Source organism: Dermacentor albipictus, chromosome 1, assembly GCF_038994185.2.
Source record: "Dermacentor albipictus isolate Rhodes 1998 colony chromosome 1, USDA_Dalb.pri_finalv2, whole genome shotgun sequence".
NCBI lineage: Eukaryota > Metazoa > Arthropoda > Arachnida > Ixodida > Ixodidae > Dermacentor > Dermacentor albipictus.
In genome coordinates, this window is record NC_091821.1 from 17,038,383 (window position 1) to 17,110,471 (window position 72,089).

Below are 72,089 nucleotides of genomic sequence, written 5' to 3' on the forward strand. Positions count from 1 at the left end.
AAATAACAGTTCTGACGTTTGCGTTTGTTAGCTTGTTTTCTGCATTGTGTGCCTACAAAAACCCGGCAGAAAAGTAGGTAATGATTTCCAGGCAATTAGGGTAACGCTATGAATAAGGAACACACCATATAAAATGGGAACATCTCGATTTCGCTTACAGTGATAATCCGGTCATCGCCAAGGAATCAAAAAAGCAGCTAGCAGACGACAAGCGAGCGCTCCGATGACGTGATGCGCGCGAAGGGACACTACTCTTGCCGCGCGTGCGCACAAGAATTGTGAGGCGCCACTAAACTTCGGTGGTAGTATCATAAGCCATGCGCTCCCGTTTTGACGCTCAAAATGATTGCGACTGCACGAGGAGCGCCGGAGGGAACAGCAACGAGAATGTAAATGGCGCCGGCGCAAAATGACGACCGACAAATAACCTTCCCGCGATGCTGAACGAAAACGACAATCGCTAGCCTCGCCAGGGCACCTCCAAACAAGCAACTACGCCAGACTCGCAACGCAAAAAATGACAACCATTCCGCTCTGTGAAGATGGAATGGCAGCGACGGCACTTTGCTTTTCGTTTGAGAGATTTGACTGTTGTCAGCTTTCGCTGCCATTCCATCTTCACAAATTGGGATGGTTGTAGTATTTTTCTTAGGAGGTTGATTGTGACATCTTATCGGTACGATCGATGACCTGCTAATCAGCATCAAGGACCTTCAATTTATTTCCGGCCCTAATTAAGTCAATGAGATTATGTAGTCCCACTCTTTGTAGTCCTGCTCTGTTTGGATCTGCTGGAAAAATTAGTCCCGTGCCGATCCCTATAAACACCAAATAATTAGATTAAACGATGCGTAACCTTGCTACACGCCGACGCCAACAGAACGCCAGCGCCTTTATCTTGTGCGTGCAGCTAGTTCTCTTCGTTCCAGCTTTTTGTCTGCCTCCGCGTAGACGCCGAGTGAACAACGCCAGCCAATGCAGGCTTAAATGTTTAATGTTGGTAAAATAAAATTGCGAGACCGGGTACACAGCGAGGCATAAGAAATAAGATTTACTTTCAAAGACACGTGCGTCATCCAAGGCAACATTTGAAGCACACGAAGCAACAAGTCACAGCCGTTTCCCGCTGCCGGGCCCGTCACCACATATCTCCATCGCCGCTAGCAAACTGATGGCAATGTGATCACATGTGATGCTAGTACGAGGAATCATGGAACGTAGTTGCAACCAGAACAGGGAGGAAAGCAGCTAGAACTTATAGGTTTCCCTGTGAAAGCACATCTGACATGACTGAAAATGCAACCGTGCACAGTAACTGCTCGCATCACTCACACCACCATCACATCACGCACATACATGCCATTTTGCAAGACATATAAGCTCAGCAGCAACGGGACAACCTGTAAATGTAAACTGGTATTGAAACTTCCGTAGAAGCCCACATGTCAAGAAAATGGCGGCTCGTTTTAACCATCGCCATCTACGTATTGGGGAGACAACTAAAAGCAAGCAAAAAATGTGACGTCACAACTGGAAATGACAGTGACGTCAAGATCTTATGCTGCTTGGCGCGAATGTCTGAATGTCTTTAGCCTCTGGTATTTCGACCGCTACGCCAGTAGTTATTTCTTTTTTCTTATTTTGAGGCTGAGGCGAGCTTGTGACTTGCCTGAGATGAAGTGCCAGCGTGTTATTAAACTGTATGAGTGACGTATGTCTTAGTGTGAACATAAGTGTGAGCAGTCCAGCGGGGCCCTTGAACGGCGTTGACGGAAACACTCTGTCTCTTTTTTAGGCAATCCGTCAGCCCCGCACGGGAACGAGATGCGGCACGGCAAGGAGCAACAAAAGATGCAGGGATCATCGTGACCGGATGACGTCATTATTGGCAGCGAATGAGCAAGTGGCAACCGAAACCTTTCACGATTTAAAAGAGAAGCGGATTATTGCATCGTTGCAGTCCAGCGGGGCCCCTGAACGGCGCTGACGGAAAGAAACGCTCAGTTTCTTTTTTAGGTATGAACGCTGAATTCTTTTTTCATCTTGCTTGTTTTAATCAAAGGGGCGTTGCTGGACTGCACTTCTGCTTTGTTTGTATTGCTGTTTCGCTCTTTGACTTTGCTGAGACGAGTGAAATGGAAAACAACACTGACTGTCTTGTGTGCATGAAGGCTCTTTCCTCCGATGGAATTTTGTGTGGTCTATGCCATAAGTACCATATAGGTAACGGCGCGGGAGTAACGAAAACTGCCTACAAAAGCATGAGCGACCCTGACATTGATTCGTGGACGTGCCAGACTTGCAAAGCGGCCGACACTCGGGTTCGCAAGATAGTGCATGAGCAGCATAAAAACGAGAATGAAAAGGCAGCGATGAAAGAGCCTTCAATGAACAATGTCATGGCTTCAATTGAGTGACTGTCGTCGAAGTTCAGCAGTATGTTGGAACGCCTAGCAAAATTAGAAAAAAACTGCTGAAACACCAATGCTGAAACATAGACACACTGTTTAAGCTGGAGGAACAACGAAAGCAAATTCTAGGAATGGAGGGTTCACTGGAACACGTTTCTTCGTAGTACGACACGCTACTGAAGGCAATTCAAACACAAAAGGAAGAGATTAAAAAGCTGCAGACGACAACCGTGAACCTAGGTGCGAAATCAGACGGTCTGGCAGATGAGGTCGCGCAGATGAAACTAACGATTGAAAGTTTAGAAGAGTACTCTCGGAGAAGTAATATGGAAATCCACGGAATACCTCAGTCAAACAATGAAAACCTGAGAGATATCTTGAACAATTGTGCTGCCAAATTGGGTCTGACTAAGCCAATGGACGGACAGCTAGAGGCAATTCACAGAATTAGAGTTCAGACAGGGGCAACTCCGCCTATACTGGTTAGATTCTCTAACAGTTCAATTAGAGATGCATGGCTAGCCAAAAAAACTTCGGCTCAAGTCAGATAAAATCTTCATTAATGAAAACCTGACATCATACGCGAGGAAGTTGTTGTGGATGGCGAAGAATGCAGCTAAAAAAATTTTTTACAAGTTCACGTGGGTGAAGAATGGTAAAGTATTCGTAAGAAAACAAAAAGGAGCCGCTGTTATCAGAGTTGAAAATGAAGCGAGTTTATCCAAAATTATGTAGACATGGAAGTAGAACCTAACTCAATTAAAGGCTGGGTAAATTACCGGCAGAGATACACCTGCGAGGAAGGAAAAACTATGTCGTGATCTGATTCATATTAACATCAGAAGCATGCACAAAAATTGGGATCTATTGGAGCTTTATTTGGAGACATATAAAGACTCCTTAGATGTGATTATCCTGACCGAAGTGAATGTAGACGAAACCAATGCTAAGTTACATGAAATAAATGATTTTGAACAATTTTTGGTATGCCGTCACGAGAGAAGAGGAGGAGGTGTTATAATATACGTTAGAAACAACTGGCTATGCAAAAGACTGACCATAACTATCGAAGAAGCAGACATACTACTGTTATCAGTTGAATGTGCACGTGCATCATTCATAATCTGCGCTATCTACAGACCACCACACAGAAATATAGGCACATTTTACGGGAATTGCAGCATCTTTTAATCACACTAGAGAAAATGATAACATAATTCTAGTAGGTTATCTCAACACTACCTTCTTCTCTTGTAATCTCTTCTGCTACTAAAAATTATGTCAGGGGCTATTTGACTCTCATTTCAAGTTATGGCTTAGAAAATGATATCACACGAATTACGCGAGAAGAATTCTTGGGGAACAAACTTACGACGTCATGTATTCACCACATGATAACGCGTGTTTCTACATGCAGCCTGTAACAAGTATTGTAAAAGAAAAAGTTGCTGACCATTATTTCATTGCTCTCACAATATTTAGTGAAGACTTAACGAATTCACTTGCGGAAACTGAACAGGAATTCCACATCTTCGATAACCAGAATATTGATAGATTAATTAAGGGATATCACTAGGACACTTTATTAACACTAAATCATTTACAAGCATACGAGAAGCTAACTGGCATATTTAAATCAATTTATGATAAATGCTGAAAGATAATTACTATGAAAAAAAAGAAAATCGAGAAACCATGGATTACCAATGTAATTAAGAAGTTAAGTTACATCAAAGAAAAGCTGTGGCGCCGAAGTAGGGCTAATCAATCAGACGTGCAGTTAAGAGTAGAATTTAGGCAAACAAGAAATAAGCTAACAGCTTCACTAAGGCTAGCAAGGAATAAATACTATAGTAATAAGCTAAACGAGTGTAAATTTGAGAAAATCGTGGAACATAGCAAATTTACTAACAGGCAGACAAACGAAACGCAACACATACGAAACCATAAGAAATATTTTCCCCAGAAGACAAATGGATGAAATAGCAAACGAATTTAATAACTGCTTTGCTAATACTGTTCAGAAACTTAAGGAAAATTCCCCTAGGGGTACAGGTGACATAACAATCAAATCAAACGTAAACTCTACCTACTTGAGTGAGGTAACTGCTCTCCATGTTTGGGATGTAATAAGGTCAATTTCAATTACTAGAATGCCAGGATATGATGGGATTAGATTTCATGAGATATTTTTCAAATTTGCTTGTTTGAAGAGTGTGCTGCTATATATTTACTCAGAAGCTTTTAGGACGAGTCAGATTCCCAACTCAATGCAAATAGCTTTGATTAGGCCGATTTACAAAAACGGCAAAAGGCAACAGTGGGAAAACTACAGACCTATAGCAATCTTGCCGACATTGTCGTGTGCTCTAGAAAAGCTTCTGCACAAGTACATGGTTTCCTTTTGCGAAAAGTTTCATCTGTTGTCTAATTCATAGTATGGGTTTCGTTGCAAGAAAAGCACAGTCACACTACTAGAGGACTTTGCAGCCGTAGTCAACAGTGAAATAGATAGAAATGAGATAGTAACAGGGCTTTTTGAGATCTGAAGAAAGCTTTCGACACGTTAGATCACGAAATACTCCTTGAAAAATTTGCTCAAGTAGGATTCGGTGGGCCTTTCATAGAGCCTTTTAAACACTACTTGAAAAATTGTGATCAGGTCGTTCTAATTCAAAATATAGGCAGCAAGTTAATACACATAAAGCATGGAGTCCCACAGTGATCCGTACTACGCCCACTACTTTTTAATTTGTATGTGAATGATTTAACCCACCTAGCGCTAAACTCAAAGTTATACCAATTTGCGGATGATACTGCTTTAATATTACCCCATGAGAATGTTAATGAATGCGTTACTTTGTTACAGGACGATATATACAAAATAATGGCATGGTTGGAGAACGACTGCATATTGATGAACAAAGCAAAAGCACAGTTAATCTGCTTTCACAGCCCGCACAAAAAGTGCAGCTGACTAAACATCTATACCTGCATAGTGAATACTGCGTTGGATGCCCTTGCCAATGTATGCAGTATAACACAAAAATAAAGTACCTTGTGTTATTTTCGATGAATATTTTTCATTTGTCCATCACATACAGTATGTAGCTAAAAGACTCCGAGCAGTATGTGCAGCCATGTACAAAATAAGATCAGTATGTGACGTTCGGTTAAGAAAACTCGCATATAAAGCTCCAGGGGAAACCGTATTACGATATGGCATTACGATCTACAGACTTTCTTCGCCATATAGGCTAAACGTGTTAAATAGAATAATGCAAAAAATAACGAATAATATAGCATACGGAACAAACAGCAACTCAATCGGCCACAGTGAGTTGATGGCAGAACATGGTACATTTGATGTTAAACAACTTTTTTTCTCCGTGATATTTACGAAGCATTATTTTGATGAATCCTTTAAAACAAAAAAACGTCAACACCCGTGATCTGCGCAAGATTGAAACGTTCGTTCGGGCTAAAGCATTCACGAACTACGGTAAAAGAACGCGATCATTTTATGTACCGTTCTACTTCAATAAAATACAAGTTCCCAAAGTATCGTCATTCAGGAAAATAAAAGATTTTGTACGTCACGTGGTTCAGACAAGCGGCTGGAAATAGCTGAAGCAAACCATGTGGCAGGAATTTTCTGATGAACTTTCGCTAACAATTGTAAAAAAAACAGACTAGAGTATTGTTTTCTTTTCATGTGTATTTTGTTCTTTTTACTTTCCAATAGTGATTGATGACTGCTACTTTTCCAACACATTGACAAGTGTATATGATGAAATAGAGGGATGTACTGTACATTTATTTTGCTGCTTTAATATGTCTTTGCTTAAACTATGGCTCAAGCAGGAACAAATACAAGAAATTAGACGAGCGATGGAGGAAAAGGGTGAGGCATGGAAGGGAGGAGGGATGGAAAATGTGTACTTGTGTTATACCTTGTTGAAGGCAAATACACAGTGGTCCGCGTAAAAGCATCGGTGCTTTCGCGGACTACATTTGTGGCGCATACAAGAAATGTAACTTTGCTATTGAACTTTTTTATTTTTCTCTCTACCTATTGTTTCCTCTGTTCTTAGAGCACAAGACTGTGCGATTTGGGCCAGAGCACTGCCCCGTCCCGCTCAAAAGCATCATTGCTTTGGCGGGCTGACAAAATATTTGACTGTATGTTTTATGTTCTAATAAAGAAAAAGAAAAAATTATGCTGTTATTGACAGCAATTGCTCCGGTAGGTTTTTTAGGAAGGTTAGCGACAAGGATGGAAATAAATGACAGCGCCACAGAGGTTTTAAAAGCAACTTCACTTTTATTCGTCTAGAATGACGCAACCAATATAATTGACCAAACAAAACATATTTCAATGGATGAAAACTGCCATGCCCAGCACACAGCCGTAATGTATAGCATCATATGCGAAACGTTTTAACAGAATCATTCGCAATGCCGTGCGGCACCACGTATTTATATCCAATAGTTATCAGACAGGACAAAATCGCCATGTATTATCATTCAGAAAACATTCGGCTTAGTAATTTTGTTGCCCGTCGCACACTCAGATCCTTCGTTACGCAGAGTGAACGAACATAGCGCGAAGTTTCTTCGGGGAGCGTCCCACATTTATAGTCCCAACGAGAGACAGCGCATCGGATGCCGCAGCGGGAACTTGCACGACAACAAAAAATCTGAACTCAAACTTTCGCCAATTAAAGTCACGAAAAATTTGAAGTGGATCACACGTCACACATTGAATAAACACGCAAGAAAATAAAAAAATTTCGATGTAACAGCCGCGTTAAAGTGAAAAACACCATTCCGCACGAAATAATAACTGGTTTGCACAAGCTTGCCAAGTCTTGCGCCAGGATTCCTGGTTGAGAGGGGTTACCAATAACGGACTAATAAATTATGAAATCGAAAAAAATTTACACACACTAGGAAAAAAAAGAGTATATCTTACTCTTTTCGGAGAGTCTGGACTCGCCACGTATACGACAAACTTTGTGGGAGACACCGGAACTCTCTTTCGGCAGAGAGTCTTGAGACTATCTGGGCTGGTCTCGATACAAGGTGGTTACGTGACACCACACACAATAGTCTGCACACTCTGTTGTAGTAGTCTCCTAACCCTCTCAAAAGGGTTACAAGACTAGTGCCGAGGGAGTCCGTAACTATTCTAGATGAGTCAGACGACTCAAGATAAGCGGTCACATGACCACTGCTGAAGGATTCGGGTAACTATTCTTGATGAGCCTGATGACTCCAGCAGTGTGTGTCAAGTTACCCTTAGTGCGTGGTGCAGGAATCTTGCAAATAGAGTAAAATAACTAATCCATGTAAGTCGTTTGACTCTCGGGGTCGAGAGTGTCGAGCCGCTTTTCAAAATGTGTCACCAACTTTTGTTGTAAGTACACACGACAACGGCTAGTTCTCAAGATGACTACTGTGAAAAGACAACATATGATAAGAAAGAATCCATAGCAAACGTGCCAAAAAGGACATGGCAGGTTAGCAACAAAAAGTTAATATTTAATCACCCTTTGTTATTGTCTTCTGGAAAATTCAAACGTATCAGTCTGCACAGAATCCATATGAAAGCAAGACAGTTCTCATTACTATTAAACTGGAATCAACAGCCAACCAAGCAAGTAAACATCCAATATGTAGCCTGCAGGTGCATTTGCAATGCCACTCAGAACCATAATGAGACCCCAAAATATTATGTAACTCATGCAAAAGTTCAATTCACCACTGCACAAGTCTCTTATGTGTCAAAAGATTTATAAGTTAAACTTATTTCATTGTTCTCCGAGACTTGTTTTTATTTAGAACTTACGATTTAACATCCTAAGCAAGTAAGGTAAACATAACAAATAAAAAGGCCGCACTCATGTACAAAGGAGACCCAGATAATGAAGTGCAATAAAAACAATATTCCAACTTAGATTACATAATCTATGCGTTATACTATGCTTGCTGAAAACAACTGGTTGGCAATTGATAATCCAATCCAAAAGTAAAAATACCTTTCTTACCTTATGGTACTCTTGTTGGCACTTTTCCCACACAACGTGTGCGTGTTAGCATCAGTTGAAAATTGATCTGAAAATATCACATTAAAAAGTTGTGCATCAATTTTATTCGGTCGTACAACATGCCACAGTGTATAAAAACTTCATAACTGACACTATTAGAAAAATAAATACAGCAACATTTATACTAATCGCTTATTTATGTTGACAAACATACTTTTCCAAGACGAGGTATAATAGCTTACACAGACTATTTCCCAGATTGCAATAACTACTAATACAAAACTTGCCATAATGCAAACACGTTGACAAAATATGTAGCACAGGTGGCTGTATCATGTTACGGCAAAGATAGCACATGAATGATGAGGACAAGGGAGGAAGCAGAACACATAAACAAACTATACCCAGCTGCATGCACGCAGCTGTAAGAATACACATAGTGCCCCAAGATCCAGAAGAAATAAAGAGGAAGATGGGAGGAAGGCTTCTTTTACTCATCACAAGTCATCCTGTAAGAGCAGATTATCTACCCTAAGCACATACATGAATAAGTTACATTAGGTGCCACATTTACAAATCACTAATACAATGTTATTGTAATTGTCCTTATTCCGATTTTTAACTTGGAAAGCATGATTGAGTTACGTAACGCCTCCCTACGGCTTGGCACATATACAGAAAGAAGTGTTTTATAAACACTGGAGGTCATGAAAGGATGACTGACACATACCTCTTTTAATTATTTTGTCTTTGTCTTTATGATTATCTACCACAGTAGTCTTTTGTAGAGTGAGACACATCCAGATAATACACTGTGGGCAACCAAATGTGAATACCTGTTCTTGATTTCTACCTTTCTCTGGTGTGCCGCTAAGGTAACGTTGGCGCAAAAAAATTGTCTTCCCAATGTATGCGTTACCACAAAACAAAACAGGAGCAGATCATAAGCCACATTAATGATGGATGAAATAAAACATGTGTGCTTAGCTTACCACTGCCGCTCCAATCTGGCGTCCTTTTCTGCTTTGTTGTGTACTCTAGAACAGGTGTTATGCAGTTCACTTGGTGGCCAAAGCAACTCTCACACCATACCAGGATGTCCATTTCTTTTTTCAAATTCTAAGCGAAACTCTGGTTATGGGGGACAATTGAAAACTTATAGTTACGCTTTGTATCTTCATTATGTCGTTGACCTTTAACTTTAGCCACTTCACTACTTTTCTGCAGGTGCAGACAGGCCATTGCACCAGTGCTAGGTTATGAAAACACCAGAGCAGGGTAGAAAGCAAGCACAGATATTTATAATTTGGGTTCCCACTGTGCGCTGCGTGGATATGTTTCAACGAACGATAAAACTACTTGGTAGATAAACATATGAAAGATGAAAGAATTAAGCTCGCAGCCTACCATATCAGTAACTGGGGAATTTTATGTGTAAATGAACTTTCGTGATTCCCAGTGATGAAGAAACAATTTTGCCAAATGTGCCAAGGCAACCAACTCACTCATGCTTACAAAGGAAACAAGATAAAAACAAGCAAGATTACAAGAACTTCAACTTGCAACCTAAAGTGAGACACCTCACATGACTGATTTATGTATTTACTGAGCATAAATTACATCTGGCGCATAATCTGCTTGTACAAGATGACGAAAAATGAGTTACTGTTGCTTTCTTTCTGGGGCATTTGGCTCTTCTGAACAAATGCACATTGTATGGCCCAGCTGCGTGGATGTAGCTGGGCACAGCTGCTAGTCAGCATCAATATGTTTTATGGTCCTGCACTTTTATCGTCGTAATCTTTAAATAGCAAATAGCCTAACTAATGGGTTGATCAGCTGTATTTAAAATAAAACATACTGACAGATTTCCCTGTTTATCGCTAACAAAGAGATGGGTACATCATTTCAGATTTCAAGAAACTGCTGTGGAACAGAACAAATGCTGAAGACACAAAATCTGGAATGACCGGTACCTTTATTATTAAATGCCCCGTACTAGCTCTTTCTGCAATGAATACCATTATTACCAAAAATTGTAGCCTGAAAAAATTATTGGAAAATATTTACAAAAGTGACAGAGATTAGAACTGCACGATTATTGCAAATGTCTTCTTAAACAAGATTACAATAATTGAAGTTTCATTAATTTCAGCAAAATGCTGACATCCCATTATTGAAGCTAGTCAGTGATGAAGGTATTGTTAGTTTGTATGAGGCTTCAGACTGGCAGCTCTAAAATATTTGTCATCATACTTGGTGGAACATGCTTTGCTCTTTTAGATATTACTTTGCCAAAAAGCCTTCTGTAAGCCTTGTTGGACAATTATGTGTGGAAGGGAAATTTACTTTATCATGTCTTTTTGGGTATGTGTATCTCAGAAGTGGTGCTAGTCTGAGTTCTTACAAAGTAGACGTTATTGTGTACTGTAATTCTAATGCCTGCCACTGCTGTAAATTTCTGTTAGTGAAAATTATCGCACTGTCATGAAGCAGTTATGTTCACTAATTAGCGGCAGTCACCGCTGAAAAAACTCAGCACAAAACACAAAATAAATATATGAAGTCAAACTGTAAATGTCGAACAAAGTTATAGTCGATTCTACATTTCACAGAAGTGTCTTTTTTTCTGTTAGTGTGCCAATACCAGTTGCACATTCACAAACATTTAGTATTGCACTTCTGTGAAATGCAGAAGAATTCAGTGTTTAACAGAAGCCCTTGGGAAGACAGCCCAGAGTTGCTTCGACAAAAGGACTTGCCTTAAACTTTGCATCGCAATGTTGTAGGTCATTGTAGGAAGGGGAACATTTCGCTGATTGAATATTACTCGAAATATTTTTATTATTTCTACTAGAGCCTTGAAAAGAGAGCCAATTGTACAGTTCTTCATGTGGATTTCATATATTCCATTAGTTTTGTTTAGCTGCTTTTGAGTTATGTCTTACACAACGGCAAAATACATAATGATATTTGCAGGCACTTTCCTGTGTATTAATGTTTCACAAAAAGCAGTAGCTGTGCAGTGTGCAGTAGCTAACTCAGCTCTTTGTAGACTGCAAAGTGCCGATATCTATTCAAGCAGCATGTAAATTAATAGAAGTATGCAAAATTAGCAGGCAGGCAGGCAGGCCTGCCTACTAATCTTGCATACTTCTCATGTATTGTGAAAAAAATTATTGAGAATACTTCAATATTTTTTTCTCATAACAGCATGAGAATAACCTTGTGCACTTACAATTGTATAATTGTCCTATACAAATTAAATTTGGCATACATACTCTTCAAGGTATGCAGAATACTGATATCTAATTGAAATTGCAATCTGTAAAAATGATTTAAAGTGGCCTAATATTTTTTGCATAATTTCTGTAATTGTCAAGCTGTTTGGATAGGTAGCGCCACTTCGCGGTATACAAGTAGCTGAATAGGATACATCATGAAACAATTTGTGAAAATTTTATACATAAGAAAGTGCCCATAAATTTTTTTGCCACTATGTAGGATATAACTAAAAAACATAGCTACACAAAAACTAATAACAATTCAAATCCACATAAAACGCCCTATGAATGGCAGTATATTCAAATCCCTAGTACAAATAATTTTAAAAAGTTGTTTCGAGGAGCATTTTTTCTTAGTAAGTAGGTGCCAGTGTTTCTGCGAAAGGGTTAGAAAATGCCTTGAGGCATACCATAGGGAGTTTTATAAATAGCAGAGGCACGCATCTGCCTAAAATGCCCCATGCCCTGCTTGCATTTCTTAGTCATTCTTGCACTCTGTTGTATGTCACCGTTTGCATCCCTGAACACTGAGTGCGCGAAACCAAAAACAGCCTATTAATATATTGAATTTTCCCCTGTAAAGGGGTTGTATGCCGATGGGGGCAGCCAACTCTAGTGTTAAAATAAAGAAACATTTGTTCTCGCATTAATGAAACCAGTCAAAATGTATCCTCACAAATTTGGAAATGAATGCACTAAGAACCTTGCTGATTGTCATATTAGTGTCCCGAACAAGATCTTTTGATGTTTATAATTCCTACTTTAATTCACTTTCCTCTAGTAAACGGGCTCTGACCTAGAAGACTCAGATTAGGAGACTAACCGAGACCTGGATACCAATATTTAAATCTGAGATAAAGACATTCATCCCCCGACCACACAGCGCTGCTACGTCATCAGAAGAAGCGTGCATCCATGGACATATAGTCTGTAAAATTATTTTTACATAATCTGTACCGTTACTCTTGCACCAACAAATTCTGGAAATGAGGAAATACATCAGCTATTTACAGCACTGCTATAAACCTGTGTGTTTGAGAAATGCAATACTCAAAAGGTGTAATACAACGAATGTGTGCATGAAACCTACGCTGCCTTTGACATTCGTCAGTGTGGCAAATAAGCACTGAGAAATGCCAAGGGCATCATAGCTTTCATGTCTCAAACCTTGTATGTGAGTACCACTGGTATCTTTGCAGTGAAAGGAAGTCACATCATTACCAGACTTATGAAGGGAATCCATGTTTCTCTAGTTTAATATTTTCTTTCATGTGCTCTTATATCCTTGAGTTCTTCAAAAATAATGGTTGCTTGAAATAAGTACTCTATATTGCTCTAAATTTATCCTGTACTAGAGCCCGTGTTATGTTACATTTCTTGAACGCATTGCAGTGCTGTACATTATCAAAGGAATAAAAATGCCGTAAGTTTGCATTTTAGCCTTCTGTGCAACAAGAATTAAGAACCTATCAATTACATCCACAAGTACAAAAGAACTACGAGAAACGGAGCATAAAGGCAGGTCTACATTATAATAGCAGGAGTTGATGGTGAGGATTCTAAGAGAAAGGAACTATGAAAAATTAAGTACTAGAGACACGTGAATTATAGTAACAGAAGTATTTGCAAAGAATTTGAAGAGACAAATGGAATGTCTGTTCAAATAACTCCACCCCAAAATTATTCCATGGTTCTATAAGTGACCACAGCTGGTGATGCTGTTTGGATAGGTGGAAGCTGAGGTACAGCTGTAAAATAAATGGAACATGCAGAGGGGTCACCAAGTGTTGCGCGCTGGTTGCACAGCAGGTTTCCTTGATCTCCGGACTCACTCGACACTGATGCATTGAGCCTGGTTATACGTCGTTCGCAAGAGGCCTGGCTAAGAGTGTGTGGCATGGCTTGGATAAAATTTCGAAGCAACCTGAAAAACAAAGATCCATATAAATAAGCACCAAAATATTCTGTACCATAGGGCAAATCTGAAGTTTATCATCTGCACATAGCAGATGATGAAAACAGACACAAGTCACCAGACTCAAGGTATATAAATGTGCAAAAGGGTAAATGAATGTGAAGAGCTGCTTATAGGATGGAATCCTTCGTTTTGTCTTTTGAGGAGCAATAATAGTATCTTAACATAGAGTCAAGTGTATATGGCCCTCCCTATTTCTGTAAGAAGACTATTCCATGCCAGCTGTCTCAACCTGGCACACGACCACTTGGAATTTTTTTTTGAAAACTGGAGGCCCTAAAATATAGAACAAATCTGAATTTCGCGCAATACTTAAAGCAAAAAATGTTTTTGCTGGTGTAAACACTATGCCAAATTTTGTGTAAAGCAGCAAACTAAGCATCATAAATGGCATAGCCAAAAAATTGGTTCCTTCACTAAGAGGGCCAAATTTTTAAGGACAATGAAAAAAGGCCTAACAACAAAAACTGAACTGCTTATTAGGCACTGCTCAGTTTATTATGGCTCTTTAAAAATAGACACAATGGTTTAATAACTTTATTTTCACAGAACTGGCCTATGGCAAAAGCTGCAAATGTATGTAATCCCCGTGTTTAGGACTTGTGCTGTGTGCTAGAACAGGTTTCAGAAAGATACATTATGCAGCAGTGCACAGAGGTGAGGATGAACTTGAAAAAGAAGTCAGTTTCGTTGTACGTTTATTGGCCTACTTAGCATTGACGCAGCCCAAGTAAATTTATGCCAAATACCATGTATGCGAGTACACTGCATTGTTTTTAAATTGGTAAAGTTTTATCAAAGTGGTTTTTGTGTTAAGCAAGAAAAAAATTGTACAAGTGGTCATTTGTAGTTTCAAAATTTGCATCGCGTTTCGTCTAATACACATAGCCTCTTGGCGGCTAACACAAATGCATGGACTTAAGCATCCCTGCACAGATAGCAGGGAGTCTAAACTGCTTCTAAGTCAATTCTTTCATTGCTGTGTGGCTACAAGCCTCTTCAATCAAAAAGACGCCGCTTAATTACAGGTATTTACCTGAACCTTTCCGTCGGCTGTAAGCCTGCTTGGCATCATCACTAAGGCTGCCAACTCCCTAGTGGACGTAGTAGGGACATGGTGGTGGCAGGACGCAGTGGCAGAAGCCGCCAAAGGCTCCCAGTTCCCTAGTGGACCTAGTCGGGACAGGGTGGTGATAATACGCCGAGGTAGGAGTCGCCAGAGTGTACGTGCAACAAATTTGCACAAATGTTCTTAGTCCTACCATGTCGCGATTTGCAATAAAAATAGAGCTGTCTGTGTAATATGGCTACCAATACAAATAAAGGCAAACAGTTAGGTCCTACGAAACAACTAGAACCCCGACAAAATAGAAACGGTACTTATGTTTATGAAAACCCAAGAAATGAAAAAAAAAGAATGTGCAACCACTTTGTGCATGGAAGCGCGGTTGAAGCCTGAGCTCATACAACCAAGTGATCGGCTAGTCAACTGCAAGACTGCCACCTTAAAAATGTCATGGTATATTTTTACATGCGTTATTTTAAGCTACATTAATACAAGTTCAAAATCTCCTAACAGAAGTAAATCACCAAGCTAATTCAATTAATGAATTCCAGTGGTCGTTAATGCTACAAAGTGCAAACTCGGAATGAAGCTGGCCAAACTGGGCAGTGAAAAATAACAATGTGGTTCTCTACATCTTGTTTTTCTGGCTTTCGCCCTAGCATTGGAGTATATAAGAATTTTTACATTCCTGATATTTCACCCTGATAATTTTTATTCCATAATGCATAATACTTCAGCAAGAGCAATAATGCTTTCATTTAACCGCAAATAGTGATAGAACAAGAAAATTCACTGGACCCTTATGAAACATCGTTCCAGCGCACAATTGAACACGGACGAGAAGAGAAAGACAACACGAACGCCGGAATTCAATCGACCACTTCAATTCAACCAAGTAGCCCAGCTGTCCATGCTTAGTCACTAGAGCCAACGTTTTGAGAAGAAAAATCTCCTTCTCTTTGTCGAAACATTGGCTCCGGCGATGCTCCTTGTTCTACGGCTTTTCATCATTTCAAGTCTCTGTCTTCCTGTGTACCTCTGTTCTTTCAATGTTGCGTCAATGAAATTGTAATAACGGATAATTAGTAAATGTAGCTGATGAGGAACTTGGGCTTGTTGGTAGATAACAACATAGTAACTGCGCAACTTCGAGATACTGACAAAGGAGGGTTGTGTGTGTTGTCTCCTCCAACCATGTCTCCCCTTTGGGGGATTACTCTGTCTCAATGTAAAACATTACCCTTTGTACAATAATACTAAAATGAATAAAGAGAGGAAAGTGGACACAAAAATTACAACAAACAGCATTATATGCTAATGAGATATGCAAAAGTGCCTGCTACGATTTCACTCACCGATAACGTGCTGGATAAAATGGCGACTTCTGGTTGTTGCCATTTCTTGAATACCTAAAATATACATTTCAAAATTATAAAAATACACAGGACAACAGCAGTAGCCAAGGACATAACGCATTGTTTAGTACAAGAAGGTAAAATAATCTCTGATACACGGCAGACAAAATTTTCTTTATTAAGTTAGTAGACAAATACACCATACTTCATTTCATTAAATGCTGTCAGCGTTTCATGGTACAAGAAAAAATGTATTTTTGCATGAAAGCAGTAAAGTAAGAAATAGCCTTCTCCTTTTACAAAATATGCTCCAGCGACTAAGCCAACTACAGCTGTATATACTTAAAATTGTTGTATGCACATTACAATAGCCAAGACAGGATAAACTTGGATTCATATGCAGCTCACTGGAAGATAAAACTTTGCAAACAACTCATTTCTGCTTGGAAAATATGCGCACTAACATAAAACTACAAATAAAAGGACCATTTTTTTCATAAAACACTGGACTCAGTATAGAAATAGCAGTAGCAATATTACAAGTTCACCGCATAACACACCCAGGTTTTGTAAGCCTAGTAGGATTTACTATATACATGTTGCAGCAAATTCATGCTTTTAGATATTTACAACCGTGAAAGTAAAAAGAACGTAAAAAATAAAACATTATATATAGGCTTAGATTGTGAGCTAATGTGTTTTCTACTTACCGTCAAATTCACTTTAAATTTGTTCTGTTTCAACGCTTTTAAAGCGCGGTGTCTGTTCGCTTGTGTATGCAGCGGCTTTACCGCTACGAAAACATCTGTGCTGCCACATCGCCTGACACTGTCAAACAGCGTTGTAGCGCTTTTATTATTCGCGGTAATATACCTAAAGCGCTAGTAAATCTTCAGAATTCACAAGCTCTCTTTTCGACGAGCTGTCCTCGACCGCGAAAGTCACACTGGTGCTAGTACTGTATCTACACTTCAAGTTACGCAGTGATTGATATTCTACGCCTTTTTCGATGCGATAGGCCACTCGTCACTAGACTCGTTAAGAACTGTGTTTCTTTTGGCAGTACAGCTTTGCTATAATTTCAAATGCGCTCCTGAGGCTTCCGTCTGCCAGTAATATTTTTGCATACATTTGCGCACGCATGCCTAAGGAACGTCTGTGAACCGCCAAGAGAAACGTGGCGCAAAATGTAGCCATACCGGAAGGGCCGAGTACACACCCTTTGTAAACTCGGAACAAAAGCTGATATGCTTACCTGAGACGTTAAGAGAAACATGGCACAGGTCACTTGCCTCTGGTAGTCTTTCGTATGCATCTGGGCGTCTCTGTGAGTTGCGATCTCCCATGTCAGAATCAAAGACGCAGTGCAAACCTCAACACTTCGGGCGCTTGTGACGGTCCGGCGAGCTGCACTTGCTCTATGTCGGCAAATACGAAATCGGCGACACGCTGCTGCTGGCGGCGGTCCCGTCATCGCAGTCACACAGCACGGAAAGAAGTTGCCACCCTAACTTGCCGCAACGCCTGGTTGCAGTCGCGCCTAACGCAGTGCTTTCAGAACCACTCAACAACAACGTACTCGCGCATGGTGAAACGCTACTGCAAAATGGCGTTATGCTATTGACGGCTGCGGCTTTGGATAATTTTGTACGCGCACAACTGCGCAAAATGCTTGTTTCGGTTTTGTTTCCTTGCGTTGAAATAAAAACTGTTTTGCTCACTGAATTTTGCGTCACGTAAGTAATTTTCACGAATAAAACAGCCATCGATTCAACATGCGTCTTGAAATACCCGCTACGTTCACTTCGCAGAAGCAAAATGGGCTCGTCCGAGTGTGGTTGCGTTTGAAATATATATCGTTGGGCTGTGGAAGCGTGCTCGAAGTGTGAAGACGCGGCGTAATTGTCCTTAATTGGCTTAGCTATAACAGTGCGGCTGCCCTTGATTTTTGTCGAGTGCAGTTTGCCTGATGTAAGGTAGAACTACAAAGCCGCCCATGTTACTGAATAATCTAGTGCACTTGAAGCTTCCAGAACTCCGGTATTTCCTCCAGAAGTTCTTGCGATTGTGTGCCGCTGTCACCAAATGCGAGCGTAGTCATTTGGCGGAAACTTAGCAACACATTTTCTAGAAATATTGTTCACTGCTTTATCACGACATGGAGAAGCAGCGTGGTTGGTCCTTACTAAAATTTTCTAGTTATTGCGAATTTTGCGATAGCAATTATATAGACATAACCGTCGAAATATATCTGTTGTTGTTGCCGTGAGCTTACGTATAAATTCAAGTGCGACAAGATCCTATCCTGCGCCGTTGTCTGTGTGCGTTAAAGGAAGTGTTCGAGGGTGAGCTGAGTTGTATAGTGCCTGGATGGGTGCCCCAAGTATCTATAGGTGGTCACATGATAAAATGCGCGCAAGCTGGGGAAGGGAGGCGCTGGTTTAGCGCGCTTCTCCTCTGGCCTTTGCTCTAGCCCGGTCTGGAGCCACTATCGATCTGTTTTGGAGATAATTTCCGATGGGTGCGAAGCTGGGCGGCGTTTAGATAGCGCCATTTCAAGTTTCGGAGACGCTTTGAAAGAAGAGGCAGCAGAAGCGTTCTGTCCGCTCTGTTTGCGCCCTTCATCACGCCGATGCTGTGACAGCGAGTGTTCGCGGTCAGTGAGTGAGATCCGTTCATGTTTGCACGTGCGCACGTGACCCCGTGCTTGCTTATTTAAGGAGTAATCGAATGTTTACTGCAATTTATTCCGCCGATGAAACTACGAACCTTGGTTCCTGCAGTGGTTCATGCAGTGGTTCATGCAGAATTTGGGTGAAACTGTTACATATTTGCTTTTATATTTCAAGGGGGTTCAAAAGCAGTGCTGCGTACCCTAATGTTGCGCTGCTGAGCTCGAGGTCATGGGTCCAATCACAACCGCGGCAGTCGCATTCCAATGGGGGCAGAATGCGAAAACGCGCGTATACTGTGCATTCGCTGCACGTTAAATAACCCGAGCTGCTGAAAATAAATCTGCAGTTTTCCATTACCATGGACCTCATAACAAGATGTTGATTTCGGAACTTAAATCCCCCAAATTTAATTTTACGTAGCAGAAATACATTTACATCTGACACTGTTGAGTGCGCCTACTGAACTTGTTATCTCGTTGCTGTGCTCTCTTTAGCAGCTATTACTTTTTGTTAGATTTACTTATGGTCAGAATCCAGTGTGACAAATCCGGGTCTTCCTTAGCATAGGAGACCAGTTATCGCTTAAGCGTGTGAGATATTAACAAACGTGGTCAAGGAAAATCGATATTTAGAGTTCGATGTAATTGCAGAACATGACAAGGACGAAAGAACGATACACCTCATTACAACCAGGACAAGAACCCGAGGGCCTGCCTAAAACAGAAGACGTTATCTGGTATTTCTTCTCCTGCATTATAATCTTTCTCTCGCCAGACTCATCTCGAATATCAGAGGAGTCGCGATCTTCCACGACGACTCTTCGCCTGCTATTGAGAGTCAAACGACCCATACACAAATGTTCACTCTTGTTTTGTGACTCTACTCGCGCAAAAATGGGTCTTCGGAAAAAAAAAAGAGTCAAGTTGCCGCGACTCACTTTTTACTCTCTTTTTCTTAGAGTGCACTAGTTGTTTAAGTACAGCAAAAATATTTTAACGGAATATTTACTGGTATGACAGCATTGTGATTAAAAATTGTCGAAAATTTGTTTTTTCACAATTTGGTTTCCTAGTTTTAGTGTTTGTCCCTCCCTCACCTAGTCGGGCTTCACTCGTGCGCCACTAACAGATATATCCGGCAATCGGTTTTGGCATGCTTTTCGTTCCACGCTTTGCCACCTATTTAGGTGGACCTTCAACTGGATCTCGCGACAGTGCAACGGAAGAGCATACACGTTACATTGAAGGTTGCGGTTACGTTCTACGCACGCGCGCTTTCAAAACGTAACTGCCTTGCGAACGCAAAGCCCTTGCGTACGCCCAACTAAAACTCTCTAATAATAACGTCACTGAACATTTGCGTGTCGGGATTGCAGCGCGATCAATCACGTTTGTAAAGACTGAAGCCGGCATGCCATTCGTACAAAGCGCCGACGACAGCCACGACAGTGCTTGCATTCCCGTGTTTAGCTTCTGTCTCACTTTTATTATTTGGGACCGTGGTGGATGTCGATCGTCATAACGAAGGTGCTGACATACGCTGAACACAGTGGCTGCTCGATTTTCTTTCGTTCTTTTTTTTGTTTTGTTTCTTTTGAGATGACAATGCAGGCTTTATTTTTTCGAAACGCAGTTGATTGCGCTGTTGTGAACACGTGCAAGGATGCAGTGACGCCATTTTTCTAACTATATCCCGGGCTTTTATCAGTAATATCCTGAAAACAATTTCATTAGATGTTTCTGAGCACATTCCAAAACTTGGAAAAAACGATTTTGCGTGCTTTAAGGAATATTTAAAAGTTAGCATAATTAAACGTAACAAAGTGGATAAGTGATCATACTCCAAAAGATACTCTGAGTAAAGAAGACTATTGCGAACAGCATGCCGTTTGTCTCATTAGACAAATGTGTACCACTCAACTGTTGCCGTCTGGTTCAAATCCCGTAAAAGCTCCCATACATGCATTACACTGCGTTAGAACTTCTGCAATATTTGTATGTGGTTACATTCAGTGATATGGATTTCACCACTTACAACTGGCTATTGTATTACAACTGGCTAAAGTGTGCGTTGCCTGCTACAGCGGCTCCCAATAGCACTACGCAAAGGCTGCTAGCAGCACTGCCTGGACATTTTTAGAACCAGTGGCGTGAACCACGCGGAAATTTTGCAGACTTTATTATTGAGGATAAATTATAATAAGGAAAAAGAAACAACTTTTTTAGCAGACAGCACGAAGCTCCCTCAGAGTGACTATTTAAGAATCGAAGACTTGTGCTCTTTACCTGCTTCTAGACTTGTGCAGTTTATTGCTAGGGACTCAAGCTTATAGTACCATATTGAGCACACGGCAATTGTTGGTTCAAATTATAGCGCTACCTAATTGTTCTGATCTAATGACGAATGTAGCGTGGTGCATTTCTTCTTAAGGTCAATTCGCTTATACGTATAGACACACGGCTTTTCGAATGACGAAGGCTTCAAGTATATAAAAGACACGACCCGGGTGTAGGAAATAGTCTGCGGCGCATGAGTACTTGCGCGTCGTATAGAGACATTCAAAAGAACATAAGCACACATCCTCTGCCATGCCTCTCCCCCCTCCCCCGCCTCACAACGCACGTGCAATGGCAAACTACTTTCTGAAAAAATACGGTAACCTAGGGGTTCAATTTTAGTAATAACCATATGGCGCCAAAAGTCACTCTGGGAAATGAAATTATGAAGGAAATTTCCTCTCCCTCCTTCTCTCTCTCTCCCCCCCCCTCTCTCTCTTTCTTTCTTTCTTTATTTTTTATTGGCCAAAGAGTTAAAATTGTGGAAGTTTGGGATGTTGGGGGTTCAGCTACAAGCGCCGGCAATGTTTCCAGGAAAAAGAGCTAAAATTGAATTGATCTCGGACCATTGAAAAAAAAAAACAACAATGCTGGCAGGAAAAAAAGAAACAGTTGCAAGAACTACTAAGTAAACAGGCACAAATACAAATAAAAAATGGATGCAATAAATACTAACTCATGTCTTATGGAAAGTAACACAAGAATACAGTTTAAATACTTGGTACTATCAGACGATGAAAGGGAGTATAATTAAATAAAGGACATAGAATAGCTTACTCAACTCAAATATCATTAATACAAACGCAGCTTGTAAAAGCTAATATAATTAGCTCCGTTCTGACAGCGTGTAAGACTATTAAGTTGTGTAGTTTGTTTTAACATTAAGGATATGAAGCGGCTGCGCGAGACGCCCAGGACTTCGCCTCCCCGACGGCCAAGCTGGGAGCGAGCAGTATCTCGGCTTGACAAGAACGCAAGAACGCTTGTTTGATGCTCGCCCAATGGAACAACAGTGAGGCCTAACCAGCACGTCACTCATAGGCGTCTACTAAAGGGGTGACAGTTGCAATATTCGGGTAGTTTAGCTCGGTTTTCCTTTCCATTTCTCATGTCCAGGGTAGCCATTTGGGCGCGACCACAGTTAACCTACCTGCAGCTTTTATCTTTACTTCACTGTATAAGACTGGCCGGAGGTCATTGCACCGCGGAAGCGACCAGGGTCAACATTTTCTACGTTCGGAACTGGTTGTGAATAAGAGAATGCCTCCTTTTTCCTATGGACAATCTAATCGCCCAGAAACAGTAGTACGATATTCAATAAAAGAAATTGACCTAAAATCCTTTCTTCTGTACCAGAGATATCATTGCAAAAAACATTATACGATGGTTTAATAACTGTGAGCATAGGTTGAGATTTTAAAAGAGTGTTTCATGTGAATAGACACATTTTAATATCAGGGGAATTAGGACAACGAGGTGCTAAAGGGCTACGCTAGGTTGAGCACAACGCTTCGAAAACAAATCGCTATCGGTTTGGAGAACTCATTTCATCTTGCTCAATTCTATAAATGAGAATTATTATTAAAACAGAAAACAATAACCACATATATTTGAAGTTGGTGAAGCTGCTCGCAATTTATTCCAAAAAGGGCAGACGCACACAGTAAGGCCGGTGCCGCTGCCACAAATCTTCCAGCGGTGATCGAGCAAGGAAGTTTCATTCTACACCCCGCACTACGGCAAGATGCGATGCCATGTACGAACCACAATATTTGTGACAGCACATCCGGTATATCGAGGTAATGGCAAGGTAATGGCGGAAAGCCACGACAGATAAGTTTAGGAAGAGCGTTAACCGCTGGCCTTAGCTTTCACGGCGTGTGGCAGCAGTCCAGAGCTGGCACATAGGCCACGTATTTACGAGAAAAGGTCCGCACTTCCGCGAAGACGCAAACCCGCAATTAAGTTGCGCGTTCCTTGCGTTCGCCTAGGGGACAGAGTCCTATCACGTAGTAGTTGCTGATTTCATGTTGTCAGGACACTTAAAATTAAGTTGTAGGGTTTGACATACCAAAGCTTGAAAGTGGTACATAATAGATAGGGGTCTGCGAATAGAGATATTTGAGGCGAAATCCAATACGAATCGAATAGTGCCAGAAGCGAATCTAATGGAATAGTTTTCAAATAATGAACAACCGTTGCCGCAATTAATATAAAATGTTGTTTGTATCATCTTATTCTTCAAGTTAGCACGTTTTCTGTCGTTACATAGCACATTATAAAGCATTGTTTAATAAAAGCACAACTGGAGCATCAGGAGCAAATAAATAATTCCTTCGCATGCACAGTGCTCTTCAGAGGGTGCGAATGATCGCTCTATAGCCTGTAAGGTACGGCTACCTAAGCGACGTAGCCTGCTCTATCACGCAAGTTCTCATGTTTTATGTCTATATTATGCTCGTGGGGGTGAAAATTTAAGATACTTGTGCTCCAGTTTTACGTTTAATTTGAGGCAGTTGATGTTTCGAAATAGTCGAACAGTATTCGAAACATAGTCGCATTTACGTATAGTGACTATTCCATTCGAAGACCGAATCAAATAGGACACGATTCGATTTGTTATTCGCAAGTTTCGAATATTAGTAAACCCTTAATTATAATATGATGAACCCTGCAGCCGAGGGCTCTGATTGAATGTCTCAGAATTTGCAGTTTTTAAAGGGCCCCTCACTAGGCCTCATAGCAAATTGTGGTTATACGCTGGAATTTGTCACGTCTCCTCTAGAGAGCGTTCTGCCGCAAAAAAAGTTTCAGAACGGCTCGGCTCATTAGTAGCCGCGATAGAAATATTTCAGTGCAGGGAACCCATGAGTTCAACAGGCGGGCTCTAATGCCAAGCAAGACGCTCGCTCCATTGGCCCCGTCTAGCCTACGCAAGCGAAATTCCTTCCCTGCGTTCTCCTATACCGGACCTCGAGGATAGCGTGATGCATGCGTCACAGGCCGCGCCTTCATTTTTTTTTTCATCGCGTCAATTTTTTTTTCGGCGCTACGCCCTTCCGCCGAAGGCGTCGCGCGCGAGCGGTTGTCTACGTCGCTTAGGTATGGCTACCTAAGCGACGTAGCCTGCTCTATCACGCAAGTTCTCATGTTTTATATCTGTATTATGCTCATGGGGGTGAATATTAAAGATACTTTTGCTCCAGTTTTACGTTTAATTGGATGCAGTTGATGGTATAAAGTAACCGAATAGTGGCTATTCAATGTGAAAATCGAATCGAATAGGACACGATTCGATTCGTTATTCGCAAGTTTCGAATATTAGCACATCCTTAATTATATGATGAACCCTGTAGCCGAGGACTCTGATTGAATGTCTCAGAATTAGCTGTTTTTAAGCAAGAATCGAGAGCAGGGTAACGCGTACATCGAGAGTGGCGTCTTTTTCGTTATTTTTGTTTCACCCACGCAGAAATGCGGCTGGTGCTGTTTAGATTCAAACGCCTGACTACGTTCTCAGTCGCAGGCCTCTTAGTCACGGTGACATGTCGGGGCGCTTAGTTGATGTGAGTAAAGGGTAATGGAACTTAGGCCATAGCTGTCCGTTTTGTTTGTATAAACACGTCCAGTGCAGCTTGAAAGTAATGTGTGCGTCATGTGTAAAGGCAAAAAAGACGAAAAGACAACGAAAAATAAAAGAAAAAGTGAGGGGAGTGTGAAGTAACCGTACTGTCTGACTGAGCTGCATGTCGTCCACTGGTTGACAAGTTCTCCTTGGAGTCATGCTTTATTTCATATTGCAGCATACTGTGTACACGATAGTGTCCCGCTCACCGCAGATTACGCTGAGCTATTTTGTAAGACCAAGCTATTAAAATTTACTAGATTTTCATAAGTTCAGTAAAAACAAGAATAGAAATTATTATCGTCATCCTCGTGATATTCTTCCCACGTCCTTCCCCCCGCCCTTAAAAAATTAAAGAAGAAAACGAGCAAACACATGCTGGTGTCCGCGAGCAGTTCAAGTGGTAGAATGGAAAAGCAGTAAAAGCAGGCAGTTATAATCTTGGCGTTTTATCGATTTCTAGTACGGGCACTTCAAGCTTACCCATTAGCTGTGTTTGACGGTTTGTTGCTGAGTGGCATGCGGTATCACCATGGAAAATTGATTTGAAAGTTTTACTGTCATACACTATCGTGTGTTCAACCATCAACTAGGATACATATTGAACTTTTCTTATATATAGAAAACTTTTCTTATATATATCGGTCTATGCACAACTGGCGTAGCACCACTGCTATTGTCCCTTCCACCTTTGGCCGCAAGGCCGCTAATATTGATATCCCAGAGAATAAATTCTTCAACTGGACGCCACGGCATGGAAAGGAAGACCCACTGCAACGTAGGGAAGGTGTTTGTTCCTGTAAGCTGGCGGGAACGCTTGTATGGCACGAATTGTGCAACGTCTTCTTGCAGCAGTATTTAACGTTTTTTTCGTGAAACAAATTTGCATTGGGCGGATTTAATTATCGTAGCGGCTTGGTTTGAAAGGGTTCGTTGCGCTAGCACATGTGGTTTACGGAAAGGTTCAGCTTGATGTAAAAGGGCCTAACTCAACCATTACCAACGTTTTCGCGCATTACCGCAGAAAAGTAACTACACCGGTGCTACCACAAAACATTGTTGTGATAAGTGAAACCGCAAAATGCGTTCTTCGATGCACCAATGCTTTATGTGCTGTTGTCGGGCAGGCAAAGGTACGTTGGAAAAAATTGGCCTTCGCCGCCTCAATTATAGCTTACAAGATAATGAGTTGAACATTTCGAAAGCTGCAACTATAGACAACATGATGTTCGTTGTCCTCACCTAAGGTGTAAGACGGCGTTTTATGAGCTTTCTTTTGATAGCAAAGGTCAAGGTCAAATTATGCGAGAGCTGGGATTACACCGAGTAACACCACACGCATGAGCACACCTTCAGCTTCCTTCAGTAGAAAGCACCTTTTTTGTACCACGATGCGAAATATTTTTCTAGTTTAGAGCTTTCAGTCGTTAATTGAACGCAAAAAAAGTACTAAATGTCATTCTATTAGCCTTATACATCTGCCCCCATCGTTTTCATTGCCTGTTCTTTTCTGAAGTTTTCTGGACTGCATTTCACGCAACGATACTAGATTATTGCAAGCGCGTTGAAATAAGTACGTTAGTTTGCAAGTTAGCGCTTTGTGCGCTTCGTGTGTGTATGCGCCTCTTCTTATGTGGTTTGTTTTTCATTTCGATATCATTAGTAAGTTGGACTAAAGTGCTTGGATGTAAAAGCACCCCTTCAGCACGCCAGTAAAAGGAGGAAGTGTTGGGCCACTGAGCACGAGGTCGCGGGATCGAATCCCGGCCACGGCGGCCGCATTTCGATGGGGGCGAAATGCGAAAACACCCGTGTACTTAGATTTAAGTGCACGTTACAGAACCCCAGGTGGTCCAAAATTCCGGAGTCCCCCACTACGGCGTGCCTCATAATCAGAAAGTGGTTTTGGCACGTAAAACCCCGTAATTTTTTTTTTAAAAGGAGGAAGCTAGGTCTATGTCTCGTTTTTCAGATAAGTTCGCAGGCAGTGTCTTATGTTAGTCATCATGGTTGAGGCTTTGGATGAAGCTAAAGGCCTACCAACCCGGCACCTTGAGACGAAGGAGTTCCTGGGTACCAGTTTCTGATATAAGAGTAAAATCACCGCGAGGGCAACAATTGACTTCAGTGAACCAAGAAAACATGTTGGCTTCAGGAAGGGATATTCTACAATGGATCATATTCAAGTCATCAATCACGTAATCAATAAATCTGCAGAGTACAGTCAACTGCTCTATATGACTTTCATAGATTATGAAAATGTATTTGATTCAGTGGAGATACCAGCAGTCATAGAGGCATTACGCAATCAAGGAATGCAGGAGGCATGTGTGAAAATCTTTGGAAATATCTACAAAGATTCCACGGATACTTTGGTTCTCCACAATAGAAGTAGAAAGTTACCTATCAAGAAAGGGGTCAGGCAAGGAGGCACGATTTCTCCAGTGCTATTCACTACATGCTTGGAAGAAGTAATCAAGCTAATAAAATTGAAAGGCTCAGGAGTGAGGATCAACGGCGAATATTTAAGTAAACTTCGGTTTGCAGATGACGTCATCCCCTTCAGCAACGCTTGGGACGAATCACAACAAATGATTGAGGACTTTACTAGAGAAATTGTGAGAGTGGCGTTGAGGATTAATATGCAGAAGCCAAAGATAATGAGCAATAGCCTGGCAAGCGAACAATAGTTGAGGGTCACCACTCAGCTTCCAGGGTCTGTAAAGGAGTATTTTCATCTAGGTCAGTTACTCTCATGGTACCCTGATCATGAGCAGGAAGTTTGCAGAAGAAGAAAAAGGGGTTGGAGTATGTACGGCACGCATGCCCAGATCCTGGCAGGGATCTTACCAATATCATTGAAAAGAAAGGTGTACAGTCACTGCATTCTTCCTGTGCTAATATACACGGCAAAACTTGGAGGTTGACAAAGAAGCTCGAGAACACGTTACGAACAGTGCAAGGAGTTATGGAATGGAAAATGTTAGGAGTAACGCTAAGAGACAAAAAGAGAGCGGTGTGGATGAGAGAGCAAACCGGCATAGCCGACATTCTAAATGACATTAGGTGAGGGGAGGAAATGGAGCTGCGCAGGCCATGTAATGCGTAGGATGAATAACTGGTGGACCATTAGAGTTAGAGAAGGGGTTCCAAGAAAAGGGAAGCACAGTCGAGGATGGTAGAAAACTAGAGGGGGGGGGGGGTGAGGTGATGAAATTAGGAAATTTGTGGGCGCAGGTTGGCATCAGTTGGCGCAGGACAAGGGTAATTGGAGATCGCAGGGAGAGGCTTTCGTCCTGCCGTGGACATAAAGATAGGCTGATTATGATGATGATGGTGGTGGTGTTAATGATGATGAGTCCCTCTGGTATCCGACTCAACACACGAAGTCCACAGTTGCGTTCTGAAGAGCCATGTGCGCACAGTATTGGGTCCCTGCAGCTTTTTCTGCCAGAGCCGATTCATACCTGTCTTAGAGGCCGAAAAGAACGTAAGAAAAGCATTTTCCCTCCATCGACTTCGCAAAGTGTTGCGCTGAACACGACGTAAAGCAGAAATGCTTTGTTCCTATTACCAATTCGGTCACGAGATAAAAATAACAATATTTATATAAGCACCCATGTAGAGCTAGAGTTCATTACACCCGCCATGGTGGCTTAGTAGATAACGACGTTGCGCTTCTAAACACGAAATCTCGGTTTCCATTTCCGGCCGGAGCAGGTGCATTTAAAGGGGGCGAAATGCAAACACTTGTTTACTTTGCATTTAGTGTACGCTAAAGGTCTCTGGGTGGTCAAAAATATTTCGGAGTCCCCCACTATAGTGTGTTCCATAATGAAATTTTGGTTCTGGCTCGTAAAACACCAGAATTTTATTAAATAAATGTAAAGTACATCATAATTGCAGGCTTGTGGGTACTGTATATCGTTGAGATAGTTCTCAACAATAAAGAATCGATTCCTGGCGTCCTATCATACTGCCATTAATCAGTGTGGACTGAATTGTGGCCGGAACAGGCCGCCGTGAAGTCAGCTGCGTCCATTTACTCAAACTCAGCTTTAACATCCCCAGTAGTATATGTATATTTGGTACTTGTAGGCTCAGGGCACATAACATTTGTATCAGTAATTTTTCACACCAACATTTCACTATGTAACTTCACATACTGCTGGCATGGATGAGAAAACCCGGAACTATCCAAGGTGTGACGACACACTGTTTGACAACTAATTGCATTCTTGCGTACATCCAAGATGGCACTTATACGAAGCTCCCTACCATGCTGTGCTGCCCGCTCCTTATTAAAAGTCGACACAAATGCATGAATAGAATTCCAGGTAGAATTAAACATTGGCTGAATGATTGCACTTACTACAGCCGGAATGTTGGTTTTGGCGTCTTGTTTTTATGTTATGCACTAATTACGTGCCACATATAATGTTAGTAACAGCACCTGTTTTACAAAGGTAATTAATTGACGATACTTAATTAAAAGGCGCACAACATCCCTTTGCAGGGTTCTCCCTAAAGCTTCGTACTGCTGCGATGCGGTAGGCAGTCAGGTTTTCCTTTGCCTTAATGCAGACCCGTCGGCACCATGACGCTGACGAGTAGTCCGCCTATCTGGCTAACACTAATGAATAGTGGTCATATACTTCCTTATCCTGAGTGCTTTCGTGCCAAAAGCTTTTCTATACATTTTATAGAAAGCCTATGTACATTTTTCTGTGATTTCACAATGACAATGAATAGCCTGCTGCAAGTATTACGACATTAGACGTTTTGTTGAATAATGTCTAAGACATGCTACAAAGAACCCGCATGAATGTCTTTGGGCCACAGATGAAGCAAAATTGACATCTTGTTGAGAAGTTTCACTAGTAGAAAGTCTCTATCAATTAGGATGTAGTGTCAAAGGGAAGCTCTAAAACATGGCAAAGCAGTCTGGTTGAGGAATATAAGCGATTCCCTTTATAGCGGCTTTATTTATAAAAGAAAATAGTTGGTTGGGCCCACATAACTCCCCATGAATGTGACGCCTGGTTCTACCGTATTTAGTGCCAATCCTTTCTAAATATATCGCATTCCTTCTTTTTTCTGTTGAAATTGCAAAAGTAGTTAAGTTGGGTAAGCATTCGCTAATGTATGCCTCTCTATACGGGTTGATCGTTTCTAAGTTTTATGGATTTAAAAAAAACCGTGAAATGAACATCATAATTCTAGTCCTTCAGCTGAAATGCTCAGAGAGGCAGATATTACTTGCTCGAAAATATAAACGCATATTCAAGTAAATAACAATATTACGCTAATTAGGTTTTTTAAATAATTACCTTACAGGCACATACTGCAATTTACGAAGTCTAGCCGGTCAGTTTGTCAGGCTTATCTACTTGTAATGAATTTGCAGGACGACACCAGTTTATGGTGCGCCAGCATGCCCCATCAAACTCGTCGCAGAATGCACTCTTGGTCCACTCACTTTTTTAACAACGAGTTCTTTTATGCATTGAAACACAAGATTAACAGAATGCCCATGTCATTCCTTCCATCCTTTGAGAAATATCATAATATCTTTTTTTATATCAATTATCTTTCAATTTGATTGGTCTTTCAAGTTCACTGACTACAATTTGTAAACTGCAATATGTTCCGTAAAGTAATTACTCAAAAAGTTAATTCCCCAATGTTCGTTAAATATGTGTTTCGATGTTTCATGCTAGTAATTTCCGCCGTTGCTAATAATTCAGCTCAACGACTAGAATTATGCTATCTGCCACAGGCGATCTTCAAAAACGATGGTGTCACTGGACACATTTCTAGAAAACCAAGTGACGCTTAGAAACAGAATGCTGTGCCATTAGGCCACGACAACGTTACAAAATTTATTATGGGCTGTATCAAACAACACGCTCTGCTGCTTCACACCTGCAAGATAAAATAAGCCCAGTTGTGCAGCCGCCGTATCGCTATCGACTAGGGCATTCTCCTTATAGGTATCTGTCAAGAGTATACAGGCAGCCTATGTTAAACGGGAAAACAGCCCTATTGTTCTTAATGTTTATGCTAACTCTTCCCTAATCTATTCTCCTCCCTGATAGGTTTATTTATGTTCTATATGACCCAATATCTTTATATTTAAAGACAAACTACATGGAGGGTGTATTGTAAGTCATTTGTTTTTATTTCATTTATAAAGTCGTATAAATTTCTTACCGTCTTTCCGACGCTCGAGCACGCATCGACAGAACAAAGACCCACATAGTAAATGTATTGACTAAACAGTAGTCTCAATTTCTCATACTTGAAGCAGGAAGCTTTCCAAGTAGCCGAAGCAACCTGTTCCGTCTATTATAAAGTATTTCTCCGTAAAAAAACTGAAACTTCACACCATTCCCTCTGCAGTAAAGAAGTACTATTCCCATAGAACGATGTAGTAGGTTCGGGGAATGCTACATACGTACACATTATTGATACTTATGCTGTAGCTTTCTGGTAATCTTGCGATATGTGCAAACTTTCGTCGTTGCATCGAGTTCATCATTTCTCTTGTTTATTGCGAAACGTGCTCGGATGGTGAATGCAGCCTGAATTTCCCGTACAAGAATGCTAACCTTCGCATAGTAGGTAAAAAAGACAGTTTGCTTTGTCAAAATGAGCGGGAAGATTGTTTTATAATTCTAATTTAATGAACATATATGTGCCCAATGTGCGATTTTAGGTAATAAATAGCTAAGGCATTTATTGCCGAAAGGCTTTACAAAAATCACGAGAACGTGCCCATTGAGAACTCCGTCGAAGAGAAAAAAATAAACGCTTAGTTTGTGCAGTTAGGGCAAGGGGTTCAGACTGACAAGGTTACATAGGTTATTTTTTCTGACCTTGTCGCAGCTTCAGTCTGTATTACATGTCTAACAGAAGTGCTTGTGACTACTCGGTATTTCGGTTGAAAGACCGCACGTGCCCGGAGATCACTCACTCCTCATCTCCCCTTGCTTCTCGTGCCCTCTCTTCAAAGCTCCACTGTTCCGAAGACACTCGTAGCATTCCGACCTCGACATTTTTCTTAGAAGGGGTCCACAACTCCGAGCCGCTCGCGATAGACGAAACCGCCACTCCACGCCTATTCTCTTGATTCCCGGAGACCTACGCGTCTCTCTGTGTATACATCCCGCAGCAACTTTTCCTCTCTCTTCTTTTTTTTTTCGTTTTCTCTTCTTCCAGCAGCGAGCTGCCTCATCGAGCAACGGTGACGCACCACCGACCGAGCACAAACGGAGGCAACAAAGCCGCGCGCGCGTGGTGCCGGCGAGCCGGACCGGACGAGGAATTCGATAGCAAAGAAAAAGCAAGCATACACGCGCACGAGCAACATCCCAACTCTCCGCGGCCGCGACTTCACCTCCTCTCGGTTCCCCTCCCCCTGCACGTTCTCTGTTGCCCCTCGCCCATCTCCGGTCATGATCGTCACCGGTTTTCTCCGCTGCCGGCGGAGACGAAGCCTGGCTGCGCTTTGCCTTGTCTGCCCTTCCTTTGCCACGTACCTGGCAAGGAGCGTCTCGTCGGGCCTCCAACGAAGGGCGTGCGCTGTATCTTTCCCCTGCGGTCTCCTAACCCTTCCCCTCTTTGTGTTCCGGTGGATGTGTCGTTAGGGCGATGCAAGAGGATTGCCTGGTTTAGGGGGCAGAACCACCACGGCGGCCAAAGCAGGTGGACCGGCTGGCGACGAGGGCGAGGGTGTGGACCGGATGAAAGGGAAGCCGATCTAAACGTACACAAATAAAATACTGCCGCTGGCTCTCAAGTGGGAATGGCCCAGCCAATAGGTCAACGTTTGGGGGACTATAAAAGTTGGCCCTGAGTATTCCGGAGAGTCAACCTTGGTCAGCGCGCACCAAGAGAGCCAGTCACACACCGTGCCCTCCAGAAAAGATGGGTCGCAAGTTGGTGAGTTGTGTTCTGTCACGACCCTTTGTATTGTTAGTTTATTCACCCGATAGGCACCATTCAAATAGTCAGAAAGTGAAGAGAATCGTGTACGTTTATGTTGCGATTCCCGAGCTTTCTGTCCCTGAAAGTCTAGTGTTTGTCGCTTTACGGTCTTTGAAGAAATCGTGGGTCTTTATTAACGTACTGGTTATCTGGAGGTTCTGCCCACGTACCGCGTACATGGCTTGAGGATTTGTGACAACTAATGCAGGAGTAGTCATGTCACAAAAATTTTTCATTTTAATTGCGTACCAAGTAAGGTGCATTCTTAGATTATTTTTCTCTTTCTACTCTTCATCAGGGGATGTGCTGAGAGAAAGTAAATATTGTTTTTATCACTCCACAATGATTGCGGCAATGTCACCGCTCAAAGCTGTAAAATAGTAAGAAATTGGAAAACTTACTTCTGCCCCACTGTCAAAAAATTTAGCAATAATGCGCTGAATACCACCCATATGCACATGGCTACGAGCTTACTTCCTTCGCACATGCCAATCTTTGAAGTTGACTGGCGAGATGCTTTTGTGCAAGCCAGGGAAATTGAGACGACAGTGCACGATGACATTGATAGAATAACTTTGTCTTGAGACACAAGCGCTTACAGTGTCAATACTGTGCAGTGTATCGTTCAATTAGAGTACCGTCCGGTAAATCTTCGCTTGTAATAGTTTGTCTAGGTTAGCTGAAGTAGTATCCCTTCATAAGGCAGCCTTCCACAGATATTATCAACACAACTACGCTTGGTCTCAACTTTTTTCTTTGCCTATTCACGATACAACACCAGTGCACTTCGTTGTGTAAGCTATTTCGGAAATGTGATGTCAATGCTAAGGCGACTTGTGTTCTTTACCCTTTATTTCTTCCCTGCAAACTACTAGTTTGTGCTAGCCGTCCTTGTGGCCGTAGCCACTTTGACACATGCCGAAGACAAGCCTGTTACTGAAGAGAAACCGGCAACCAAGCAGGAACCTACTACTGGAGAGAAGAAGGAGGAGGTGGACAGCCGCATTGGTTTCGGCACTGGCTTTGGTCACGTAGCCGGTGCCAACGGCTACGGATTCAACCGCGGCCTGTCTGGCTTCAACCAGGGTAGTGGAGGCTTCGGTAGCGCGAATCGCTATAACAACGTCCAAGGCTTCAGGAACCGCGACGGCTTCCGCACCAACCACGGGTTCGACCAGACCACCTACAACCGATACGGCTCCGGCTATGGAGGCTTCAACACTGGCTTTAACCGTGGTGCTGGCGGCTTCTACAATCAACACGGATTGCAGGGAGGTTACCTCGGCTGAAGAAAGAGGAGTGCCATTCCAGTAAGTCTCGGTCGTTGCTGATCAAGCGGATTGCACTAGAGACGAATTTGTCAGCCCCATAGATCGGTATTACTACATGAAGGAAATAGCAAAACAAAAAAAGAGACTCAGAATAGACCAGAGTATAGGCAGACACAACTTTCTATAATCTGGCCTTTGTCCATTTCTCTCTTTCTCTTTCGTGCTATTTCCTAGGCCGTTCCGGTAATGTACCAAAGCGCACAATTCAATGCACATGCGTGGGTTGATATTATTTCGCAGAACTCGCAGATCTTCCGTTTGTGGCATACACAGCTTTTTGGAAGATTCAGTGTACCTTCAGAAATATTGCTTGCTCATGTAGCTGAGTAATTTTATTTTACATATACATATCGCACCCTGACACTACTAAAGGTATGGGCAGATTGTTAAAGTGAAAATAAGAGGTATTGACATTGTGTGTAGAACAAGAGTATTTTTCCTGGATTACCCCATTAGGACGTTCTCGTGCGTAGAAAAACGGTGAAATTTTTACTTTCACACCAATGGCTAGCCTCTTGTAAAAGTAACGCGTTCCCAAAGTAACCCGGCAGTATCAAGAACTTCTTAACTTGGCAGGACACTTGTTCCGATAAAATAAGCTAAGATTGTCATACCAAGAAAAGCACCAGAAGGATACTCAGGGTTCCTGGAATGCGGAATACAGAAGTATGTTTTAAATTTTTTTTTTCCATTCTTGGCTCGGGATCATTGAAGTCTAACCCAGCGCAAGGCATTTAAGAAACTTGACTTTTACTATCATAGTTTTACATTATCTATGTTCTACTAAATTGGGAAAAGATGTCAAGCCTTTGCACTAAACTAACTTTTTTACAGAAATTAACATCTACGCGGCCGCATCGTCCTCGATATCGTTGTGCAATACTAATATATCAATTCTTTATGTTCTCTCCTTCCAGGCTACAACCGTAACTGCCAAAAAAGGTTCTTCTGGGAACCAAGCCTGACCAAATTGTTCCAAGTCGACAACAGCTTCGCAGACCCCTCAACAAACGCATGATGCTGGCGTCAAACACAGTGCAGTGTAATAAAAAAAGCTAATTTATTTTTTAAACATGTCGCATCTTGTTATATCATTTTTTTATTTGCAACATAATGACAAGAATTCAACCAACAAAGTACCGAAAAAAATAGGCGAGCAGTGACACCTGCAGAGCATTCCCTAAAAATTGGTAGGTGACCCTAATCTTTGACTTAGGTGTCTTTTAGTGGCACTCGCACTTTGGCGTTGGTGTTCGTTAGCTTAATTTTAGGCGAACGCAACGCAGGAACCGAACTCGGAGGCAACTGTTTTCCATTAATTAGTCGGTTGAACATCATGCCAGCTCCTTGTGTGTGACGTCATTAGTGACGTCATTACTTCTGCTTTCTTCTTCCGGGTTTCCAGGAATTTCGCCAAAGTCGTGCTCAGGTGGCGGCTCTACAATTCTTGTGCTACAATTCTACAAGTCTACAATTCTTGTGCTTTTGTGTGCGGTAATCACTTATTTCTAATTAATTATAATCACTCCAGGCACTTCAGGGAGTCAACTTGACACTAAACTTATGCTCTATATCATATCTATATGAAACCCGTGAATTTTATACTGTACAATTTTTGTTCAATTTTATTTTCTGGTTAATTTTTAATTTCGTATCCGGTTGTCTCAGTGATTTGTAATTATTTCTAATTATTCCAAACACTTCAGTAACTCAACTTGTAACTAATCTTATGCTCCGATATCATATCTATTATGAAACCCATGAAATTTGTACTGTACTATTTTTTTCTGATTTATTTGAATTTCTTCCATGGTTGTCTCAGTGTTTTCTAATTATTTCTAATTAATCCAGACACTTGAGTAACTCAACTTGCAACTAAACTAATGCTGTGATATCATATCTATAATGAAACTCATGAATTTTGTACTGAACGTTTCTTTTAAATTTCTTTCTGATTTATTTCGAAATTCTTGCCTGGTCGTGTCAGGAGGCGAACCAGAAGTGCTACGCAAGAAGCAAGAGTGCCACTCGATGCTCGTGCACCTAAAAGAGATAGCTCTTAAGGTATTAGTTGTTGTATTTCGCACGTGACATGTCAGTACCATCGAAACAAAGGAAACGACGCGTTGCCATTGGTGAATAAATTGAAGTTCCCATTTTCAAGAGTTCATTGAAGCCGTCATCAAACGACACGGCATTACTCTGATATTTTGCCCATGCTTAATGTCTTATTCAGAAAAAAAATTGCTGGCTCTCCCGTAATCGAGAGCATGAAACGGCAATCGGCAAAGCATATTGGTTGGAGATGATACTAGCCACAATCTGAAAATAGGTGTAGAGCATGTTCGCGACCATACACCCCACCACGTGACACCGCACCACGCCATACTGTGCACCGGTCCACGTGGACGCTGCCCAGCTAGAAGAAGAAAACCGGCTGAAAGCCACACGACAGGCAGCGAAAGACGCAAGGGAGACAGAGCGCACTGCGCAGATAGAAGAAGAATGAAGTGAATTTTGGTGTTTTACGTGCCAAAACCACGATTTGATTATGAGGCATGTCGTATTGGGGGACTCCGGATTACTTTTGACCACCAGCCGATTTTTCACGTGCCTGCATTGGAAGTGACACGGGCGCTTTCTGCATTTCGCCTCCATCGAAATGCGGCAACCGCGGCTGGGATTTGATTCGTCGACTTCATGCTGAGCCGCGCAACATCACAACCGCTAAGCCACCGTGGCGGGCAGAAGAGCCTGAAGGGGGCGCAACGCAGCGTGGCGCCATCTCTCGAAGTGACGCGTAACCCGCGTCGCGGAACTTGTGGACCACCTGCGTTCAGCGCTGAGCGCCAAAACAAAAGAAGGAAGTGTATAGTGCCCTGTGTCTACCTTTTGAATGTCGCTATTGGAAATGACAAATAAACTTTCAGCGTACTAGAAGGTACAGCTTGAGTGATATTGTGAAGAAACACTAGCAAGAACTCGGAAGCAATATTTTTTTTAACTTTCTTGGGCAGTAGCTAGCGTTTGTAACGCGGTCCTGTACAAAGGTTTGGGGCCAGAGACCGCATCTTTTTAAAGTTTTGACTGCTGGCCTGGATGATCTCCTTTTGTTCTCGCAACTTACCTGGATATTCTCGTTTGAGTGCCCGGATAACGACTCTGGCTTTTGGCTCAAGACCACTCGATGGTCGTCGACAACGGGAGCTAAATTCATTACATGCTTAAAAATCGGCATCTCTGAAGGTGGTGAGAACATCATGCGCATGGTTTACGACCTAGTAAGTAAGGCGCGCCTCAAGCCAATCTTTCATTAAATCATTGCCACACTTTCACGAACACGGAAGTGAATGATTGCACCTTGCGTTTCATCGACCGCAAAAGTCATCGAAGCTTTTCCTGATGCGATACTTCCTCCACAATGTGTACACTTTTTGCTGCGGGTATATATGTTGCAGGTACGTTTGAAATACATAGCAAACAATAGAGTTGGTAATACGAGCGCTGTGAGTAGGCGTCATGTTGTGATTTCTCGCACTGCGCTTCGTCTGCTCAGCCATAGGCGCTGGTGCTTTATAATACGAATTCATGCTCGCAAATAATACATTGTAGCCTTTTCATTTTTTTTTCGAGAAAGTTCGGAAACGAAAACTTATATGAAAGCATGGGAATCAGTTACAAATCTTGAAGCGAGAGATGTGAACGCAACAAACTTTGTAACGGACAACGTGCAGGTTTTTCGAGTAGCATATTCTACTAATCCCATGCAACGTTTCGAATTCAAACTTGCGCTGAGATCGTGAAACTTTGGGCTACAAAAAAGAAAGTTACACAAGGACAAGCGCTTTGCTTGTATGTATTTCTTAGTCCTAGTTTCTGCAGCGCAAAGTTTCGCAATGAATCAATTCCAGCTAGGCCGCATCACGGTGTTGCACTGAGAGCCCAGCAACAGCACATCACAACTTCAAGCAGAAGTTGCTGTCGACAAGTAATAACAACCGGAGTGCACCATCAACTCATGGAGGATTCGCGAATAGACTGACGGAAATCACGTAAGATGGGGCCGTTAGGATGAAAGGTGGATGCGTAACCTTTTCCATGCATAGACATTCGTTATCCTACAATCAGTATTGTTTTCATGCCGAAACAGCGCCTCGTTCGTAATGTTTGGGGGTACTATAGTGCCTATCGCTACGCGCAGTATGCTTGAGCCGTGATGGAGAAATGTTTCTTTTCTATATTTATTTCACTTCAGAACAGGAAACGCTGCTTTGGCCGCTTTTCGTAAATTTTTGACGTGGAATGTCTTTAAAATTGATCAGAGGGGTCGCTTTCTCAAACCGCATGTAATAAAATCATATTATAGCATTGTCGCTACCATCTTTGAAACCGTACTACCCAAGCGTCTTACTTTGGTATCGTTGTGTAGAGAAAGAAAAGCTATAAATCGATTACGCATCTAGCGCTCGCAGATAGTGTCGTGGTCGCTCTATGCATGACGCAATGGGGACTAAATATAGCCTCACGCTCGGCGTTCGGCAATAAGTTCGGCAATAAGTTTCTCCATCCTTAGCGGGAGTCATCGCGTTTTCGACCTCTAACTCAGCCATACTCTGTAGTCCATCAAACTCAAACCACTGCTTATCAAGAATTTTAAGGCCTACGATTGTGGAGATTGTTGTAGAAATTTCAAGCTTGCTTGGTTATGGCGCCCCCTCGTTCAACACGTACGGTTCATAAATGCTGGGGAGAGGCTTGGGCAGCACGACAAAATGATGTCCTACTCATTTGATAACAGCGGAACGTGTCCCTTTCCGTAGGGAGCGCAATCGCAGGAGTTCGATACCAGTACCCTCAACCATCTACGAGATGCGGCGGATTCGAGCAGTATAGGGCAGCTTCGAGCCCAACCAGTAGAGATGTCACTTTGTCACCCTAGTGCCTAAAGACTCTGCCAGACAAACTGGCCCACCACGATTAGGGAGCCAGCACGGCTACAAATTAGAGCGTAAGACGGCAACTAGCTGTAACATAAATTAAGCAAGTAAATTTCTGTGTGCGTCAGAAATTCGGCAGGAGCGAACTCACGACGACTGTCAACAGCAATGCGTTTCACATTGAATAAATATATCGACAACGTACCGCCACCGCCAAAGCGAGCTATATTCATATGCACAGGACCAATGAACGAAAGCAACAGGTTAGCCATGGCATTCGCTCTGCTAGACTAATTTGCATGCTACTTTTTTTTATTATTATTAATCACCTAAACATATACTTACACCACAAAGAAAAAAGACGGCTAGCATTTATCACTTAGAAGGGACATCACGCCCACCTTATTTGAGAGCAGAGAAAAAACAGAGAAAGAAAAAAAGGGTAAAGGAGTAAAAAAATGAAGAACACGTACATCACTTGCCAGCTAAAGCAAAAGAAAACAAGAACAAATATAACACGGCAAACGGAAAATTTTACCCGACCCTCTTTAAAACGAGCATGGAAATAAAAAAAATAAAAAGTGCCAGAACGCGAACATGCATACCGCAAGCCACCATATGGCGTTATTCAACAAAGAGGCAGTAACATCAGAATGGCTTCAGAATAGGTAGGCGTCTGGATGATCACTTATTTGTCCTTACTCAGTACATGGAAATATACAGAGTAGAAAGGAGACCGTTATATGTTGCCTTTTTAGACATTACAGGAGCGTATGACAACGTATACCGCAACATTTTGTGGGATATTCTGGAAGGGGAAGGCTTGGGCGACCATTGTATACAGCTTTTGAAAGAGATTTACCTAGAAAATACCGTCTGCGGTTGATGTGAAGAGATGAGGAGAGAGAAGAAAGTTGACATCAACAAGAGACTGAGGCCATGATTCCCTTTATCCACACTGCTGTTTATGATGTACATGGTGAGGATGGAAAGGACACTAGAGGAAAACAATATCAGGTTTAATCTCTCATACAAACAGGTGGGTACAGCAGTAAAGCAGCAGGTTCCCGGACTGTTTATGCGGATGACATTGTGTTGCTAGCTAACAAGCAAAGTGATATGCAACGTCTGGTTAATATCTGTGTCTGGTTAATTTTGGCCTGAAATTTAGCGTCAAATAATCAGGTGTTATGGTAGTCAATGAAAACAGTGAACAGACAGCGTCAATTCAGAGCCATGAATTACCTCGGGTAAAGGAATATAAATACATTGGTATATGAATAAACGAAGGCGATAGATATCTGAAAGCACAAGAAAAAACAATAACAACAAAGAGAAAGAGAAATGTGGCCATAATGAAACACAGAGCGCTATGGGGATACAATAGATACGAGGAGCTCCGGGGTATGTGGAAAGGTGTAATTTTTCGAGGACTTACATTTGGAAGTGCATTTGTTTGCTTGAAATCAGGGGTAGAATCAGGACTCGATGGTAACGAAAGGTCAGTGGGACGCCTCGCAATGGGCGCTCAAGGGAAGACTACAAATGAAGCTGTGCAGAGTGATATAGGCTGGACAAGCTTTGAAGTGAGGGAAGCCCACAGTAAAATTGGTTATGAAGAGTGACTGAAGAATATTAAGCACGTAAATTGGCTGGGAACGTTTTCAGGTATGACTAAAGAATTTGGAATGACTAAGGAATATGGAAGAAAGTAAATGGGCTTGGAGACTGTTGAGCTATCTGTACAAGCAAAACATTGATTCACAGTGGAGGAAAAGAACTAGGCAGCTTACCAGCAAGCATGCGGCCTGTAGAGTGAGCAATACAGCAACAAAGAACGTCAAGCGGAAAGTCAGAGAGGCCGAAATAGTCTCATGGGTGGTGTCAATGGAAAAGAAACCTGCCATGAGTAACTACATACGAGGAAAAAACAAAATCAGAAAAGAAACAGTTTATGATAACTGAAAGGGAGGTCATTACTTTTCGGTGCGAGATCAGGTTGCCTAAGAACACACACCTATAAAGCGAAATATAAGGAGGAAGAAGAAACATGTTCTTGCTGCGGCAAAGCTGGGGAAACTATAGAACATGTTTTAATACAATGTGAAGATATCTGCCAAGTGGTAGATTTAGACACCACTGGCCTCCTTGAAGGACTTGGGTTCAGCGAGAGCAGGGGAAAAGTAAACATGTCCGCAGTAGTAGTTAGTAAGCGGTGTTACAGTTGGCGTGTAACACCGCGGGCAAAAAGGATGCTCAAAGACCATGCCTATAATAGAAACAGAGGATGAATTCCTAATTTGCTATGGTTGTCTCGAGTTGTTGCCGGTCTGGCAGGCGCCCCGCAGTGATGACAGGTCCCTTTTTTGTGTGCGACGCTGGGGGAGAACCCTTTTCACAAACTGTGCGACTCTAGGGTAGAACCCTTTCCGCAAACTGTGCAACCAAGAGGAGAACTTTCCGCGAACTGTCCGACTCTGGAGAAAGGATCAGCCGTCCATCCCAGACCAGACTCTGAGGGTTGCTACAGAGGAGGCCAGCACGTGCAACATCGCAAAGGAGCAGCCGCAAAGCAACGACGGCGACTCAGTGCATGTCACATGACGTTGGCGTGAGCAAGATCCCGCCTACAAGTTTAGTGGGCCTACTTAAGGGGCCCCGCAATGCACTTTTTTCAGTTCATTCATTCTGTTCTTATCCTTCACCAACCATTGAACAAACAGGGAAAGTTTCGCACTAGAGATAGTTTCATCCATGCCTGGTCGCCATGGTGTACCGGACGCCTGCAGCCCGCCGACAACGCCACGCTACCTAATAGTAACGCCGGTCGAAGTTCAAGAAACAGGCGTTGCAACAGCGGCGATTGAAAGATTGGTGGAAAAAAAGTGGGGAAATGTCAAACAATGGAGGCGTACAAAAACAAAGTTCAGAATAGGCGTTCACAAAGTTTGGTTATGGGAATTCATCGTGGTTTTTTCTTTCCTTTTTTTTACTTTTTGTAAAATAGGTAGGACATTAGGCAATATAATAACAAAGGCTTGGTGGCGCCACCGGCCACCCCATTCCAAAGCGGACGCTCATAACATCCGTCCGTCCGTCCGTCCGTCCGTCCGTCCGTCCGTCCGTCCGTCCGTCCGTCCGTCCATCCATCCATCCATCCATCCATCCGTCCGTCCGTCCGTCCGTCCGTCCGTCCGTCCGTCCGTCCGTCCGTCCATCCGTCCATCCGTCCATCCGTCCGTCCATCCATCCGTCCATCCATCCATCCATCCATCCATCCATCCATCCATCCATCCATCCATCCATCCATCCATCCATCCATCCATCCATCCATCCATCCATCCATCCGTCCAATAGTTTGAGGACGCCAGCCTTCGCTGCGGACATTGCCGCGACAAAAGAAAAGAACATTCAGAAAACAGGAGCTAAAGACGTTCAGTGCTGATGAGTGGCACGACAAAATTAAATATACCCGCATAAGAAGCCCTACTGTTCGAGAAACACAAAAAGAAGCTTCGAGTGTAAAGACGTGCAATGTGGGCGAAAGAAGGAACTTTCTCGCTGTTCCGGTTCGATGCTTTTCCGAAAAGAGAGTTTCGTCCAAGGACTCTCATAGTGCTCTTGCGAAAGTAACGTCTGCGGTTTTCTTCTGAGCAAGTGGCTTGGATGGTGAGCTTCATAGAATTTGTTCCACAGCACGTACGTTCATCTGGTTTTCTGCTGTTTAAAGTCCTTCAAGCTGAGTTTATTTCCTTGAAAGTCCAAGTTCTGTACGAACATACAATACATTTTTTTGTTTTTTTTTTGTTTTTTGCTTGTACGCCATGATCATAGAATCTTGTTACCATGAACAGATAAATATTAAGGCTAATACAGGTTTTGTGCTGACCGAAATGATATTAGAGTATTTATTTGATAAGCAGGAAAGCGTGAAACAATCAAGACCACGAACAACGAGTTTTGACAAGGTCGTTCGCCGGAAAAACCCTAACAAGATAAGATATATATTTAGTCTTTTTTTTTCTCGCTTTTTTGCAATGTGATAGCATTGCGGTTTAGTCGAATGTATCTACGCAGCCACTAGAGATTTTTCTTTGAAAGTTTACGACTTAGTCAATAGAGAATATAAAAATGCACGGTCCTGTCTAAAAAGCCCGAAGCTTAAAGAACTGACCGCCACACATTTTTTTGCGTGAAAAGTCAGGCTTTCGTACTGTTAAAGAGTGTTCCTACTGTCATAATGTCAATACACACCAGTTAGGAAGCCACACATAAAGCATCATGCAACACACGTCAGTGACCGGGTTTCGGGATTGCAGTGGAGCTCCAATAGCATATTCAGGGTTGGGAAATGCATGGTGAGCTGTTTGGGTCATCGTGGTTCAGAAAACGGGCAAGATATTGGGCTCCATGTCAGCTTGGTTTTTTACTTTGTGTTTTTAGCTGGACTGCGATGTGTTTCAGACTGTATCGCGGTTGATAGGTGGCGTACAGATGGACCAGTTGGCGGTAGCTTTTGAAAGGCTAGGTCATTCTGCAGCAAGCAACACCCCTTTTCCTTCTCCTTCGTAAGTTATAAGGAATGGTTCAGTACAGGGCTAGGCAAAGATACTTTGTAAATGCATTATGATACACATACAACATACTGAGGCGATAAGCATTAGAGATACAGATAGAAGATAAAAGTGGATCAATTGTATTCGATACGATACTTTCCATGAGTATCTTAATACAGTTCGATAGATTAGTTCAATCCTCATTATAGCTGCGCTGCTCGCGCTGCTAAGCACGAGGTCGGAGGACGACATCCAGGCGATGGTGGCTCCTTTCTCAGGGGGAGGAAAGCAATAAAAAAACCGTATACTTAGATTTAGGTGCACGTGAAAAAAAACCCCAGGTGGTCAAAATTAATCCGGAGCCCGCCTAAGGCGCGCCTCATAATAAGATTGTACGGTTGGCGTGAGAAACCCCCTAATATGATTTTTAATAATTTTAATAATTAATAATTTTCAACAGCCACTGCAGAGGCTGTTGCAGCTTATCAGGTGTTTACTGGCGAATTTCTTATCTCAGCCCTGCCAAACATCCTTCTTTTCAATCTTCCTATACTAACACGTACAAAACATTTTCGAAGTTCTAACAACGATCCATATCACAATTTCGCCACAGTTTACGGGGCCGGCAGGATGTGCAGAAGTTAGTGCAAGTACGCCGCCCAGTCAGGAATTTTTTCACGCCGGCTTTGTCATTGGTACTATGCACTTATTTGCGCTCCATTTGTAAAGCGGTTCAGTGCATTATATTGGAATGCGTTCGTTTGTATAGTTTTATACTTGTACAACATTAGGCTTCGGTGCGCAATCTGTATATTATGAACTTAATACGTTACACGTGTTATATGGAGACAACAATGTTCATAAAGAGTGCACCTCGTTGTCTACATCCTGTTTCTTGGCGTCAGTAAACGGCAGTAAATGTAACGTGGAGTATAAAGGTATTTAAAAACATAGTTATACTACAAAGTTAAAAGAAGAAGCTAGATGAGATGTGTCACCACCCACTTTCAAAGTAAATATTTACATCATCATCGCTGGGTCTGCAGCAATGTACAAAGTGTGCGTAACTTTAAGGTAAAGCTCAAGCTCAAGCTGGAGCAGTACACGCCGCTGATGATTGTCTTCCAAACGCGCATCTTAGGTTGTCTTTGCAACAGTAAAACGAACAAAAGTTAGGTTACGTAGCAGCGGAAATTGTTTTATATAATATAACATCCGGACTATCTTTAGTAGCGCTCAGTTATTCATTAGAAGCTTCCAGAAAATGTGCTCGGAAACGGGTGCGGAGATCTCGGCTATCGCCCGCACTTGGCAACAGACTCATATTTCTCATTCCAATTAAGGGGCATTGAAGTATGTGGGCAAATGTCCACAACGTTTGAAAAACATTTAATCACAGTGTGAAAAATGTGAAAATGTACCACGACACTTACCGGAAAATGTTGCATAACTAGACGCTTCGACAGCAACAGGAAATCTGAGACCGGGAAACAGTGAGATAGGGGCGATGGCGAGGAAGTCAGCCGTGAAACTACATCAAACACCAAAAAATGAAATCAAAGGAGTGAAGTTTTATAACAATTCAAAGCGCTGCAGCACTGCTGTTTGAACCCATACGAGGATATCTGATTCTCTGGACACGGTGCTCTTGGTGAAAATTCGCAGACAACTACTCGTCTCTAGCGTCAGTATATAACGCAGAAACTACTGAGCATGTTCTTGTTCTGTTATAAATTCAAATTACCCGCATAGAGGCGAATAATCTTGTGGCTACTTTGTGGAATGTCTCGAGTTTTAAAGGGATACTAAAGACAAGCAAAGGAGTAGCCGTCGCCATCTCTTGATTACTTCTTATTTTCTTTTCAATATAAAGAAGAGAAGTACTAAAGTAGTTTAAACCGATGAAGAGTAATGTATTGAAAATGTATGTGGGTTGAGCACTTCTATTCATTTTAATACCACGCTGACACTGCTGTGCTTGCATGTCAGTGTGACGTCACGTGCTTCAAATTATCGCTTAGTTTTGGGGCGATTATAGCTCAGTAAACATTCTTGAAACTTGCTAAGTTCAGTCCTTGGCTGCCTCAGAATCCAATGTAGGTTGGCCAAGCCAATAAAAAAAAATGACGAACGCTAGAGCAGAAGCCGTTTAAATCCATGATGTCACACTGAGCTGATCCGTGAACTCCGAGGCAGCGTCGCCACCCTTCTTCGGCTTTTGTGTATTTTGTGGTTTACCAAGCCTCTCTTCACATTATTATAAGAGCGGAGTTTCTTGGCATTTTAAAAGGCCAACCTAGTAAACAGCTCAAATATTTAGTGCCCCTCTAGTGCCCTTTAGTGCCCCTCTTATGTTAGTAAAGATGAAATGCAAATGAACCTGTGGTTGAAAATAGTAACAGACGGCTGGAGTTGTAGAATTAGCATAGATACAATACAGCAGCAGCAGGCTCCTCGTTGTATACCTTCTCACGCTGCTCTGCAATTGTGACAGCCACCCTGTTTTTGTTAAACTCGCGTTATCCAGGTGATTCCTAATTGTGGTCTGTGTGACCATATTTAGTGCAGCAGCCGTGAAATAATACAGCAAATGGTGTCTTTTAGGCGACGTGGCTTCAAAGGCCGAGGTGCAGATAGATGTGCGACATCGGCGGCCGCGTGATTGCAGCGAGCAGAATAAATCCAATGAAACAAGGCTGCCTGTTACTGCGATATCCATCGCATTTGTGCCATCGCTGTTGGAATCGCCATTGTTGTGCTGTCATGCTATTGAGGACTCATTCATGTCCTGTGGGTAGAGAATTATGAGGCATCCAGAGAAGCGCTGTGCGTTTCCTTCCAAAAGCGACGAAACCCAGTCGACGCTTCTTCACACTCCGCTCAATCAGTTCCACAGGAGCCAGGGGCCCTATAACATAAAACTATTCCGATATGCTTTTATTCCAATCGCCAGACGTCAAATTTGCGTAACCGCCGACGCAAGCTTCGAGCGGTGACCCGCAGTGTTGTCTAAACAGACCAATGAAACAATCTCCTCGTTTATAGGATGTCACGTTTGTTTGCTTTTAAAACGAATAACATTGCCTACACTGAGCGGCTTGTCTTATCTAATTGGCTGACAAGAGGCGAGGAGCATGCTCAAGTGGAGGGGGATTCGATGGGGCCGAACCTGTGAACTGAAAATCGATAACCGGATGAAGAGGGTGGTGCCGGCATCTGCAATTGGTCCGCTTTCCCTTACTTAGCTTGTGGTGGCTGTTCGCAAATCGCGGCGGCATGCAATGGAAGGTTAAGCATGCCGCTAAAACGGATCCTCAGCGAAGAAGAGTTGGTAATGCGAGGTCGTAAACAAGGTGAAAGTGCTCAAAAACGTTACACTGTCTAGCAAAAAGTTTTATTGTACGCATATAAACCAAAGCTCACCGGCAGAGGCGACTATCCAGTGCCTGAGCGATCGGTGGCAGCCATCTTTTATTCTTTTCTGAACGGGGCAGCCTGTGGCTATTCCGAAGAAAATTCAGTTTTGTTCGGCATATTATTGCATGTTTAACGCGTACACGTCACTTTGACGCGATGAGTTTTCGCTGCTTTGTGACGTCGCGCGACAGGCAGGTGAAGTGGGTGAAGCCCTAAAGTTTTTAACCAATAGCCGAGGGCTATTGGCGAAAAGACGTGGAATCATAAATGTTTTTTTTCTTTCCTTTTGTTAGGTCTAATCGTGGATAATCAGTGTGTATACGTCAAATTAGATGGGGAGCTATCACGGTTTTCGTGACGTCGCGGGACAGACAGGCGAAGTGGGGGTTGTCCAGAAAGGTTTTCGACCAATCGGGGCATGATTGCAGAATCGGAATGGAAAAGTTTCGAATAGCTTTATGTTATAGCGCTCCTGTTGTGCGGCTTGCACTGCAGGGATCTGTGTTGTGCGCGCACGCATTAGCATGCAATCGTGCAACGAGAGCTGCAACGTGACTGGCACGCTCATCAAGCCGGCGTTCTGAGACGCATTCATTGCAATGCTAAACCATGCGATCCTTTTCATAGCTTTATATTCGGGTAAAGGTTACAAGTATTTAGCGCCTCCTTTTGCAGCTTTTAATTCTATCGCAGAGCGTTTTGTGCGGGTAGTGTAGCAATGACTAGATATCACGCTCGTAAAAACTAGTCAAAGTGCTTAAAATCTGTAAAGGTGTGCATTGGTGTTCCGAATAGTATGTTTCTGAATTGTGTAAAATACTGCACGCAGAACAGTAGACAGAACACCAATACAATTCACGACATGTGTTCAGTCTTTATTTCTTGAAACTGGTTCTAAGCCCAAATTTCTATCAAAATGGTATACTATAAGGACCGGCTTGACTTCTATTCTGCACTTTGAACATTCTACCTAACTGCTACAATGAAAACACGAACAATTAAACATTAATTCATTAGTTATAATCCTACAGCAGATCACTCAACTTGCTCGATTGTATTTGGTTATTAGAAAATGAGCTAGCATAAAGTGTCGGCCACATAATGAATTTTACCTGCTGTCAAAGACTCTGGGTGTCTTCGAATATTTTGCCGTGGATGTAGCTTGTATCTTAGGATACACGATAATTCGTATGATATATCGAAAATAGAGACATTGATACACGTCTTGCCGAATCTGGCATGATACAGACACTAAGTACCTGAAGAATATGTTAAGGTTAAAGAAAGAAAGAAAGAAAGAAAGAAAGAAAGAAAGAAAGAAAGAAAGGTGGCACCTAAGATAGATGTATCTTACTTCCTGACTGCTCAGTCCTTGTTAAGTAGAATCGTCGTAGGGAGGGCTGGTGATTCATCTTAATGAAACACGAAAAAAATTAAGAAGAGAGGTCGCAGTAGTTGCATTGTCATTTATGTTCCATTTTATTAGGTGTAGTTTTATCTCTCTTTTTTTTGAATTGGCATCTTTAGAATACTTAACGCACTTTCCTGTATCTGTGGACGTCACCGTTTTCCTTTGACACTAACATGCGCCACTGGGTATGTGCCACAAATTTGGGGTCACAGGATATGTGCTACTGGGAACGTACAGCTCTTCAATGAACCTCGTTAATGACAACTTGGGTAACTCGGAACTAGGACACGTGCGACCTATCGTAGCGCGCGGGCATGCTTCCGTGGGCATGTTGCTATGGCGCGCTTCTTACACTCTAAAACATTTTACACCATTTGGGGTGTATATCTGCCAGACAACAATAATCGTCATCTGCCTTGCTTGCGTTTCCTTTCTTGAAAACGCCAGGCCCGCTACTTTCCTGTCGGCAATGCTATGTCATGCTGATAACGCGCATGCCGTTCATTACTGGGAAGTACCGGGCTCGTAGCGTTAAAGAAAGGAAATGCCGACAAGGCAGATGACGTTTATTGTTGTCTGGCAAGATACGACTCAACGGGTGTACACTTTTTTTACACTCTAAAAACAGTTGCACCCTTTGGGGTGTATATTTGCCACACAACGATAATCGTCGTCTGTCTTGTCCGCATTTCCTTTCTTTAACGCGGCGAGCCCGGTACTTCCCAGTAACGAACGGCATGCGCATTATCAGCATGACATAGCATTCCCGACAGGAAAGTAACGAGCGCAGCGTTTTTAAAAAAATGAAATGCGGGCAAGACAGATGACGATTATTGTTGTGTGGCAAATATACACTCCAAAGGCTGCAAACTTTTCTTATAGTGCATGTAGAGTGTAGATATATGCGGCTGGATATGGGCCAGTAGGTATGTGGCAATGGGTATTTGCCACAGGGCATGCGCCGCTTTTCATAATAATTATCAATACGCGAAACGCATCATCACGAATTATACGCGCTCGATTAGATTGCTAATCGCATTTATGTTGGCGATCATCTCTGGAGAATAGACGCGCCGCTATTTTTTTTTTGCGTTGCCAAATTCTAACGTGCTAAACCTGGGGCTCTATAACGTAAAACTATTTCAATATGTTTTTATTCCAATCCCCTGACGTCAAACTTACGTAACCGCCAACGCAAGCATCGGGCGATGAGCCGCAGCGTTGTCTGAACAGCCTAATCAAACGATCTCCCCGTTTATAGGAGGTCACTTTTGTTTGCTCTCAAAACGGTTAACATTGCCTACATTGAGCGGGTTTTCTTATCTAATAGGCTGACAAGAGGCGAAGAGCGCGCTCAAGCAGAGAGGATTTTCATGGTGCCGAGCCAGCGCACTGAAAATAGATAACCGGATGAAGAGGCAGGTGCCGGCGTCTGCAATTGGTCCGCTTTGCCTTACATAGCTTTCCCCGGCTTGTCTAAAATCGCGGTGGCATGCAGCGGGCAATTAAAATGTAGCTGAAACGGATCCTCAGCAAAAAAGAGTTGGCACAGCGATGTCGTATACGTGCCAAAAGGGCTCGAGAACGCTATGCGGTCGCGCAGACAGCTCACTTATACGCAATTAAACCTATGCTCTCCGGCAGGTGTGAGAAGCCGATGCCTGAGCGATCAACGGCAGCCGTCTTCTATGCCTTTCAGAACGGGGCAGTCTCCGGCTATTCAGAAAAAGAAATAGTTTTATTCGGCATAATAATGCTCACACGCCACTTCGACGCAATGAGTTTTCGCGGTTTGTGACGTCGATTGGCAGACAGGTAAAGTGGGTGCAGCCTGAATCCGTTTGACCAATAGCAGAGGGTTAATGGCGAAGAGGCGTCGAATCAGAAATAATTACTTTTCTTTTGTTTGGTCGAATCATGCATCATCAATGTGTACATGTCACGTCAGATTGACAGCTATCACAGTTTTCCTGACGTCGCATGAGAGGCAGGTGAAGTGGGGGTGGTCGAAAAAAGTTTTTGACCAATCGCAGAGGGCCGATTGCAGAATTGGAATGGCAAGTTTTGAATAGCTTTACGTTATAGCGCCCTCGTTGTAGGAACCACTGCAACCCTGATTAATTTGTTGCTTCTTTCAACATCATAAATTTACATAAGTATATTTGACAAACTCTCCAAAAAATCTAATACATTTACCTGATGCCGTGTTTGGAAGATGTCACACAAATGGCACTATTCCTGCATTTGTGTTCTGTACATGCATAATGATGCGCTCTGTTAGATTATGTTCGTTTTACGTGGCGCATTTGTTTACGTCAAATATAGCAGTATGTAAGCAAGAGCGCACGTGCATCTTGTATTGGTCTCTTTTCTTGGGCGCAAGGGCACCCAAACTTAACCGAACGACCAAGACAGTTTTGGTGTTCTTTATTTTTTGTTGTTTTCAAAGTGACTGGAAGCACTGCCGATAAGCGTAAGCTTACGTGACTGTTGTTTTGGTTGGGTTTTATTTTACCTCGGAGCACTGTTATCCCAACAATAGCTGAAATCTCACATTGTTTTGTTTATCCGTTGTTTTTTACTTCATCATGGCTGCCTTTCAGAACTCAGAAGTGGCGTACGCGGTCTCCGCTTTGGTTGTGCATTTATGTGCGTGTGCAGCTCGGACCCCACTCAGCCCGTGAGGCCGTGGTCGCGGTTGTCTCCGTAATCCCTCCGAAGCCGTTACCTGGTGAGCGCATTATAGCTTGAAAGAGAGGGCAGCTGGTCATCATCGCCAGTCTCCTTTGTGGGAAACGCTGCACAGAACTCCTGGGAAACCTAGCAGTCGGCACCGCATTCTCCCGATAAGACCAGCCTGAACCCGGAAGCATTGCGAACTTCGAGGGTCACGCTTCGTGCGTCAACGTGGTGATTGGTCTGCCACTGCTTCGGCGGTCACCGTAGGCCTGTTCATCTCTGAACTGCGCAAATTGTAGCCGGACACACTGTTGTTTCCCTCTTCTCAAGTTCAATTGCTCTGTACTATACGTCAATACACGTAGCCTTTCTATGTTGCGGAAACGCTCACGTAAAAATGTGTGTTACTGATTGTCCAAAGTGGACTCTTAATTCTAAAGTCTGCTTAACAATGACTGGTGGACTCACCTTTTGTATGTTCACGTGACACCGGCTCATTCACTGCGTTTGCTACTGACTACGCCGAGCATCAAACGTCCACCTTCTATGTCATTTCTCCGTGGTTACCTTGTGCACACACAGAGCTCATGGCAGCAATCCAAAACTCATTTCTAGGAGATGCAATGCGTTACGATAACGAGTAAAAGGAGGTAATGTTCACAGCCACTATTGAAAACGTCCCATCTTCACATAAAAAGAAAAGCGCTCGCCATTCCATGCCTAAAATCAGCGAACATTAACAGGGATACAAAATAATTCACCAACGATTAAGATACTCCCTAATGCGAAATTGGTGCGCAGGTCTATAAGTGCTTTCATTTCGCGATATATTGGCTGGCGCGGACAATCCGTCTCTTACGGCACGTTGCAAACGGAGTATAGTGTGGCGCGACTGCCTCAAGATTTCGCCATACCCTCCTCCTCCGCTTTTCACCTCATGGTTCCGGTTAACCCTCCCCCTCCGCTTACCTCCTAGCGCTGTCTTCGCTATCTGCGTGTTTCATCTCCTGCTGCGCTTCGCGTTCATTCTTTCATTTTTCGCTGTGCGTATTCTCTAGGTTACGAGGGACGCTGATGCGGATGCTCGCCGCAGGAACGGTTGCTTAAGAGCTGCGTCTAAAATGGTAGTCTTTTCACTGTTATTTCTCAGTGTCTTTCACAACATCATAACCACTTTGACCACTGCTAATATTCGAGACTTTACACTTTTGAGTCCAGGTGTATCGAGATTAGGAGCTTCTGCAATGCGTGCTCGGAGTAGTCCTAAGACGCAGTGGCGGGGTAGACGGGTACTGTTTCACTGTGTGTTCCTCGGGTGGTTACTGGCGCCGAGTTTAACTAGAGCGGATACGGAGCTATTATTGCAGTAGCCAGTTTTATTCGGCTTAGCTGCTGGCGTAAATTTTTACTAGTGACGCGTTTGTTAAGATGCAGTTTTCTTAAATTTTAGAGCGCAGCTCCTAGGCGCCCATTCCTGCGTTTAGCGTCGGCGTTCCTCGGCGTAACCGAGTGAATGAGTAGAACGATCAATGAAAGAGCGAACGGGGAGCGCAGCGTGGATGGAGAAATCACGATAGCGAAAAGAGTGCGAGGCTCTAAACAGAAGAGGAGGGTGCAGCAGAATTATGAGGCGGAAAGCGAAGGAGACTAGGGCAGTGCCGCGCAAGACAGGCTTTGCGGTGACGACTGCTACCAGGTGACGCCAGAGTAGCGCGCCGGATTCTGTTCACCGATGGCATGCGGCGAGCGCATCCACCGACACCATATATGGAAATAAAGCGCTGCGTGAGTGTAGGTCTGTCTGCGGCGGCTGCTGTTAATGGCACCTATAGACGCGTCACCCACGCGCTGCCTCTCGCGATCTCCAGCTGCGCCACATTTCGCTCCATTTGCAATGTGCCACACGACACAGATTGTGCGCGCCAGCCTATATATCGCGTAATGAAAATAAGTATACAGCTGCACTCATATTATGCATTAGTAAGTATCGTAATGGTCGGTGAATTTCTCAGTCTGTAGAGACCGTGCAGATGTATCACAAAATGTGCCTAACACGCTGTGGTTGATTGAAGCATCACAGGCTGGCGCTACAAGCGCTGTTGCTGCTGTTCACTTCTCCGATATATCTGATTCTGTGAAGGTTACTAAGTTTGTGGATGAACAGCGAAGCATTTATAGCTATACCGATGTTTAGCGTTGCGCTTCAACTCCTTGGACAGTGTTCTAACTAAACACGGATTCGTCATGTTGGCGCGACGCAGCACGCAAGGTAACTGCTGCTAGGCGGTATGAACAACTGCCCCGAATCTGCCAGGTGTCGCAAAAAGCTGGCATCGTACCTCGGTGGTGCACGAGACGACAACGATGAGAAAGCGTCGACGTTTGTCAGCGCCCAGCCAACTAAAAAAAGAAAAAAACGTTATCTTCTTGTTTACTGTCCATCAGACCAGTGCATACACACGTAAACTGCGCGTGAACAGTAGTGTGCTTTTAGCGTGCGGGCGTAAAGCGCTCATGCCAGCAGGGGAAGGCAGAACGCTGCACTGGCACCGCCACTGAGGTGATTGAGCGGTGCGTTGATGGTGCGTCCACTTGGATTCGTCGTTTTCGCCACCAAACACACTGCGCGTTGCTGGAGACTCTAGAGCCCTCAACGCGCAGGCCGCGCATGTACCACCAATAGGGGGGCAGTATGATGGAGGCGGTGGCACGAATTCCGCATCGAGCCTCCGTGTGGTTACTATCGCAATAATACAAAATGAAGTACAAATACAAAACCATCGGGTTAGCACTAGCATTAGGAGGCGCTTTTGCAATCGCAGACAGACATCGTTGTAATATTTTCGAGCTTAATTGCAGGGATGCTGTATGGCGAAATTCACGTCGGAAATAAAACTTCACATTTATTAAACAATGACCGGCATAAGATAGGATTAACAGGGTTTAATAAAGCAGCTGGAAACAATGCATGACAAGCCATTGGTGCCTCTAAACGCTGTCGTTCTCTTCTGTACTCAGTGCTTACAACAGTGCTACTCTTTGACGCATTGTCACCCGCCGCGGTTGCTCAGTGGCTGTGGTGTTGGGCTGCTGAGCACGAGGTCGCGGGATCGAATCCCGGCCACGGCGGCCGCATTTAGATTGGGGCGAAATGCGAAAACACCCGTGTGCTTAGATTTACGTGCACGTTAAAGAACCCCAGGTGGTCAAAATTTCCGGAGTCCTCCACTACGGCGTACCTCATAATCAGAAAGTGGTTTTGGCACGTAAAACCCCAAATATTATTATTATTGACGCATTGTCCCATGTTGTCGAACCAGAACGTCATCAAAATCAGAACGGACATATCTTCTCAACGATTGCACTTCGGCGTTTGCATTGAGGGACAATGATCCAAAAGATCCATGTGGTTTTTTTTATTATTATTATTATTACTTTGTTAACCGGCTTCTTAGGAAGAGTACAAGCTCAGCAGCGGGAAATGGAATGTCAAGCACAAATGAAGTGATAAAAAGTACATGGTGCAGATCTACTAACGACTTAGCGGCGAGTTTTGTAAGATTCTTCGCTGATTTTCTGTATTTCATCCTTTGTCATAGGCTCACGCGATATCGCAGACGTGTTACCGCCGCAAACGTCTTCGGGATAAATGATAAGGAAATGATTAAACAAGAAGATTATGACAAAATACGAACCACTTCTTTCTTGTGGATCGCACAAAGAAGTCGTCTCTTCTGATACCAGATTCCAGGAAACTATACTCAGTGAGAATCACCTCAATGCGTTGGTGTGAGACCGTTCGAAGAGCATCAACCACGCTCTGTTTATCGACCGATCATGATTTGGTGAAGGAAAAAAAAAGAAGAATTGATGTAGCTTCTACCTTAAGGGAAGAGAATGGTTCGGCTCCAATGCTTCACTCGTTTTGCATATAAAAATAAATCGGTATCTCTGAAAGAGACAGGCATGCACGTAGACGAAGCAGCAAGTCGATGTGCGCAAAACGACTCGCTGCGACGCTCCGGTGCCTTCAGCTATATGTATTCACAGCAGCGACTGCGCTTCGCACGCTGCGAGCGTATAGCGCGAATAACGTGAGCTCACGAAGAACCCCATACCAAGTTTTCTTTATCTTAATATGTGCGAGGCGTTTGGTTGATGCATAGTATGGAAGAGAGCCGACCAGGGCGCTCCTATAGCTCACAAAAGAGAGCTTTCGTGAGAGCACAGCAATTGAATGCGAAATTCTCTGGGACGGACGCGGCCTGATTACTTGTCCACTTTCTCGTAGTTCCTCGTAGTTGAAACTGCAAAAGAGAAATAAAAAATAAGAAAATTGGACGACGTCTCAGTTGTGTGCGAGAGTGTTTCTTTTTCTCTGTGTGTGTTCAGCAGTTACCTTGCGTTTTGTACTGACAGCCCAAATTTTGTTACTATGTTCTTTTCTCCAAGCTAGTACGAAATCTTGGTAACCAATCCCACGAAAAAGGAATGTGCGCCATTGCTTATAACCATGCTAGTAGAAAAAATACCTGTCTCTTGTTTTTATAACAGCGGCGTAGTCTCTTCAATAACAAATATTTCAGAATCAATGTCTAGCCTGGAAAAGGTTGCTGAAGGTATTATCAAGTATTACTTTGAAGGTGTATATGTATATATATATATATATATATATATATATATATATATATATATATATATTCTATATACATATACACCTTCAAAGTAATACTTCATAATACCTTCATACATATTTATATATATATATATATATATATATATATATATATATATATATATATATATATATAGTTGAAGAAACGAGGGAGCACACTAACGAAAATAGCATTTTTAATGGTTTAGCATTTCGGCCGCGGCACGGCCTTCGTCAGAATAAACCTAAAGGCCGTGCCATGGCCGAAACGTTAAACCATTCAAAATGTAATTTTCGTAAGTGTGCACCTTCGTTTCTTAAGCTACCTATGCACCGGACCTACAGAACCTTTCCTTGTATAATATATATTTACATATAAACAGCAAGAAGGGAAATAAGAACAAGGTAACATATAACCTAAAACTAAATCAAAGCTATAAATAATAATAAATACCGATAGTAGGGGCAGAAAAGAAAATCACTGTAGGGTGCAGTAATTGAAAACTCTGAAAGGAGGAAAAAAATTAGTCTGAGATCAGCCCGCACTCCACAAACCGCAAGAGTGCGACAACAAAGGAAGGAAGGAAGGTAGAATCATGCAGATCTCATGCACTGTGAAAAGATGTAAGCGAAGCTTTCCGTGCTGCTTGATCTGTTGACGATAATTGACGATGATGTTGACGGCATGTGAGTGACGTGAGGTCGCGGTGATGTTAAACGCTACCTTGTGTGCACCACTTGTGTTAGTCTGCATATAGTACAACAACCTTACTGCCAGACGTGTTTGCTCGAGGCCTTGTTGTGCGCCACTGTTCGTATCCAGTGAAACGGTTAGCACTACCATTGTCTCACACGGCGCACCGCATCGTGTCAGCAGTCTTTATTTGCTGGACGGCGTCTTTCGTCGTGTGCTCTTGATGCTGCAGTGCTTTAATACCGCTTTGCCTATGCTAGCCCTGCGTCAGTTGACCGTGCGGACAAACTTGCTCGGTGTTTATATTTGAGAAGTGGGTGAACAAGCTTTATTTCGGAAGTCAAGTTTTTTAATGCCCGAAGGTGGGCAACCACCCTATTCCAGGTAGTTGTGGCCCTATGCTGTTAGCCTAGGCCTGTTCACCAGCTGTTGCTGGTGACCAGGACTTTGGCTTGTAAGCTGGGCTTCCCTCTAATCTTCTGTTGGTGCTTGGATGTGGCAAAGGATGTTTGACGTACTGCAGAATTAGCAGTCGCTTGCATATGTTGAGGGGTACATCCCGTGTAGCACAGTATTGTGGAGGTAATGACCCATCTGAAGTCGGCGTAGCCTGACAGCTTGTTCTGTGTTAAACTTGCAATGCGGTGGCGGGTATTCCCGCCTGTTTTTCTTATGATGTTCGAGAATGTCGTAGTATTCGCTTTGTATCCTTTCGTATTGGTCTCGCGGTAGACGATCTCCTGGTGGGGTTGCCCGGCGTACATGTTCACGGGGGCGACTTGAGCCGCTTGGTTTCCCACCAAAAATTCGTGTGTCGGGGTCCAGACAATGCACGTTTCAGGGATGTCTTGGTTGGTAGTGACGTTGAGTGTGGTCTTCCTAATTCTTCCTGCCCGCAACCTGCTGCCTGCGAGTTTGTGACCACGATGACCGGCACGCCCCATCGCCATGTCCATATGGCCATTGCTATTGCGACCTGTTCCGCTACGTCAGTGTCCCAGCGAGTAGTGATGCAACTGCTCTCTCTTCGTTCTGCTTGTTGGCTACACATGTATCTCCCTGCCTTCAATCTTGCGTTGTCAAGGACTTTATTTCTTCCTTGTCGCTTTCTTTGTTTAGCAGTTTTTGTAGCGTGCTGGCTTTCGCTTGCCCTCTCTTTGTCCTACTTTTGAGAAAGGGCACAGATATGCCATAAGGTACCTTGAATTCACATTCTTCTACTTTATCCGGAACCGTTACCATGTCTTGTATTAGCGTTTCCATTATTGAAGTAATCCCAAACGAGGCATGCTTCCTAACGGCGCCATTTCCCAGTCCCCCGCTCCTCTAATACATGTCAGCTGTCACGAGCGAAGAGTGGCAATGATTTTAAGCATGAGATGCTTTTAACTCTCGTTCTCTGCGACCTTGAAGTGACCTTGAGCCAAAAGCCAGATCCGTTATCCGGGCACTCAAACGAGAACATACGGGCAAGTTTCGAGAGCAAAACGAGATCATCCGGGCAACCAGTCAAAACTTACGAAACTGCTGTCTCTGGCCCGCCGCCCTTTGTACAGGACCTCATCACTTACGCTAGTTACTGCCCAGATAAATTAAAATAATATTGCTTCCTAGTTCTTCCTAATATTTATTCACACTATGGGTGCTCTAACGTAAAACTATTCCGAACTTTTCCATTCCATTTCTTCAATCAGCCCTCCGCGATTGGTCAAAAACTTTTTTGGACCACCCCTACTTTACCTGTCAGCAATGCGACTTCACGAAAACCGTGATAGCTCCCCATATGATATGACGTGTACACGTTGATGATGCATGATTTGAGTGAACAGAAGAAAAATAGTTATTTCTGATTCGACGCCTTTTCGCCATTAGCCCTCGGCTATTGGTAAAATGTTTTCGGGTTGCACCCACTTCACCAGCCTTTCACACGACGTAAAAAAACCGCAAGAACTCGCTGCGTCAAAGTCACGTGTACACGTTAAAAATGCGTTAATATGCCGAACAAAACGGGATTTTCTTCTGAATAGCCGCAGGCTGCCCTGTTCCGAAAGGAATAGAAGGTGACTGCCGCCGATCGCTCAGGCACTGGCTACTCGCACATGCCGGAGATCTCGCGGTTATTTCCGTATAATGAAACTTTTTGCGTGGCCGTGTAACGTTTTCCAGCGCTTTTGGCATGTTTACGACCTCACTCAGCAAGCTTTTCTTTGGTGAGGATCTTTTTTAGCGGCATTCTTAACCTTCCGTTGCATGCCCCCGCAATTTTCGACCACACACCGCAAGATAAGTAAGGAAAAGCAGACCAATCGCAGACACCGGCACCACCCTATTCATCCAGTTATCGATTTTAAGTGCACTGGGTCAGCCCCATCGAATCCCTCTCCACTTGAGCGCGTGCTCCTCACCTCTTGTCAGCCAATTATACGATACAAGCCGCTCAGTGTAGGCAATGTTATTCGTTTTTCAAGCAAACAAAAGTCACCTCCTATGAAAGAGGAGAGCGTTTGATTGGTCTGCTCAGACAACCTTGCGGATGACCGCCCGATACTTGCGTGAGTGGTTACGCAAATTTGATGTCAGGAGATTGGAATAAAATCATATTGGAATAGTTTTACATTATAGGGCCCTATCACCCATACTGTAACTTCTAGTACGCAGAAATTTCATTTGGCATTTCCAATAGCGACGAGCAAAAGGCAGCGTTAAGACAGGGTTGCCTGTTCAACACCAGCGGTCCATGAGTTCTGTGGCGCGGCTTTTGCGCCAGCTTGAGAGATGGCGCCAAGCTGCGTGACCAAGCCGACAGCGTCCTCAGAGCCGCGGATGGCTGTTTGGCCGTGACGGCACTTGCAATGAGGTTCAGTTCAAAAAAGGTTTGTGTGCTGTACTGTGATGTGGTGTGATAGCGTGAATTTGCTTTGCCGACAGGCATTTCATGCTTTCATCTATTCTCGATTATGGCATAGCCATTTCTTTTTTCTCGTTTCGTGGCTGCGTTAGCTCAACTAATTATTGGTCTTTACTCTCGATCTCTCGTCTTTGCCTTTCTAGCTACCTCTTCTCTGGGCGGTTGCACCTGAGTACAAACATAGGCGCCGTAGCTTTGGCAATTTTTTTTTTTTTGCGAGGATCACGTGTAACTACAGCTGTCCTAATGACATTATTGCGGCTAGGGTAGCATTCAGGGCATGTAATCCACCAAGCCCACCGGCTACTACGTTAGGTTGTAGAAAATCAAGGAAAAAAATTACCGACGATTACGTTACTTCCTAATGCGAAATTTGAGCGCAGCAAATAAGCTGTTTCACCTTTTCGATAGATTGAGGCAAAGAAATCGAGCAACACATGTATCATCTCGACGGCGGCGACGGTAAGCTTCTGCTTCGGCGGCACGCACCTCTGGATTCTGACGGCGACGGCGCTGGGACTCTGCTCTGGCAGCTCGTTTAGCAGCAGCAGCAGCAGCAGCAGCAGACGGAGGACTTCCATCGGTCGTCTCGCTCATGGCTCAGAAAGAACTGGCAGATAATTTCGCAGTGGCGAACGGCAGCGGCGATTTCGGCTCGGGCGGTGCACATATACAGATCCGCCGCCACCGATCTGGCTCTCTGATTGCCACCGCACAGGGCGAACGGCAGCGGCAATTTCGGCTCGGGCGGTGCACATATACAGATCCGCCGCCACCGATCTGGCTCTCTGATTGCCACCGCACAGGGGTTGCATTGGAGGAGGAGCGAAGAAAGGAATTAAGTTCGAGCTGGCGCTTTGACAACCGGAGACTCGCAGGAAGAGGGGGGAGGGGGGTGGCGTGTACACCCAGCGGCAAACGATGGGGGCAGAAGCGCGCGCAGCAAGCGGACAACACGATAAAGGGAGGAGGGAAGAGATAGCAGCGACTGACTGATGCCGCTGACGCCGATAGTGAGTCAACCCCAGCTGCGGAGTTGGTTTCAGGGACAACGCCGCCGATGCCGACACAAACAATATGATACCCTCGCTTCCGCAGCGCTAAGAACCAGGTCTAGCCGTGGGAAGGTGGTCACGTATTCGTCGACGTGCCGGGGCCTACGTGAAATAACCGGCGCGTCGGCAACTGAAGAGCACCCTATCCGCCACACAAGAACAGGGGTGGGGGGACCCTTTCCTCCTCTTTCTGCATGGCGGCGACGGTGTTCTATGCAGTCACGTTATCTTGACTCTCTAGCGGCGTCAGCGGCATCCAGCGGTATCAGTCGGTCGCTGCTAGCGCTGGGGGGATGAAAGGGGGGCGGAACTGGTTACGAGGCCGACGACAACGCCGACGACGACGCGAAACCGAGGAACGGACGCCAAAGAGCTGCGCTCTAAAAAAAGGGTTTATTAGCTCAGTTACACGGCTCCAGTACGGAAGCCCACTCCAAGCAGTGGCAGGTTAAGCGTCCAGGTTCACATCAGGACCCTCTGGCCTCACTCTCGAAGTCTCCGCTTTTAATACCGTCGCATTCCCTAGGCGAGTCGACTAGGGAATCTGAAGACTGTCCAGCAGCAAATCACCCTCGTCGTCTCCATTGCGATACCATGCCCTTGCTCGCAATAACTCCCAGTAACTCCGCCTCTGAAGAGACTGGTTTGGAATCTGTGGCAAGAAAGAAACCGTCAACACCCCATTCGTCGGTGCTAGCTGTTTAATTGCCCATTCCATGCTAAAACATTCTTTCTCCGAGGTAGTAAAAGCTTCTTCACGCGGTGTCAATTTTTGACTGCGGTACAACACAATATGCGCTTCATCGCTTTCGTTAATTTGGGCAAGGACGACATCTGAACCACGGTTGTTGGCCTCACACCAGAGAATGCATTCTGTGGAGAAGCCTTGTGAGACAAGTACAGGTCTTGAAGCCAGAGCTTCCTTTATCGAGCAATCCCCATTTTCTGAATAAGCTCCGCGCATTTTTAACTTCAATGCGGTTCACGCAATAACACTGTCTTTCTCTTTTGCACAAGGGAACCTCACTAATGAAAGAACAGGAATGTCTTGCGTAACTTACGTACTTGAAATTTCAGGAAGATTCGAGCTTTTACTTTTCCACTGTAGCTTCCAAAGATTTTCCAATGAATCTAGCATCGCTAAGAAAAAGACATATTACACTATCCACACGTAATGATGACGTTTGGCTTCAACCGAAATTTCGAAATAATTATAAAGTTCAGTCATTACAGCATAATCTTCCATTTATTCTAAATGAGCATAAATGTGTGATCAGTTACGACGTAAAAGGACTGAGAATGTATTTTGTATCTAAAGAATGAATGGCTATGTATGTTTGCCTTTTGTTTTGCAAGTACTGTTTCACATGAACATGTATGTATTCTATTTTCTTTATACTCTAGTACTTTAAACTTCTTTTTGTTTGTATTGTCATATCTTCAAAACTATAGATAAAGTTATTACACACATTTTGAAATCATATGCTGTAGATTTATTAATTAATTACCCTTATGCTACTGTATAATTCATTGTTCTTCGCATTTCTTGATGTAATGGACACTACCTGTTGCTGTACATCAATACTGCCTTGTAGAGGGGGTCATGGGCCTAGTCAAGCTGTCGAGACAGCTTTTAGCTCTTGACCCTTTCCAGGACCTATTAATTCTGGAAAAATAAAAATTGAATTGAATTGAAATTGAAAGCTGCGGCGATTACACCAGAACGGTTCTCTACCCAAATTGTTTTTCAATGATAACTTGACAAAGGCAAATCGCAGTTCGTTTTGGCGTGCAAGAACCGTATCTAGGGAGAATGGGTACAAGTTCGCCTGGGTAAAAGGTGGTAAGATTTTTGTAAAGAAGGACGAAGGTGCAACTTTGATCCGAGTAATCAGGCCAGCTGATATTGCTAGGATTGTTTAATTCTAATTTCTACCGCGCGCGCTCTGCGCGATACTAAAACACTGCTGTCTTATAAATACACGTGCGAGACACGCACCAACGCTTTGCTTCTTTATGTCCGAGCATAACACGCCTCAAAGGGACAGTACTAACCTTTCTAAATTGTGAGGTTGAACGGCCCGCACATATAATATCGAACCGGTAGGAAAAGAATATTCACAAGATGCGGCCTTGTTTGTTTACTAATAAAATAGCGCACAGTCTCTATGTGGCCTATTATTATTGCCTTAGAAGACGCTTAAACCACCCTTGACAACAAAAAAAAAAAACGAAAGAATTCAGTCACGCGCTCTTCTCCGGCCTTTTGCAGTCCCTTCACACGCCGTGGCACCAAAAGGATCATGCACGTGACGTCATCAGGGTAGAACCTGTCAATTGGTCCATATACGAAGAACACAAGTTCCGATTCTTTTGCTGCGCCGTTGCCATAGTGTCGCATTTCCGCTCTTGTTTGTCGCTTTGCTTGCCTGTCGTACTGCTTGGCTGTTGCTCAGGAGCAACAGCTCAAGCAAGATATTTTACTCGTCGGCTATTATGAATTCATGCACCTGGGGCACCTAGATGATACGCCTGAGGATCCGCGATCTCGTGAAAGAGGTTGCTACCACTGCTCTTCTAACTGTTGTTGAAAAACGAAGTGCATGCCTAGATTCGGGTCGCCTGCAGTACGTGCGGAGAGGAGGCGAGTAAATTCTTGCTACTAATAAAAAAAGTGGCTTTTTTAAAATAAATTTTTGCTTTTGCCTTCTACAGATATCACTTTAGATTATGGGGTTTTACGTGCCAAAACCACTCTCTGATTATGAGGCACGCCGTAGTGGAGGACTCCGGAAATTTCGACCACCTAGGGTTCTTTAACGTGCACCGAAATCTAAGTACACGGGTGTTTTCGCATTTCGCCCCCATCGAAATGCGGCCGCCGTGACCGGGATTCGATTCCGCGACCTCGTGCCAGATATCATTACCGCTAATATATGTAGCAATCACACACATTCATAGTGTGCCATTCAAGTGTAATTGAACTTTGGAGTAAATTGTATCCCCACTTCATTATCTCTTTGCAAATAAAGGTAACATTCTTTTCTGACACTGGAGTTTTAATCTTTTTTTTGTGCTCAAAGCCAGCCCCAGTCTTTTCATTTATTTATCTCATCTGGTATAATTCCGTCCATCAAAGTATTCTCTTGTAGCGTGTTTCTCACTGTTTGCGGCGACTACAGCGACAGCAAAGCGCAGGGTTCTGATAAGCGGAAGTTGGTGGCGTTTTCAAACAAGGGTGGCAACATGGCGTTCAGAACTGACATAGTGTCTACGTTTCTCCCAGTGAAGTAGGCGGCTAGGAGTACAGAGCAGCCGTGGTAAGGGTAGCGAAGGTGAGAAAAAAAACACTTTCGAGCTCAAAGTGGCACGCAGGTCCTAGAACTGATCGAAGATTCCAAGATTCACGTTACAAAATTATGCATGCGAAATTTGGAAATTCGTATCAAAATGTTAAGCCCTGCTAGAACGCGCACTGTGTAACACCTGTTACTGTCGACTGTGGACGAAAATCATGCACAGATGTATTGAGGCTAAGAATGTCTATTATTATAGTCGGCGATGTAATGAAGCACTCACGCATAACCCGTTGGAAAAAACTTTCATGTTTCACGTATGGAGCAACTGAAAGGTGGATCGGAAATTTTGCAATATAGCTATAATTTTATCATTGCCAGTATTGCTCTGATTATAATATATCAGCCGTTAATTCAATATTAATAACTAATTAAGTAATTAGGCACAATACAACAAAAAATTTACCTGTCTAGCTCCAAGCGACGGCAAACAACATTACCTTGGCTCTGTGCAGCTACGTGGTACTTGAGTATTTTTTAAAATTTTTGCGCAAGTTACATGGAAAATCCTGTATATTAGCTCGTATAAATAAATTACGGCGTTCAACGTCAAGAAAAGAAAGAAATAAGGCAGCGATGTGAACGAGAAAAATCAACCCAAGCTTCACTACGGTTTACGAGGCACGCCGTAGTGGAGTGGCAGCGGATTAATTTCGACCCCCTGGGCTTGTCTAACATGCACGAAAAGCACGGTACAAGAGGACTTCTGCATTCAGCCCTCATGCAAGTTTCTGCGACCAGGATTCGAACCCGCGATCTCAGAAGCAGAACGCCCTTCCCATGGTGCCACATCGGCGGGTGTTGCCGAAAATGGAGCTCCTATGGAGCCGCTCCTCCAGCTTACGCTGTGACTGCGCTGGATGTGCCGCGCAGGCTTATGACATTTTTCTTGTTCGCGCTTCCGTTCGTACCTCTGTCAGTGAACGTTATCGCAATGGTTCGCAGTAAGAAATGCTGCTTCATATACCGAGTGATGGGGCAATCAAGGCTGCGAATGGGTGCCACAGCGCAGGACAAAATCAGGAAGCGCTGCTGCAGGAGGCACTTATTTCCGCTTTGATAGCGTGGCGAAGTGCTGTGCGTCAGCGATTCTGGAAGTTCTGTAGGTTGGGCAGGAAGCGCTCGAGGGGAGGCTATCTCTCTCAGCACGCTACGCGTTATGCGCAGCAGCCTTTTAACGCGATAGCGTTAAGGAGCTCGTGTCGCAGAAAAGCCGGTGTCGTCGGCGTCGGTGTCGGCGTCGGGTGTCGGCGTCGGCGTCAGCGTTTTTGCGGCGTTGACCGTGAGCGATAAATCACGGCAGGCACTCCATAAATAAAAAGCAACTTCCAAGATGGTCTGGGTGGGAATCGAACCAGGGTCTCCGGAGTGTGAGACGGAGACGCTACCACTCAGCCACGATTTCGATGCTTCCAAAAGGTACAAACGCGCCTCTAGTGAATGCGGTGTTGCCTTCGAAACGAGCCGTGGAAAGTTATACTGTGGTGTATATAGGTAATTATGAACATGTAACTTACAGAAGTCGCAATTACACGAGTAGCGAAGTGCGTTTCGCTGCATTTCTTCTGCGCTTTCCGCACACGGAGAGCCATCTTGCGGCAAACACAGAAGAGCCCCTCCTCTCCATGTACGGCGCTGCCCCGACAGATGGCGCGCCACGCGCGCATTGGAGCTGTCGCGGTTCGGACTCTCTCCCCTGACAACGCTTCGCCTCGCTCCCTCCGCAGAATCAAGCGTCCTTCCTTTCTTTAGATCACTATCTCTCTATCTCTCTGCCCGTGCCGATCACGGCGTTTGGCTGGCGTGCATCATTTCCCCCTCCGGGATACCGAGTTCTTTGGTTCGCTCCGCTTGCTCAGGCGCACGTTTCATTGCTGCGCCGAACGCCGCGTTGCTCGACCATATGGCTCGACGCTCACCGCGTCTGATGCGGGGCGCCTCGTAAGTGATGGCTGCCCTGTAGCCCATTGTCTTACACCCATTGGCGGGTCGACGGGAACGCTATCGCGTTCCACTCTTGAAGGCGAAGCTTAAGCGTCCTCCAATTTTTTTCTGTGTATCTTGAAAACCACTTCCGCGAGTGCTGGCCTTCGTCGAAGGAAGGCGGTGAACGTCGGCGCTGTTCATAGTCTGTGTTATGTGTTATGTCCGGCCAGCTTCGATCCTGGCTTCGTCAGCACTTGCGGGCCGCATATGAGATTATATGCTGGTGCACTGTAGATAAGTGAATTTTCACGCATTTCCAAAATTCCATGTAGTTGCTAAGGTGACAGAGGAACAGCGATGCTGTCTTTGATGTCACAATAGTGATGTTTGCCTGTATGATGACCAGATATGCTATGAAGGATGCCTTTTCTTTAAGCCAATAGAGATTTCATATAAAAAGGCCATGAGCACAGCGAACGTGGCGTTTTGGCAAATGAGTTCCTAGGCGAGGCGGACATATTTTGCCGCTATATATAATGTTAGCTCAGACGACTAATTACGAAAAATGCATTAACTTCTTTATTAGTGATTTAGAAGCAGTTATCTAAATGGCGAATTTCAAGGCAGTCACATTTTAATGCACCCTCATTTTTTAAGGATCTTGAAGATCGTACCTAATTCGATACATTTATCACCAAATTTCAATGGAAAATTCAGGCAATATCGAAACTAAGCACTGCGGCAGCGCATAAAAGGCGGCCCCGCTATCATATCAGACCGAAACGCCCCATGACAAGTAGCCCGCGGAAGTCCGAAGACGAACGTCTGGACCAGTCGCGGCAGCCACATGATACGGCACGCCTTGCTTGGCAAGCGTGTGCGGCTCTGTTTATGCTGTCGCTCAAATTTCGCCCCAAACTTCTTTGTGGAGCATTGCTGTCTGACGAGGAGCGGGACGTGCTCAGTCTTGATATTCCCTCGATTGAGCTTTGGAATTGGATGATGAATATGTCGACTAAAGTACCATTTATCCGATTTCTAAAAATTGGGCATGGCAAAAATGTTTACGTTCTTCAAGTTTTTTACATAAACTGCCCGCAAGTTAATAATAAAAAGGTAATTCAACAATTATTGTTGATTATTCTTTTCAGTGTAACTTAAGCAGCGCCAATGTATTTCCGCCTCGTCGTAGAGCTTGTATGCGAAGACGACAGGTGTCTCATGGTCATAGCGTTTTATATAAAAAAAAAAAATGTGTATTGTCTGTAAAGAGACACCCTGTATATATTCGAAGTGTTGGTGAAAAATACCAGGACGAATCAGAAACTATTTGCCCCTATTTGTTTCTTTAGCCTTATTACGGCTCTAAATGCGAAGTGAGCATATCCGTTCTCAGACGTCAACCTTTCTTAGACTGGCCTAGCCTTATCTGCTGGTAGCTCCGCCGCACGGCGTTGCTGTCAGTTGTTGAAAATGGAGGTTGTGCTTCAGATGTGCACAGCGTACAAGCAATGAGGAGCGATTCGTCTTCTATCGAGTAAGGGACAGTCGCCCATCGAAATTCAGAGGCAAACGCAACCCACGTATGGGGAAAGGTGTCTGGCTTTCAAAAGTGCAAGGTAGGGGCGTTGTGATTTTGCAAAAGGCCGTGAAGACTTGAGATAACAATGGCCCTTACGGAGGCTGTGTTCGTTCCTGCTACCGCAGGGGTATTTTTATTTTTGCACTGTGATGGAAAGAATGTCTGAAGCGGTCTGAGGACTATGTGGAAAGATAGATTAAGGTGCGTAGAATAGTACGTATTCTTTTAATTACCTGACCCGCCGTGGTTGCTCAGTGGCTATGGTGTTGGGCTGCTGAGCACGAGGTCACGGGATCGAATCCCGGCCACGGCGGCCGCATTTCGATGGGGGCGAAATGCGAAAACACCCGTGTGCTTAGATTTAGGTGCACGTTAAAGAACCCCAGGTGGTCAAAATTTCCGGAGTCCTCCACTACGGCGTGCCTCATAATCAGAAAGTGGTTTTGGCACGTAAAACCCCAAATATTATTATTATTTCAATTACCTATATGTACCTTATTTTGGCTAATTAACAATAGGGGCTAGGACCGTCTGATTCGCCCTTATGATATGCACAATGACCACGCAACAGCAAACGTCAGAAAAACAGATTGCAGTCGGGTTGAGCTACGGCACATGGATGCTCCCTTCCTGTTTGCGCAGAATAACACCTATCACAGTTGATGACGGGATAGCATAAGTGTATGATAAGCAACTCGCTACGTATTCTAACTACGCTACTGTGAAGGAAGTGCGAAGTTTCGCAGGATGCGATTGCGAACAAGATTTCTCCTTATGTATCCGTCGTATCGTTAAGACAAACTGGATGGTTTGCGCTTTCGTCAGACGTAGCTTTCGATGCGTCGTAAATCATAACATTGAAATAATTAGTTTAGCATACATGGATTCTTTTAGTCATTGGCAAATTGTCATTTTCACTACTGTGTGTGTGTGTGTGTGTGTGTGTGTGTGTGCGCGCGCGTGCGTGCGTGCGTGCGTGTGTGCGTGCGTGCGTGCGTGCGTGCGCGCGCGCGTGTGTGTGTGTGTGTGTGTGTGTGTGTGTGTGTGTGTGTGTGTGTGTGTGTGTGTGTGTGTGTGTGTGTGTACACCTATTCCACTAGGAGTGACCACTATTGCAGCGCATCATCCCGGTGCGGTGCGGTCACCGTGAAGTGTCACGTGACCCGAAACCTGCTGGTGGGCAACGCGCATGAGACAACGTTGTGAACGCGTGAGAGATTTCAGAGACATAATTCCTGCGGTAGTCATCAGGCTCTGCGGTAGTCATCATCATGCTAGACATGCATATGTGCATCGTTTTCTCGCGAGGCTCATGACATGGGAAACTCATCGATGGTCTACTCATAAGAGGCTTTGTCTGGCACTGATGCTGATCGCTAAGTGGAGGCAGCGGGTGACTGCGGCGACAGAGCTGAAATTTCTCTAGCTGTTGGATAATGGAGGGGTCTGCAACGCATAAGTGAAATCGGCTGATCATCCCTTTCTTGATTATCTCCCACGATTCGTTGTTATCAAAGATATGTGTGAGGTACTCCCTAAATCCCTCACCGGTGACGTAGTCATTGAAGTAGCTGATCACATCCTGTTGCGACCATGATGCAGCGGATTCGTGGGGCTCGAAGAGGCAGAGCCAGTCTTCCACGGGCCTATCATCCACTGATCCGCTGTACTTGGGTATGTTCAAGGCTTGCGGTGATGCGGTAAATTTATGCTGTTCAGTGTCAGTGATGTAGCTGTGCACTCTGGGTTCACGCGGGCTGTTGAGTACTTGCATAAGCCCCGTTTGCATGAATGCGACAGGGGCGCATCGCATTTCCAAGCGCCTTTGAGAAAGGCAATGCGACGCCGTTTACATGTAGTGCATTAACTCTCGCGAGAACGTAGCGCCACGTGGTGTCGTATAAGGGAAGTGAAGTCGACTTCCGGTGTAACTGGTTTCCAGTAGTGGGCCGAGTGCAGGTTGGTGGCGGAGTGCCGAGAAAGAGACAGCTTTAGTTTAGCGTACGCAACTTATAGCGTACGCTACACGCTATAGTGTAGCGTACGCTAAACAGCGCACGTTTTTTACAGTTTTAGTTGGCCAGCGAGATCTTTGGATCTCAGAGGCCACATGCCGTCATTGCGGCTATTTATCGACTCTAACGATAGGTAGCGCTGACATCTCTAATGTTTCTGATGACATCTCTAATGTTTATCTGCTGTGGTAAAGCTAGGGAGACTGTGGGGCATGTTTTATTGGAATGCGAAGACGTCTACCCAGCGGTCGATTTAGGCGCCACGGGCCTCCTTGAAGCACTTGGGTTCAGCGGGAGCAGTGGAAAAGCAAACATGTCTGCAATAGGCATTAGTACGAGGTGACTGGAGGATTGGTGGAAGAAAAGTAGGGAAACGACAAAAAACGGAGACGTACAAAAGCACAGTGGGATAAAAAAATAGGGTGATCAGAAAGTTTGGATGGGGTAGTTTATATTGTTTTTTTTTCTCTCTTTTTTATTGTTTAAGCTAGGTAGGACATTAGGCAGTATAGTAGCAAGAGCTTGGTGGCGCAACCCATCGCCCCTTTCCAAAGGGGACGTTCATAACATCCATCCATCCATCCATCCATCCATCCATCCATCCATCCATCCATGCATCCATCCATCCATCCATCCATCCATCCATCCATCCAGCCATCCATTTCGTTCCTTAGGCTTCGACTAGTTCGAAACTAGAAGCGATCTCGAAAACACCACAAGGTTATCCATAATACTCTGTCGTCGAAGCGGCCTGAGACTAAGCGAAAGCCGTTTGCGCAATCATTTTCTGCGAACGAAGTGCATTTTACAAAAGCAACGCCAAATTCAATCCGAAGCGGGCAGCCGGGACCGCCGCCATGTTGGTGGCCAATTCCTTCCCAAAATTCATAATGCGACGATCCTGCGTTTACATGCTCCGCGAGAGTCGACTAGCGCCCGATAATCTACCCTCGCCCGGCTCATTATTGCGATGCGCCTTCCTAGCGCATTACTGCTGTTTACATGAATGTGATGCGCTAGACATGCGATGCGATGCGATATTGTCGCATTCATGTAAACGCGGCTATATTGATGTGAGGCCGATGAGGTGGCTGCCAGGTCTTTATCCTGTAGACTTGTGTGACGTGAGCAGGAGGTTGCGGACGGAGACAAACATGGTCGCCCAACACTGCCTTTATTCTTCGCCTTCCTCTCCTTTCTTGTAATGCACCGTCACCGTCGTTGTAACACACGCACGCACGCACGCACGCACACACACACACACACACACACACACACACACACACACACACACACACACACACACACACACACACACACACACACACACACACACACACACACACACACACACACACACACACACACACACACACACGGTGTGCCAGTTAACTTGGATCGAGATATTAAATATACTCAAGAGCTCTAGAGAACTCGTACCGTCTGCATAGTAGCCGTAGTCGTAGGTACTTACGGCCCATATATGTTTCATCACGAATTATTAGAGAGGTTTAGCTGGTCCCGTATTCCGGTAAAGCGCAGGCGGATGGGGCGTTGGGGCGGAGGCGTAGACGTGAGCGGTCTGCATGGTGCAGCCACCTGTTGGCAGAGTGCTCAAACAGACAGAAACATCTAATTTTGCATTAACCGAGCGTATTCTTCTTCGCTGCTGGTGTAGCTTTTCGGCACTGGCGTAATCGTGTTGCTGCCAAAAATTTACACCTGCAACAAAGTAAAATACACTTGGTTACTGCAATATTCAGCTTTTTCTAAACAGCTTTCTAACTTATTAATGGCACTTGCTCCTATATGTTTGTCTCCAGAGAGCATAATTGATTTTGACTTTCCCATCAGAGACATCCCATAAGTATACTATGTTAAGATGACTACCTAGATCACGTGAAAATTCTCACTTGGTCTGACATACTGTATTTTGACTTTGTTGACATTTAGTCAAATGGTACACCCAATATACCCACATTCTAGTTTTCTTGCCCAAATTGCATGGCAATGTATTTTGGTTCTCTGGCGTGCGCTCCACTGCACTACGTGGAGTCGCGCTGGGCTGGCTCTATGACATCCTTGTGTCCTTGCAGCTGCCTTCTTGCATTATATAAGGCGGTTGCCTGAAAAATATATTGCGCAAAAGTCAACACGATGACATGGTGCACAACAACATCAAGACAGTCAAGGTCATGGCACTAAAAGAAAGTCTTAGCTCTTAGTCTTCCTACAGAAATGCATGTGAAACATCTAAATGACAACCACAGTCAACGGCTAAACTAATTTCAATTTTTAGATTTAAAAGAAAAAGAAATAACCGAAAGTTCATTCTCGTTCAGCATCAATGTTAAAATACTCCTGCTAAAAATATAATATTGGTCATTGTCAGATGTCATAAGTCTGTCATTAGTCTGGTGTGTCGCAAACATCATTTGTCACAGATCCTAAGCACGTGCCCAGTGTGCAACCCGCACCATCTCTGGTTGTGCCACTGCTCAAGCCATAATTTGAGGATCATATCTGCAAATATGATACTCAGTAGAGATAAAAATATGGTCCTCCAGGTCAATGGATATGACCGGATGTTGCTATAAAGAAGGGCAACAAGGCTTGTTATGGCAAGCTTACCCACATTTAAATAATAACGAGAAAGTTCACCGTCCCCGCATCTAAGCTTACTAAAAGGCATGAACTGATTTGCATTGATGAGGTGCGCAATGGAGTTCATTTTTGACAGACTCGACTACTGCTGCACTTTGAAATCTAGCGTTTTACATTCTTGAAGGCATATAAAGGTTG

The 72,089-nt window shown here is 43.7% G+C and overlaps 1 protein-coding gene across 1 annotated transcript; it reads left to right on the forward strand.

The window, feature by feature from the left end:
- The first annotated feature begins 32,268 nt into the window (after nucleotides 1-32,268).
- LOC135917106 (uncharacterized) lies at nucleotides 32,269-35,169 on the forward strand. Its single transcript, XM_065450594.1, has 3 exons — nucleotides 32,269-32,721; nucleotides 33,642-34,076; nucleotides 35,015-35,169. Exons 1-2 carry the CDS (start codon nucleotides 32,707-32,709, stop codon nucleotides 34,053-34,055), a joined length of 429 nt encoding a protein of 142 aa, XP_065306666.1. The 5' UTR covers nucleotides 32,269-32,706; the 3' UTR covers nucleotides 34,056-34,076; nucleotides 35,015-35,169.
- The last annotated feature ends 36,920 nt before the right edge of the window (nucleotides 35,170-72,089 follow it).